The following is a 60,948-nucleotide window of genomic DNA, read 5'->3' as shown; positions in this document are numbered from 1 at the left end:
CCAGGTGCGTGGCTCAATCCAGTAATCTGAACATTCTGGGAGGCAGAGGTGGGCAGATGGCTTGAATCCAGGAGTTCCCGACCATCCTGGGCAACATAGCAAAACCCCATCTCTACAAAAAATACAAAATTTAAGGCCGGGCACGGTGGCTCACGCCTGTAATCCCAGCACTTTGGAAGGCCGAGGCAGGTGGATCACGAGTTCAGGAGATCGAGACCATCCTGGCTAACATGGTAAAACCCCGTCTCTACTAAAAAATACAAAAAATTAGCCGGGCGTGGTGGCGGGCTGCTGTAGTCCTAGCTTCTTGGGAGGCTGAGGCAGGAGAATGGTGTGAACCCGGGAACCAGAGCTTGCAGTGAGCCGAGATTGCGCCACAGCACTCCAGCCTGGGCGACAGAGCAACACTCGGTCTCAAAAAAAAAAAAATACAAAATTGAGCCAATAGTGGTGGTGCTACTCAGGAGGTTGAGGCAGGAGGATTGCTTGAGCCCAGGAGGTCGAGGCTGCAGTGAGCCGTGATTGTACCCACTGCACTCCAGCCTGACTGACAGAGAGAGACCCAGTCTGGAAATAGTAATAGTAATAATGTTCAGCTTAACCTGTGATGAGTGCCTTGACATCATCTCTTCATGAAGGAAGGTCCACCAAAATGAAATGATTATAATTATTAGCCTTACAAAGCGTGAGAAAAAAAAAAAAAATCTGTCCCTGGCTTAGCCATTAGCCACCAAATCTCTGTGTTCAGGTGCTCTGTGACTGAAAACCTTGCCCTCGACCTGGGTCTGAGTTACATTCTGAGGTTTGGGGGCTTCTCACACCACGGAATTACCACGTGAGCAACTTCGACCTGACAAATCCCTCCTAACGCTTGCCCCGCTCTGAGACGCCTTTAAGCGATCTCTGGAGTACTCAGCGTACTTTTTTTTTTTTTTTTTTTTTTTTTTTTTGAGACGCAGTCTCGCTCTGTCGCCAGGCTGGAGTGCAGTGGTGCCATCACGGCTCACGCAACCTCCGCCTCCCGGGTTCAAGCGATTCCCCTGCCTCAGCCACCCGAGTAGCTGGGACTACAGGCGCGCGCCACCACGCCCGGCTAATTTTTTGTCTTTTAGTAGAAACGGGGTTTCACCATGTTGGCCAGGATGGTCTCACTCTCCTCACCGCGTGATACGTCCGCCTCGGCCTCCCAAAGTGGTGGGATTACAGGCGTGAGCCATTGCGCCCGGCCCTCAGTGTACTTCTTTCCTTATTTTATTTTTTGAGACAGCCTCTCGCTCTGTCGCCCAGGCTGGACGCAGTGGAGCAGTCACGGATCACTGCAGCCTCGACCTCCCGGGCTCAAGCGATTCTCCCGCCTTAGCCTCCCAAATTACTGGGACCACAGGCTTGCGCCACCACGGCCTGCCATGGTTCTCATTTCCTTTTCCCATCCTAGTCTTCAAATCAGGAGTCCTTTGAGCGCACATTTCAGTGTCCTGCGGGGCTTACCAGTGGCCTTCCTCCAGGGCCTCAGGGGCAGTCAGAGGGATCTTTCCCGCCGCTCCACTTCCTCCTCCTCCTCCTCCTCCCCCATCCCCTCCCCACCCCTCCCTTCTCCTCCCCCCCATCCCCTCCCCACCCCTCCCTTCTCCTCCCCCCCATCCCCTCCCCACCCCTCCCTTCTCCTCTCCAGAAACGTCCTCGCTAGTCTGCCTCCGCCGCCTCCCCCACACCCCCGCCCCCAGTGTCGGCTCAGCTCCGCGCCCGGCCGGCCAACCGGTAGCTCCGCTCTGGGCGCGTCACAGTAGCGCCGTCGCGGCCCCGCCCCCGGGTGCAAGACGCAGAAGCTCCGCCCTACCGCGGTCCTTGCGTCCTTCCGGCTCCGTCGTGGAAGCAGGACTGCGCCGCGTCTTCCTTAAGGTGGGGTTCGGGGTGGCACTGAATCGCTGTCACGCCGGCAGGTAGCAGCGGGGTGGGGACGCGGGCTCCTTGGGCTTCTGTTTCCGGGTGCTCAGGGCAAAGGGCCGAGCCGGGGAGTAGGGCCGAGTCGGGGCCTGGCACGCCGGGAGCAGGAGGGCTTCCGGCAAAGCCGCGTGCTCTCGTCGGGCAGGCGCTAAGGACTGGGGCCGGCAGCGCGCCTGACCCCGCCCCTCGTAGGCCCCGCCCCGTGCTCGCAGCCGGGGGTTTCCATGGTGATGGTCAACAAGCCTCAACTGCCTCTGCTACAACTGCCAAGTTCCCCGCGTCCCACCCTCCTCTAGGTGCTCCGAGGGACCACCGGGGTGCCTGATGTGAGAGCGGGAGCGTAGAGACTCGGAGGCCGAGGTGAGGGGTGGCCGAAGTCTCCGACGTCGAAGGCCGCACACCCGTGACCGAGCGGGGACCGGGTCCCCCTGGGGGTGTGGACAGTGGGCCTGGGATTTGAGATTGGGGAGACCTTCCGAAGTCCAGGGCCCCGTACCCGGACTACCTGGGGTTTGGGCCTATTGGGGTGGGTGGGGCTGGGGCTGGGATTTGGGATCAGGGAGGAGAGATCTGAGTTTAAGCGCCACGCATCTGGGACCGATCGAGGACTGCACATAATGAGGGGCCGCGGCGCTGAGATTTGGGGGACGGATTCGAGGTCGAGGGGCCGGTACGTGGGACCGACGAGAACTGGACCCCCTGGGATCGGGAGACGCAGTGTCGGAGGTCGAGAGCCGCACGCCCAGATAGTGGTCCCACGCGGTGAGCACCGCGGGCTGAGATTTTGGAGTCAGGGGCTGCCGGGAAGACACGGCCGGCCGGTGCGTTAGTTCAGCCTCCTGGTCGGGCGCTGGCGACCACCGGAGGGCTCTGAAAGTGAGAACAGGCCTGGCTCAGTGGGAGGCCCAGCCGGGAGGATCTCTTGAGCCCAAGAGTTCCCGACAAGCCTGGGCAACATAGTGAAACTGTCTTTGCTAAAAAGTTAAAAAAAAAAAAATAGAAAGCCACGTGTGGTGGCGCGCGCCTGTTGTCCCAGCTACTCGAGAGGCTGAGGCGGGAGAGTTGCTTGCTCTGAGGAGGTCAAGGCTGCAGTGACAGTGACTGTGCCACTGCATTCCAGCCTGGCCGATGGGAGTGAGACCTTGTCTCAGAAGTAATAACAGTAGTAATAATACCTGAATAAAATGAAAGCCGCGCGCTCACGTGGCTGTAGGCGCCTGAGAGTTGCACAAGACTTCCTTGTGGGGAGTTGGCTCCGCCCTCCTCCCACGCCCGGTTCCCGGAGCCTTAGCTCTCTGCCCTGGGCCCATTTTCTTCCTCGGCGGCGCCGCGTGTCCTCGTAGCGCGGTCTCTGTGTTGGTCTCCTGCTCCTAGAGGTACCGTGTTTGTATCTGGGGTGAAAATCTGACTCGTGCGCGCTCTTCGGCTTAGTCGTCTTTTTTTTTTTCCCTTCTGCTTGTGTGTATGAAGCATTTTCGTCGATTCCGCCCTGCTCCTAGGAAACTTGAGGACGGGGCCCGGCTCCTGCTGCGCCGGCTGCCCCGCTCCCCCAACCGCAGAGTCGTGGACCAGGGTTTTGAGGAGCAGGGCACCCGACTCGCCCTCCCCGCCAGACCGCCCAGGTCGCGGGGACCCCTCCCGCTAGGTGCCTGGGATCCCCGCTCGGCTCCGCGTGTGTCCCGGCTGGAGGGTGGAAGGAGAGCCGAGCTCGGCCATTGCCCGCGGGGCGCCCTTCGCTGCGGCTTTTCGGTCTCCGAGCGGCCCGGGGACGAGCTAACGCGCCTCTTTAGTTTTCGAAACTGCTTGCGGGCGCTGGGGGCTCGGGCCGGCCATCTGCGTGGCGGGACAGGAGGCGCGCGCTGGCGGCTGCGCGCGAAGGGCAACGGGCGGCGACGGCGGCTTCCCGGAACCGCGCGGGGCGGGCGCTGCGCCGGGGTCAGGGCCACAGCCTCAGGCGGCAGGGAGTTCTGAAAGTGTTGTCTTCAGTCGTTCCTTTCAAAAAGTCATCTTAATTCTTCCAAAAATATACACATATAATTCTTTCTACTTATATTTTTAAAAGTTAGATACGTGGTTGTCTCTGAATTCCTAGTAAGATAAAAATTCATTGGGTTCTCTAGGTAGGTGAAAGATATCTTAAGTGCTATCCCTGAAAAGTGACTCGTTGCTTTTACAGAATTTATAAAATAAGACATTACTACTTTAATGAATGTAAAGAGAGAGATTGCTTTATTCCTAAGCAAAAAGATCTTTTGCCTTGTAGGTATTACATTCCGGTGTGCATTCTGTAGATTAGAGTCACTGCCGGCCGGGCGAGGTGGCTCACGCCTGTAATCCCAGCATTTAGGGAGGCCGAGGTGTGGGAGAATCGCTTGGGCGTCAGAGACCGACCCCGTCTCTATAAAATGATATATATATTATATATATTATTTTTTGAGACAGGGTCTCACTTTGTTGCCCAGGCTGTGTGATCTCGGCTGGCTGCCGAGATCCTCCTGTGCTCAAGGGGTCCTCCCACCTCAGCCGCCGAGTATCTGGGACCACGGGCATTCTCCAGCACGCCTGGCAAATTTTTGTATTTTTTGTAGAGATGGGGTCTCCTTGTGTTGCCCAGATTGATTTTCAAACTTTTGTGTTCAAGCGATTCTCACGCCTCTGCCTCCCAAAGTGCTGGGATTACAGGCGTGAGCCATCATGCCTGGCCACTTTTTTGTAAACTGTGAAGTTTTCTGTTAAGGGTAGCGTTACAAAGCTTTATTCAGGTAAAAATTGCAATTTATTTAAGGGAAAATAGTGAGTAAATAAAGTTACTTCTCCCACGTGGCCAGAACCTTGGAAAGTCTGGAGGCAAATGAGAGCCTAGTGCGGGTAGATGCCTGCAGGGGCTGCAGAAATGTGACAGGCCCTTTCCGTGGAGGTGACTTCTCTAATTCCCCTCCTCCACTGAGCTCTGGTTCTCTGCTCTTCGAGAGAACCACATTAGTTGATTCTTACTAGGTCCTAGAAGTTTTATTCCATTTTCTAATTACATTCTCAGGACTACTGTAAAAGGGGTTGCTATTAGCCCCAGATGAGAAAATGGAGGTTGGGAGAAGTCACGTGCCCAGGGACACAATTGGGACTGGGTCCCAAGTTGGACCGGGACACCCCTCCCCTGCCGGGGCCCTTGCCCTGTCTTAGTTCCCCTGAGCTACGGTTCTTTGGAGGGCAACAGGGTGGGCAGAGGGAGAACAGTCAGCCAAGACCACCCTGGGTTATTTTACAGCAAATCCCAGACCAATAAGGTGTTTATTAATAAATAAATCCGCAGTATTTCTAAGGACTTTTAAAATCTAACCATAATACTGCTATCATACCTAAAAATACATTCCAAAATACCAAGTTTCCAGGGTTTAAATGTTTCCGTATTAAATATTTTAAACAACTGGTTGGTTTGAGTCAGGATCCAAAGTCACACCTTATATTTTGTAGATAACTTTTTAAATTCAGAGCAGCACTGGCCAATAGAAGTATAATGTATGCTATAAATGTAATCTTATATTCTTTTTTTTTTTTTTTGAGACGGAGTCTCACTCTGTCGCCCGGGCTGGAGTGCCGTGCGGGTTTACGCCATTCTCCTGCCTCAGCCTCCCGAGTAGCTGGGACTACAGGCACCCGCCACTTTGCCGGGCTAGTATTTTGTGTTTTTTGGTAGAGACAGGGTTTCACTGTGTTAGCCAGAATGGTCTCGATCTCCTGACCTCGTGATCCGCCCGTCTCGGCCTCCCAAAGTGCTGGGATTACAGGCTTGAGCCACCGCGCCCGGCCAATCTTATATTCTCTAGTGGTAAAAGGAAACGTGATTCATTGTATTAATAATTTAACCTAACATATATCCACTATTAAAACACTTTCGTTTCTCCATGATCTTGACTAAAATAATTAAAAACAATCCTGTGAACCTGTCAAAATCCAGTGAGTTTTACACATACACATTTCAGGTGTGGTGAATGGATGCTGTATCAGTGATCATCTAGAAGTTCCCCTTTCTTAAAGGCCCCATTCCCGGTTATATTTGTCGGGTTGTCTTGCAGCATTCCTTCCCCACACTTCGCATTTTTCTGATTGTTTTTCCCTGGTGGCCTTTGAGTCTCTGTTCTTTATATTTGCTGTAAAGTGATAGTTACCTCTAGAAGTGGTGTTGGTTTTGGTTTTATTTTTGTTTTTAAAACAGAGTTTTGGTTTTGTTGCCCAGGCTGGAGTGCAATGGCAGTGATCTTGACTCACTGCAACCTCCGCCTCCTGGGTTCAAGCAGTTCTCTTGCCTCAGCCTCCTGAGTAGCTGGGATTACAGGCGTATTTTTAGTAGAGACAGGGAATCACCTTGTTGGTCAGGCTGGTCTCGACCTCCTGACCTCAGGTGATCCACCCGCTTCAGCCCCCCAAAGTGCTGGGATTACAGGTGTGAGCCACTACACCCAGCCTGGAGGTAGTTTTGATTCAGATGGGAGTTTTTGGAAAGAATACTTAGTTGAGGTGCTGTGCCCCTACTGGAGGCACATATTGGTTGGTATTTTCCCTTTTGTCATGTTACAGCAGCTATTAATGATCATTACCTAGATCTATTATTTTCTTAAATGGTTTCCAAATTAGTGATATTTTAATAATCGATTCCTTCTCACTTATTAGCAGGAATACTTTTATAAGATGATAACTCCTTCAATGATCATTTGATCGCTCTAAGATGTACTTTTGTTTTCCTTTTTTTTTTTTTTTTTTTTTAAGACTCTTTTTTTTTAAGAGTCTCACTCTGTCACCCAGGCTGGAGTGCAGTGGCAGGATCCGGGCTCAGTGCAGCCTGAGCCTCCTGGGTTCAAGCAATTCTCAGGCTCATGAGCAGCTGGGATTACAGGCGTGCAGCACCACCACGCCCGTCTAATAGTAGAGATGGTTTCACCATATTGGCCAGGGTGGTCTCAAACTGCTGACCTCAAGTGATCTGCCTGCTTTGGCCTCCCAAAGTGCTGGGATTACAGGCATGAGCCACCCACCACACCCAGCCCCCTACATTTTGTTTTTTTTTTTTTTTTTTTCAAGAAACAATTTCATTTTGATGCGCACACTGGAGTGCCATGGTGCAAACAGAGCTCACTGCAGCCTTGACCTCCTGGGCTCGGGCAATCCTCCTACCTCAGCCCCCCAAGTAGCTGGGATTACAGGTGTGTGCCACATGCCCAGCTAATATTTTTTTGTATTTTTTTGTAGAGAAGGGGTTTTGCCATGTTGCCCAGGGTGGTCTCCTGAGCTCAAGTGATCTGCCCACCTCGGCCTCCCAAAGTGCTGAGATTACAGGTGTGAGCCACAGTACATGGCCTCGTTTCTTCCTTGACATAAATTCAGTTTAGCATTTCTCATAAAACATTAAAAAATTACCTCTGTACTTTGTCTCCATTGATACATCAGTATGATAAATTGCAGTGATTGAGTTTGAAATGATCAACTACACTTGCATTCCTGAAATAAACCCAACTTGGTCATAATATTGCTTTACATATTGCTGGATTTGGTTGACTGATACTTGGTTTGGACTTTCACATCTGAGTTCTTGAGTAAAATTAGCCTGTGATACTTGATGAACTAATTGTAAACTCTTTTGGAAATGAAAAAATCAATTTCAAGTTCATTGTAGATCTAAGTGTAAAAATTTAGGTAAAAACATCAGCGCTTTGTAAGTTCAGATAACCATATGGGCTTGGGCTAGGAAAAAGATCTCTTGAAAATGACACAGACTGGACGGGGTGGCTCACACCTTTAATCCCAGCACTTTGGGAGGCTGGGGCAGGCAGATTGCTTGAGGCCAAGAGTCCAAAACCAGCCTGGCCAATGTGGTGAAACCCCATCTCTACTAAAAATACAAAAATTTGCTGGGGGTGGTGGTGTGCATCTGTAATCCCAGGCTGAGGCAGGAGAATTGCTTGACCTCAGGAGGCGGAGGTTTCACTGAACTGAGATCGTGCGCCTGCACACTAGCCTGGGTGACAGAGCCAGAGTCCGACTCAGAAGAGAAAAAGTGACACAGAGCAGGCAATGTAGGCTCACACCTGTAATCCTAACACTTGGGAGGTCAAGGTGGAAGAATGGATTTGAGCTCAGGAGATCAAGACCAGCCTGGGCAAGATGGCAAGACCCTATCTTTTCAAAAAAGAATTTTTAATTAGCCAGATGTGATAGCGAACACTTGTAATACCAGCTACTTGGCAGGCTAAGTGGGGAGGATCCCTCGAGCCCAGTAGATAGAGGATGCAGTGAGTTGTGATCGCTCTACTGCATACCAGCCTGAGCAAGAAAGCAAGACCGTTTAAAAAACACACACACACAAAAAGCCATCATAATTAAGGAAAGGCATGACAGATTAAGACTCCTATTAGATTTATCCTAACAGTATGCCTCCTGTTAGACAACTCTTCACCTAATATAAATACAGATACTCCTACTTACTATGTTACATCCTGATAAACCCATCATAAGTTATTTGATTAGAATAGGGCCATCTAATAGAATTATGACGTTTATGACAAATACCTATCTTTTCTAATTTAAGTTGGTGTTAGAAGTACATAGAATTCAGAAGTTAGTTTTCTTGTGGTGTTTTTGTCTGGTTTGGTAACATGGTGTATTAGTATGCTAGGGCTGCCATGCAAAGTAATAGAGACTAGTAACAAATTTTCTCACAGTTATGGAGGCTAGAAGTCTTAAGATAAGGGTGTTGATAGGGTTGGTTCCTTTTCAGGCAGGAGAAATAATGTGAATAGTAGGAATTCCAGAAGGAGAAAAAGAAACAGATGGAGGCAGCAAGAGAAACGATAAAGCATAGAAGTGAATTTTCCAGGCTTAAGATCCCTGTAGTTCCCATTAGGATATTGTGAAAAGACACAGCACAGGCGTGTGTTGGTAAAACTCCTAAGTTTAAAGTATAGCGGAAACTGCTTTGGAAAAAGTATGTCGTGCAAATCTCTTATCTTCTCCCCCATTGTTTCTGTTTTGATGTTTATTCTACTGGATTTTCCTTTCTTTGAATTCATTACTAATTTTTAAATTTGAAACTCGATTTTAGTTCCAGAAAGTTTGTTTTTTTTTTTGTTTTTTTTGTAATGGAGTGGTATCTGAAGTTGCTCTTTTTTTTCCTGTTAAAATCATTTTGGTTTTTGTTTAGCACTTCTTGTTCCCTGAAACCTGCCGAAGTCTGAGGTGTGATACGTTATTTCTGAGTGCTGGAGCCCCTCTTCTGTAAATTGTCATGTTCCTTTCCTCTTTCCATCTCTGTTCTCCACAATTCTCCCAAGGCAGAATGCAGTGGTCCCCTGGGCAGCACAGCTCAGGGCCAGCAGTCTCAGCTCAGGGCCAGCTGCTTGGAACCTAAGGTGTCATGTTTCCATGGAGGCTTCAGAAAGAATTCCCATCCCAAGGGATGTACCTTCCTCAGGGGGCTGAGGATACCCCACAGGCCTCCTTTCTGTCCAGCTCCAGGGTTTGACTATGCACCTACTTAGGGGCTGCTTGCTCAAGGGAGAGAGGTAGAGGAGGTGGTCTGGGAAAAACAAAATTGATCTTCCTATCAATTGTATTTTTGTTTAGTGGAATCTGCACATACCCATTTCTTAGGTAGGCATGGGTATTATTTCCAGTTAGTCCAGGTAATCCAAATAATGACATTTTCCCTCAGTTAAGAACAGATTTTATTTTTAGGAACAGCAGTCTAGTAGCAGTTTTGCTTTTTATTAACATTTTAAGGAACATTTACCTTAGATATCATGATTCTTGAGTCATTTGCAAAATGCAGTCAATATCAAATAGCAATGGTTGCTTGTTTTATGATCAGTCAAAAAAATGTCCCTTACATTAATTTCAATACAAACAGTATATTTAAAATGTAACATTACATTATACTACTCTTGATGCTTTTTAGTAACACATCTTTTGAAAAATGAATGCTGAGGGAAGCAGTGTGTTATCCCCCCAGATTTAGCTACAGCAAGTAAGTGAAAGAACCTGATAAGATGGTAATGGAAAACAGCTTTCCTGTTGCAGGCAGATCAGAACAGATGCCCTTTGGTGGATAAAAATGTAGTAATAATGGAGTAAACATTTAAAATGTTAATATATGCTCCATCTGCAGCTTCTCAGTCCTTTTTTTTTTTTTTTTGAGATGGAGTCTTGCTCTATTGCCCAGGCTGGAGTGCAGCGGTGCTCCCTGCAAGCTCCGCCTCCTGGGTTCACACCATTCTCCTGCCTCAGCCTTCCGAGTAGCTGGGACTACAGGTGCCTGCCACCGTGCCTGGCTAATTTTTTGTATTTTTAGTAGAGATGGGGTTTCACTGTGTTAGCCAGGATGGTCTCAACCTCCTGACCTCGTGATCCGCCCGCCTCAGCCTCCCGAAGTGCTGGGATTATAGGCATGAGCCACCGTGCCCGGCCACTTCTCAGTCCTTAATAGCTTTTAGGATAGCTCTGTGTATTGAATTTGGCATGTTGTGTGAATTGGGTTGAATTCTCACACTTCAGATCCATGTGCCCTTGAAAAATTAAGTACAAATGTGTGCGTTGGTGCATTTTTTGTAATGGAATTAGTGTCTTGTATCATAATTCTTGAGTTCATGACAGCAGGAAGTACTTTAGAGTCACAATAGGGATTTTATAAAATTGCTGGGTTGGAAGAGACTTTTGAGGCCATTAAGTCCAATTTTCAATATCATTTCCAACAGAAAAGGAAGACATCCATAACAAATAGGTCTGTGATCTGCTCACATACTATATACCATGATGGGGAATTTTTGCCCCCAAGACCCATCTTGTGCTTCTCATGTGGTGAACAGACGTGAGCAGCAGCAGCAGCTAAATTTCTTCAATCGAAAGAATTCACCACGAAATAAGAATATGAATACAAAGCATCCAGCACCAAAATGTATCCTAGTAAAGGGCTTTGGTAAAAAATATAAATAATTTGAACAAGTATGCAGAGGGGAAATAATGTACAGAAGGAAAAAAGAATAATGGGCTTTTAACTTGTCTTTTTTCCCCCCTCATTTTTATTTTTCCTATATAGAGATGGATGGGGGGGTCTCACTATATTGCCCAGGCGGGTCTCAAACTCTCTTGGGCTCAAGTGATCCTCCCACCTCGGCCCCCAAAGTGCTGGGATTACAGGCTTGAGCCACTGCTCCTGGCCAGCTTCTACTTTAAACCTCAGCTATTTATCAAGGAAAAAAGAATTTCCCTTCTTTCTACATGAAATTCATCACTCAGTGTTCCCACTCACCCATGCTCCTGTTTAATTGTCACTTCCTCAGAACCCCAATCTGAGCTAATCCCTATTTTCTATTTTTTGTTCATTCCAAAATTTGTCGTCAAATATTTGTACATTTCTTGATTTCCTTTTTTTTTTTTTTTTTGAGACGGAGTCTCACTCTGTCGCCCAGGCTGGTGTGCAGTGGCCGGATCTCAGCTCACTGCAAGCTCCGCCTCCCGGGTTCATGCCATTCTCCTGCCTCAGCCTCCCGAGTAGCTGGGACTACAGGCGCCCGCCACCTCGCCCGGCTAGTTTTTTGTATTTTTTAGTAGAGACGGGGTTTCACCGGATTAGCCAGGATGGTCTCGATCTCCTGACCTTGTGATCCGCCCGTCTCGGCCTCCCAAAGTGCTGGGATTACAGGCTTGAGCCACCGCGCCCGGCCTCATTTCTTGATTTCCTACTCCACTGTTACTGGACCCACCAAGGCAGGAACTGTGTCTCTCTACCACTACAGTTCCTGCATCTTTTAGGTGCGCAGTATTTCTTGGTGAGTCAATCAATTTCCAGATTGTCATTTTTCTCTACATTACTCAAATCCTTTCACATTCTTCAATTCCCAGCAGTCTTCCTAGACTTGTTTCATTCCTTCCCATCTTATCTCTATGTATCTATTCCCACCATTCATTTTCCAGATAGCATCTAGACTGTTAAAAAGCAAAACTGCAATCACACCACATTCCATTAAATGCCTTCCCACTGGCCTTTGAACGGCAAACCAGGCCTTTAAGGCTATGTCATCTCCTACCATTGATCTCAGACCTAGCTGCAGTTGCACAGTAAGACCCCTGGCTCAAGTCTTGTGCACACGTTGTTCCCTCACAGGCAGGAACCCTATGGTGACTGATCAATAATTAAAACTTGCCTTGGGCCAGGCACAGTGACTCACCCCTATAATCCCAGCATTTTGGGAGGCCAAGGTGGATCAGTTGAGCCCAGGAGTTACAGACCAGTCTAGGCATCATAGAGAGATCTTGTCTCTACTAAAAAAGAAAAAAATTAGCCCGGCTTGGTGGCATGCAACTGTAGTCCCAGCTGCTGTGGGGAGGCTAAGGTGGGAAGATCACTTGAGCCCAGGATGTTGAGGCTAATGTGCCTGTCACCCAGATTCAACAGTTATTCTCCATCTCCCCACCTACTACTTTGTGGACAACTTCAAACAAATCCAAGCCATCACAGATATTTCAAGATGGATTTCTAAAACTTAATTGCTTTATTTTATAACATAACCATAATTCTGTGGGTTCTTTTATCTGGAACTATTCTGAGGAAGGACTGACTCATTTGTCCTTGTAGTTTCTACATCACTATATGCAGTATGTTACTGTTCCCTGTAATTGCTGTCATCTAGTAAGTGCATTGTAAAGACTTGTTTTCTCTCACTTTTACAGACAGTTATATTAGCCCGGCGTGGTTGCATGCCTGTGGTCCCAGCTACTCAGGATGCTGAGGTTGGAGGCTCGCTTGAGCCTGGAAAATTGAAGCTGCAGTGAGCCAAGATCGTGCCACTGCATTCCAGCCTGAGCAACTGAGTCGGACCCCGTCTCAAAATAATTCTGTTAAAAATGTCAAACAGGCCGGGGTGCGGTGGCTCACGCCTGTGATCCCAGCATTTTGAGAGGCCAAGGTGGGTGGATCACAAGGTCAAGAGTTCGAGACCAGCCTGACCAACATGGTGAAACCCTGTCTCTACGAAAAATACAAAAATTAGCCGGGCGTGGTAGCGTGTCCCTGTAATCCCAGCTACTCAAGAGGCTGAGGCAGGAGAATCGCTTGAACCTGGGAGGGGAGGTTGCAGTAAGCCGAGATCGCACCACTGCACTACAGCCTGGGGGACAGAGTGAGACACTGTCTCAAAAAAAAAAAAAAAACAACAACAACAAAAAAAAAAAAAACCGCAAACAGGCCGGGCGGGGGGCTGGCGCCTGTAATCCCAGCCCTTTGGGAGGCCGAGGCAGGGGGATCACGAGGTCAAGAGATCAAGACCAGCCTAGCCAACATGGTGAAACCTCATCTCTATTAAAAATACAAAAAGTAGCTGGTACAGTGGCATGGGCCTATAGTCCTAGCTACTCGGGAGGCTGAGGCAGGAGAATCGCCTGAACCCAGGAGGCGGAGGTTGCAGTGAGCCGAGATCATGCCACTGCACTCCAGCTTGGGCGACAGAGTGAAGACTGTCTCAAAAAAAAAAAAAACCAAAAAAAGTCAAACATACACAAAAGTAGAAACAAGTGTAATGAAACTGCATCAGGAGCTTTAATAATTACTAGCTCAGGCCGGGCGCGGTGGCTCAAGCCTGTAATCCCAGCACTTTGGGAGGCCGAGACGGGCGGATCGCGAGGTCAGGAGATCGAGACCATCCTGGCTAACACGGTGAAACCCCGTCTCTACTGAAAAATACAAAAAACTAGCCGGGCGAGGTGGCGGGCGCCTGTAGTCCCAGCTACTCGGGAGGCTGAGGCAGGAGAATGGCGTGAACCCGGGAGGAGGAGCTTGCAGTGAGCTGAGATCCAGTCACTGCACTCCAGCCTGGGCGGCAGAGCGAGACTCCGTCTCAAAAAAAAAATAATAATAATAATAATTACTAGCTCATAGCACATCTTGTTTCATGTGTATTTCCACTTTCCAAGTAATCTGAAACATATTCGAGAAATCAGTTATCTGCAAATATTTGTGGCTTTAAAAAGGGTCTTTTAAAGAAATAAAATTACAGCATAATTACAACAAAATTTATAATTCCGTAATATAAAATGTCACTGTTCATAGTATCGAAATTGCTTTATAATTGTTCTCCAGTTCATTTGAATTAAGATTCAGAGATCCACAAAATTGCGTGGTTAAAAGTTTTAGGAATTGCGTTCTAAAAATTGTTTTTCAAAGATTTTTTTTCAAAATCTTTTACGTGTATCCACGGTCAAATGTACAAACCAAGGCACCTCCTCTAGTTCGAATTTAGAGGCAGCCTCCCGGAGAAAGGCTGTGTCTAACTTGCTGGCTTCTCTTCCACTCTGCAGTGCCCGCCCCTCCCTGTGGCTGGCACTCTGGACTTTCCCCAGGTCGCGCTCGCGCCCAGCTCCCTTCGGGAGAACTCGGAGAACTATCTTCCCGCCGCCCTGACTCTCCTTCCCCCACTTCCTGCCTGGGCCCAGCGCGCGGGCCACGGGGCCGCACCTGCAGGCACGCGTTTCCCATTGGTGACATCTTGGCGGGTCCGGCGGTGGCACTTCCTCCTCTACACCCCGTGACCCACGTCCGGCTGCCGGTCTTGAATCACGAGGCCTCCGCTTCCCGGACTCCGGACCCCGCGCCGCCTCGGGGCCGACGGCCCGTCCCTGGCGTGGTGAGCCGCTGCGCGGGCGCACCAGCCCCGCCACTCCAGCCCGGGCCGCCCCCCAGGTCCCTTTCCGCCGCCCTGGTCGCCCAGAGACGGACCCAGACCTAGGAGCGCCTCTTCCTTCCCTCCCCTCAGCCCCGCTCGGACCGTGGGTCCCGGAGGTCCCGCCCAGGCGGGCTAGCTCGGCGGGCCGGGGAAACAGCCCCCACCCCACCTCGCCGTCGCCCTCACCCTCAGGGCCCCGGAAGCCCGCCAGGCGCCCCCTCCCCTCCCCCTCCCCTCCCCCTCCCGCAGGGCGCCTTTCCCTCCGGGAGTCCTCCAGTCCCTGCCCCCCCGCCCCGCTTGCTCCGCCCCCCGCCCGGAAGCTCCCGCCCGAGCCCGCGCAGGCCCTGGGGCCGACCTTCCTGCCGGGCCGGGCGGTCCGAGGCTGCCGGAGCGCTGGGAGGAGGCCGCGAGAACGTCGCCGTCACCTTCTCTCGGGTCCTAGGCGCTGCTTCCCGCCAAAACACGCTTATCGCGCGTCCGGGCCTTCCACCTCGCGGAAGGGGCTCCCCACCACTTGGATTTCTGTTGCAGGTTGAGAACAAAAAGATGCACCTGGACTTTCCCCGGAGCCCTCTGCGTGGTTGAGCTTCGGTGGAATTTCGGGGCTCTTGGCTGCCAGCCGCGCTTGCCTGGTAGCAACAGAAACCAGTCCCGCTCGCCTCCGTGGTAAGTCTTAGAGCATGAAAGTCCGTGGGCCCGACCGGGTGGACTTTGGTTTGAGAGTGTAACTGAGTAATGGGGGCGGCGCGGCCGAACGCGCTCCCAGCCGCCTAGCGAGAATGCTACCCGGTTTCCCGGGGAGCACGGGAGTGTGTCTAGGAGGGGAGGCCAAGGTTCCTCCTCGAGTCCTGTCCTGAACAAAAGAAAACGAGGTGGGTGGTGCTTGAACGGCCCTGTTTACTCTGCAGATAGCCAGACTAGTAGGACTCCGGCGCGCCCTGTTTATCTTGATTGGCTCTGCCTGAAGGCAAGCGTTAATCCCGTCCAACCTGTATCACAGCGAAGAGCTCGTTCGAGAGCGCTTTTTGGAAATGGAGATTCTTAGCCCCCACCCAGATCTGTTTCAGGGTCGCTGTTTTAATTATCTAGGTAGACCGCGTGCAAGCTCGCTCGGAAAACCTCCCTGTCCAGTCACCTGGGGGAGCTGAGCAGCCCTCCCCGCCCCCAGCGGTTTCCTGGCTCTGAGGGCGGGGAGACCAGACTCTTCCTCCGCGTGCGTTGGCGGTACGCTGTGGCCGTGGTCTACAGGCTCACAGCGACTGGTCCATTGGGGTAAATGGGTGTACGTGGGTCTGGCTGCCAGGTTGTGCATGTCCCCAGAGGCCTCAGGGTGTTGGTCTGTGGATCACGCAGGGATAAACTAGGGCAGAAGTGGATCAGATCATTAAGATGACTGGGTTCCACCCTTCAGATCCTTCAACAAGACGATTGTTGAAGCCTTTTGAAAACCTGATTCCAGAGTACTTGAAACTATTTCACCCCTGAATAGGTTTCCTAATAAATGTAATGCTTTTCATTTGTACACCCCCCAAGAGTGTCTTATGTAATAATCACTGGAAGTTTGCAAGACAAGGCGGATGTGATTGTCTTCATTTTAAGACGTCAGGTTCAGCAAAATTAGTTGATTTTACTAATTCCACATTTCCAAAACTCATGCAGCTTGGTTCTCAGAATTCCATAGCCCTCAGTCCGTGTCCTAGTCCTATGGGGCAGCGTTATTACTGGGATGTTGGTGATCTAGTGATTGTGATGTATTTTTTAGTGAAGCATATTTCAAAGAAGTTACCCAATAAAACTGGAAGTGTCTTTTGGATGTGTCTCCACACTGCTTACAGAGGTGTTCCTATAACAATTTCTAGCAAGCACCGTTGCCCCATGCCCGTGCTATCCCAGTGAAAGAGGGGTCTTAAGGTCAAATCCCCTGTGGTTGTCACTTCTCCCCACCCACCTACTTCCCAAGTGCCCTGCCCCTGATGTTTAAATTTCCTCCCAGCACTTAGGGTCCTCAGTGTAGAAACTCAGGAATTGGGCAGAGGCAGGCGGATCACCTGGGGTCAGGCATTCAGGACCAGCCTGGCCAACACAGTGAAATTTCGTTTCTACTAAAAATACAAAAATTAGCTGCGTGTGGTGACTCACGCTTGTAATACTAGCTACTGAGGCAGGAGAATCTCATCAAGAGTAAATCTAATCAAGATCAATAAGGCCTTTCTCTTTTGTTGTGCTCTGTATTGCCCTGTGAAAAGATAATACTTCCAAAATGCTGTTAGGCGGATGGGGTGTGAGATTTAATTTAAACCCAGGCGCTATGTAAAGGGCTTCCCAGCTATATCCTGTCCTTACCTGGAGTTCTGATCCCAGAGCCAGTGCCCAGGATCTTGAGACCATACAGCCAATATCGCTCTGTTTTTTTAGGACAGTTCATTACCATCCAGAAGTGTCTCCCACTGAAGGCATCCGCGGTTGTTTTTAAGGTGAGCTATTTTAAGAAGAGCCCTTTTTCAGTTGCAGTATTTATATTTGTTATACTCAAATTTGCTTAACAGCCTGGAGTGAAAAAAGTTTTGTCACAAACTTTAACCTTGAGCAGGACACCACAGGGCTCTTTTCAGCTTGAGTTTTAGTTAATGAAAAGCCTTAGGACTTCTGAGAAATGGAAAAGAAAACCAATTCTGGAGTAAAAATAAGCAGTAAGTGTTTTAAGTGGTGTGTACACATGTGTTTTGGAAAGGAATGGTCTCTTCACTTTGCCTTCAGAGAGGAAGTCATTCTGCTTCTGAAACATTTCCTGGTGCAAAACACGACATGTAAGAGATTAGGCATTTTAAGTAATTCTTCTATGAAATGTGTTTTTTTGTTTTTGTTTTTTGATGCTACTTGTGTGTCTTTTTCAGCCTAGCCAGGCAGGCTACTGCATTCTTGAGGAAGGTGTTGACCCCCCTGCACATGGGCAGCAGTTAATCCTGGCTAATCTTGGGCCAGCTGGGTCAAGCCTGTACTGAGGATGGGGTCATGGTGACCAACAAAACAGGCACAAGTGTCTCCCCAATAGGCTCCCATTGTGGGTTTGAAGACCCCTTTAACAACACAGCAAGAGTGCTGTGGTAGTGTAGAGCATGAGACAATTTGGATAATGTGAAGACATTTGAGAAAGGTGGTGTATTTGAGCTTAGACCTTAAGGATTAGTGGGATTTAGGTAGACAGAAGGTTGAACAGAATATATTTGGGGAGAGAATTAACCATGAGTGTCAACTATGTGCGTCACTGAAGGAGCAGAGAGCTTGGCACATTTCAGGAGAAAAAAGGAAGTGAAGTGAGCTTAGGTAGAAGAGTGTTGCAGGCAAAAGTTGCAAGGCGTGAGGCACCCAACTGAGCCAGTGGTCCTTGTTCTGAGGGCCATGGGAAACCACTGAGGACTTGGAAGCAGGACAGTGATTAGTTTTAAAAGTACACCTGAGCCGTAGATGGGATTGCAGTAAGGCTTAGCCAGTATGCTTGGAAAACGTTTTTTTGTTGTTGTTGTTTTTTGTTTTGTTTTGTTTTTTGTGGAGATGGAGTTTTGCTCCTGTTGCCCAGGCTGGAGTGCAGTGATGCGATCTTGGTTCACTGCGACCTCTGCCTCCTGGGTTCAAGCGATTCTCCTGCCTTAGCCTTTCTGAGTAGCTGGGATTACAGGCATGCACCACCACGCCTGGCTAATTTTGCATTTTTAGTAGAGATGAGGTGTCTCCTTGTTGATCAGGCTGGTCTTGAACTCCTGACTTCGGGTGACCCGCCCGCCTCCCAAAGTGCTGGGGATTACAGGCCTATGCTTGGAATACTTTAAAAGAGATCAGTAGCCTGGAATTGGTTGTTTGTTCATACAGGAATTAGAATAGGAGAAATACAGCATGAGATAAAATGACAATTTGATAACTCACAAAGAAGAGAATAACTGAGTTCATAGGCTGCCATTACAATGTGTTAGGAACAGCGTAGAGCTATGAGGCACCTTTATTGCTGAGGAAATCAAGGAGTTGAATAGGATTTAGGGATGAGGATACTGTGGAGAATGGGATCACCCAAGGGAGTTGATGAGTTGATTGGATTTGAGGGCTTGAGAGAAGGTCAGGGATTACTCCAGTTTCCTTTTAGGACCTCTGGGTGCAGATAGGGGCATTCATGCCGCTATTGGAGTGTGACAGAAGAGAGAATGTGAGGTTCAGTTGTGGCACAGAGGAGAACCTGTGGAGTAGAGTTGTATCTACCCGTCTGGGCTTCAGGGAGCCAAAGACTGGAGGCTTGCATATCTCCTGACCCTGGAGATGATTATGGAGACCCTGGGAGCAGGTGGGGCCACTGAGAAGAGGACTGGGCCCAAGCCCAATTCCCTATGGTTAAGGAAGGACTCAGAGACTAAGAGTGTCTAAGGAATTAACTGGAAAACCAAGAGTAATTGCCAACAGGGAGTGAAAGGGAGAGGATTTCCGGGAAGAAATGGTTAAGATGAAGATGAAAACATTCGCTCTTTTTCTTGCCGTGAAGATCTGTGTGGTAGGATCATGTAGGTTTTTTTTGTTTGTTTTTTACACAAGTCTCACTCTTGTCACCTAGGCTGCAGTGCAGTGGCACGATCTGGACGATCTCAGCTCACTGCAACCTCTGCCTTCCAGGTTCAAGCGATTCTCCTGCTTCCGTGTCCGGAGTAGCTGGGATTACAGGTGCCCGCCACCATGCCAGGCTAAATTTATTTATTTATTTATTTATTTATTTTTGACAGAGTCTTGCTGTTTCGCCCAGCCTGGAGTTCAGTGACGCAATCTTGGCTCACTGCAAGCTCTGCCTTCCGGGTTCGTGCCATTCTCCTGCCTCAGCCTCCCGAGTAGCTGGGACTACAGGCGCCCGCCACCACACCTGGCTAATTTTTTGTATTTTTAGTAGAGACGGGGTTTCACTATGTTGGCTAGGCTGGTCTGGAACTCCTGACCTCAAGTGATCTGCCTGCCTTAGCCACCCAAAGTGTTGGGATTAAAGTCGTCAGCCACTGCGCTCAGCATAGGTGTCCACCACTATGCTCAGCTAATTTTGTATTTTTGGTAGAGGCAGGATTTCACCATTTTGGTCAGGCTGGTCTTGAACTCCTGACTCTGGTGAGCCACCACTCTTGACCTTGATCGTGCAGTTTTAATGGTGGGGAGTAGAAGTGACAGTAGAGACCTTTTGACAAGATTTTACTAAACAAATCAACAAGTAGCTAGAGACAAAGTTGGCGCAGGGGAGGTATGACATGATTGGGTAGAACTGAGCATGTTTAATTACCAAGTAGACAGTGCTCAGTGGAGAAAGGGGAAAGAAAGAAAAAAGCATGGACCCCGGGGTATGTGAGGTTGGACCCAGAGCAGAGCTGTTCATAATGTCCGCTGTAAGGGACCCACTACTTGATTACAAACTCCTAGACTCTGACTTGACTTCACAAAGTCCACTTCCTAGAGTAATGTCGACCAGCTGGAGAGGAGGTGAGAATCTGTAAGGCTGCCCCAGACATCTGAAGGGCTTTGGACAAGCAGGGTGCTGGGGTAGGACAGTGGGCGATATTGATGGCCTGCTTACTCTTAAGGCTGTTCACTCTGATTTTCTTTTTTTTTTTTTTCTTCTTGTGTGGTGGGGGTTTTGTTTTGTTTTGTTTTGTTTTGTTTTGTTTTGTTTTTGTGGAGTCAAGATTCTCACTCTGTCACCTGGACTCAAGTGCAGTGGTGTGATCTCCACTCTGAAAACTCCGCTTCCTGGTTTTCTCTCACCTCAGCCTCCCGAGTGGCTGGGACTACAGGCGCCCGCCACCACATCCAGGTAATTCTTTTTTGAGACGGAGTCTCACTCTGTCGCCCAGGCTGGAGTGCAGTGATGTGATCTTGGCTCACTGAAACCTCTGCCTCCCAGGTTCAAGCGATGCTCCTGCCTCAGCCTCCCAAGTAGCTGGGACTACAGGCGCCCGCCACCACGCCCGGCTAATTTTTTGTATTTTTAGTCGAGACGGGGTTTCACCGCGTTAGCCAGGATGGTCTTGATCTCTTGACCTCGTGATCCACCTACCTCGGCCTCCCAAAGTGCTCGGATTACAGGCATGAGCCACCACACCCAGTCTAGTGTTTTGTATTTTTAGTTGAGGCACGGTTTTGTCTATTGGCCAGGCTGGTCTGGAACTCGTGACCTCAAATGATCCCACCCACCTTGGCCTCCCAAAGTGCTAGGATTATAGGTTGGAGCCACTGTGCCCGGCCTCACCCTGATTTTCTATGGTATTTGACAACTTGAGGGCAGCATTAGCCACCAGAGAACATTTGGGAATGTCTGGAGACAGTTGGTTGTCAGAACAGGAGGTGGAGGGTGCTGCTGGCATCTAGTGGGCAGAGACCAGGCATGCAGCTAAACATCCTACAGTGCCTGGGCCTGCCCCCAGACCACAAAGAACTGTCTGGTCCAAAATGTCAGTAGTCCTGAGGCTGAGAAATCGTAGCCTAGAGGCACCATTTGGCCTGTCTGTGTGCAGCTGAGCCACTCAGTACATCCATGGAGTAGTCAGATATTTGTTTGGAATCTTACAGAGAGCTCTGGTTTTACTGGGTGCGTACAGTTAAGGAAGAAGTTCATTGAATGAATTCCATGTATTGTGAGGAAGGAACCTAAAATGATACTTGCTCTAAGCCAGATTATGAAGAATGAGGAGAGAATGAGAGGCTGTGTGGATAAGGAAGCCAGGGTCCCTACAAAGGAGGGGGATAGCAGTTGTGGTGGAGGGAGGAGGATGTGATTAGGATGGGGTTTCCTGCAGGGAATGGTGAAATCATTGGAGGTGTAGGGTCCAGGAGAAAATGGTTAGTGGATTATGGCTTCATCTCCCCCACCCAGAATGATGGCTGGACCGAAGGCTGGGAACAGAACCTGAGGGAGGCCTTCAGATACTTTCCATGTTTGAGGAGCAAGACCAGGGTATGGTCAAAAACAAAAGGACAGGTGGTGCCTAGGCTGACCGGGTGTTAGGAATGGAATTGCATAAGGAGCCCCCACCTGTAATTGTGCGATCCCGGACCCATTATCCCAAGAGACACAATGCAAACTTGCCCTGACTTTCCAAGGAGGAGCTTCTGAGCTGTTAGCACAGAATTCCCTCCATGGGCAGGAGAGGAAGAAGCTCCTGTGACCTTGCTCTGCCAGGTCAGCATGTTGCCGTGGCCATGTGCTGCTGCAGGGGATTTAGGTAAGGCCTGGGGAGGCAGGGACCATTACATCTAAGGTGGAGGCTAAACCCCGGTGTTTATTGCAGACCCAAAGCACAGTTTGAGAATTGGAGATAGGATTATTTATGCCCAATCCTTTGCCCTTCAGGATTATTTTATAAAAGTTGATTGAGTTGATGTACATAGTCAATACATTTGAGGTAGGCAATGAGCAATCCAGGTTAAGCTCCCCTTGACTCTCATCCCAGAGGCTTCCATGTTCCACTCATTAGCAAGGGTGACATCTTTTACTTAGGCTGTATACTTTCAAAGCCCTTGCATGCCAAGTCACAGTTCATGAGTAAATGCCGGGTATTTGGTCTTGGTGATGTGTTCAGGATATCACATACTGTTCTGTTTCATTTGTGTCATTATGCTTGTTATTGGGAGAGGAGACATGTCTTGTTGTCTTTATAATCTGGTGTAGACACAGGCAGATTTAAAAGATTTACACAATTATCCTTTTAGACATTGTCAATTTGAAATAACGAAGCACTGTATGATAAATGTCATCTGCATTGGCTACATCAAACTTTAAAATTACTAATATGATCAGTCAAAATGGTAACTACTTGTTACTAATTTAGTTTTCCCTGAAGCTAGTGCAGTTGAGCATTTCATTTATTATGAATTTGCTTTTCCTTTTCTTTTTTTTTTTTTTTTTTTTTTTTGAGACAGAGTCTCACGCTGCTGCCCAGGCTGGAGTGCAGTGGCGCGATCTCGGCTCACTGCAAGCTCCGCCTCCCGGGTTCCCGCCATTCTCCTGCCTCAGCCTCCTGAGTAGCTGGGACTACAGGCGCCCGCCACCGCGCCCGGCTAATTTTTTGTATTTTAGTAGAGACGGGGTTTCACTGTGGTCTCGATCTCCTGACCTTGTGATCTGCCCGCCTCGGCCTCCCAAAGTGCTGGGATTACAGGCTTGAGCCACCGCGCCCGGCCGCTTTTCCTTTTCTTAAATTGCACTTACCTATACTTTTTGTCTGTTTTTTAAACTGTGGGGTTTTTTTAATGGAGCATTTTTCCCCACATGATGAGCCCATATTGCTTGAAAAGACTAGCAGCTTGTACCTATTATGCTTGATGTAAAATGACACTTTGAAACATTAGATTTCCAGCTGTGCATGGTGGCTCATGCCTGTGATCCCAGCACTTTGGGCAGCTAAGGCGGGCGGATCACCTGAGGTCAGGAATTAAAGACCAGCCTGGCCAACATGGTGAAACCCCGTATCTACTAAAAATACAAAAAATTAGCTGGGTGTGGTGGCCTGTAATCCCAGCTACTCAGGAGATTGAGACAGGAGAATTTCTTGAACCTGGGAGGCGGAGGTTGCAGTGAGCTGAGATTGTGCCATTACACTCCAGCCTGGGTGACAGATTGAGACTGTCTCAAAACAAAAACAAAAAAAAATTATCTGGGCATGGTGGCACACACCTGTAATCCCAGCTACTCGCGAGTCTGAGGGGAGAGAACCACTGGAACCTGGGAGGCGGAGGTTGCAGTGAGATGAGATCCGCCACTGCACTGCAGCCTGGGAGACAGAGCAAGACTCCGTCTCCAAAAAAAAAAAAAAAAAAAAGCTCGGGGGAGTGGATCACCTGAGGTTGGGAGTTAGAGACCAGCCTGACCAACACGGAGAAACCCCGTCTCTACTTAAAAAAAAAAAAAAAAAATAGCTTGGTGTGCATGCCTGTAATCCCAGCTACTCGGGAGGCTGAGGCAGGAAAATCGCTTGAACTAGGGAGGCGGAGGTTGCAGTGAGCCAAGATCGTGCCACTGCACTCCATCCTGGGCAACAAGAGTGAAACTCTGTCTCAAAAAAAAAAAAAAGATTTCCATATACTCCTGTGCTCATTTTGAGCATCATCTTTGACATTGTTCATACAAAAATATGTCTTCGGCACCATAATACTGCAGTATTTTTCTTGCTTATGGCTGGCTATGCTGTATACCCTGGCGTCTGGGTCAGCTGCTGCTCTTTCTCAGAAGACTGCCTTCTAGTGTGTAGTTGGCCTTATTCTTTGAGTTTGGACTTCCAAGTGCCATGTACCTCCCTGGTGGGAAGGGCATTTCTCAGCCCTCTTGCGATTGCCCTTTCTTCCCGGTGCCCTCTTCTAGATCTTAAGCAAAAGACAGCAATTCTGCTATATTTTATGTGAACTGGTGAATCTGATATTTAGTTTGAATTGACGATTTGGGAGCAAAATCATACCTCTGTAGACACTGTAAGCCGTTACTGTCTTGTATCCTGGCAACATTACTGCCGATGAGAAAATTAGAAAATCTTACCCTATGTTGTGGTTTAAAAACAGCCTGCTATGTTCCCATCCCTTCTCATGAAAGTAAAAGTATCCTACCATAAACAATAAAATTTACTAAATTTACTGTTTAACCAAATGTAAGGCCTATAGTTTAGGAAGAACTGAGGTGCTCTTATAAGTGAACTGCCACATAATTATCATGACAAACGTGGAATAAATATAACAAGGAAATGCGCTTGCTCTCACCTGACTGAAATTTACATTTCTCTGTGTTCAAGGCACCACGTTCACATGCATCGTCCTGTCTTGTAAACTCCTGATTTTTTTCAAATTGCCTATGACTGCTCATGTAATTTTTTGAGAAACCTGGAGTTAAATCTTAGCTCTCAATTGTATTTGGTATATTTCTTAATGTCTTGCTACCTCTCTCATCTGTAAAATGGGGAAATTTTCTGTTGCATACTTTTGTTGTGCATATTAAATAAATTTGTCTTTTTTTTTTTTTTCCAGCCACAAAAAAGCCACACCCAAGATCACCTGACACCCACCCTGTCAAGTGTCCATGATGCTGGGCCCTGAGGGAGGTGAAGGCTTTGTGGTCAAGCTCCGTGGCCTGCCCTGGTCCTGCTCTGTTGAGGACGTGCAGAACTTCCTCTCTGACTGCACGATTCATGATGGGGCCGCAGGTGTCCATTTCATCTATACTAGAGAGGGCAGGCAGAGTGGTGAGGCTTTTGTTGAACTTGGATCAGAAGATGATGTAAAAATGGCCCTGAAAAAAGACAGGGAAAGCATGGGACACCGGTACATTGAGGTGTTCAAGTCCCACAGAACCGAGATGGATTGGGTGTTGAAGCACAGCGGTCCCAACAGTGCCGACAGCGCCAACGATGGCTTCGTGCGGCTTCGAGGACTCCCATTTGGATGCACAAAGGAAGAAATTGTTCAGTTCTTCTCAGGGTTGGAAATCGTGCCAAACGGGATCACATTGCCTGTGGACCCCGAAGGCAAGATTACAGGGGAAGCGTTCGTGCAGTTTGCCTCGCAGGAGTTAGCTGAGAAGGCTCTAGGGAAGCACAAGGAGAGGATAGGGCACAGGTACATCGAGGTGTTTAAGAGCAGCCAGGAGGAAGTTAGGTCATACTCAGATCCCCCTCTGAAGTTCATGTCCGTGCAGCGGCCAGGGCCCTATGACCGGCCCGGGACTGCCAGGAGGTATATTGGCATCGTGAAGCAGGCAGGCCTGGAGAGGATGAGGCCCGGTGCCTACAGCACAGGCTACGGGGGCTACGAGGAGTACAGTGGCCTCAGTGATGGCTACGGCTTCACCACCGACCTGTTCGGGAGAGATCTCAGCTACTGTCTCTCCGGAATGTATGACCACAGATATGGCGACAGTGAGTTCACAGTGCAGAGCACCACAGGCCACTGTGTCCACATGAGGGGTCTGCCATACAAAGCGACCGAGAACGACATTTACAACTTCTTCTCTCCTCTCAACCCTGTGAGAGTCCATATTGAGATCGGCCCAGATGGAAGAGTGACGGGTGAAGCAGATGTTGAGTTTGCTACTCATGAAGAAGCTGTGGCAGCTATGTCCAAAGACAGGGCCAATATGCAGCACAGATACATAGAACTCTTCTTGAATTCAACAACAGGGGCCAGCAATGGGGCGTATAGCAGCCAGGTGATGCAAGGCATGGGGGTGTCTGCTGCCCAGGCCACTTATAGTGGCCTGGAGAGCCAGTCAGTGAGTGGCTGTTACGGGGCCGGCTATAGTGGGCAGAACAGCATGGGTGGCTATGACTAGTTTTGTTAGGAACATTTGAGTTATTTCAATCAAATTTTCACAGGCAGCCAACAAGCAGTTAAGAGCAGTTATAATAGAGGAAGCTGGGGGACCCATTTTGCACCATGAGTTTGTGAAATCTGGATTAAAAAATTACCTCTTCAGTGTTTTCTCATGCAAAATTTTCTTCTAGCATGTGATAATGAGTAAACTAAAACTATTTTCAGCTTTTCTCAATTAACATTTTGGTAGTATACTTCAGAGTGATGTTATCCGAGTTTAAGTAGTTTAAGTATGTTAAATGTGGATCTTTTACACCACATCACAGTGAACACACTGGGGAGACGTGCTTTTTTGGAAAACTCAAAGGTGCTAGCTCCCTGATTCAAAGAAATATTTCTCATGTTTGTTCATTCTAGTTTATATTTTCATTTAAGATCCTTTAGGTTAAGTTTAAGCTTTTTAAAAGTTAGTTTTGAGAATTGAGACACAATACTAATACTGTAGGAATTGGTGAGGCCTTGACTTAAAACTTTCTTTGTACTGTGATTTCCTTTTGGGTGTATTTTGCTAAGTGAAACTTGTTAAATTTTTTGTTAACTAAATTTTTTTCTTAAAATAAAGACTTTTTCACAATGACTGGCACAGATTACTCAGCAAAAGATAGCAAAATGGGTTGAAGATAATTCATTTTAATCGTAATGTATTTTAGTGTGAATTTAAAAATTTCATACATCAAATCTATGATCTCCCTTATATTCTTATGATGAGGCTAAATAAAAGTCTAATAAAAATGTTAAATATGTGAATGGTGGAAATGGTGACTAGCAGCACACATTCTGGGAAGCATCAAATAGACACACAGCCCCAGCCACTGGCAACTTACGTGCACTGTTCTAAACCATTCGGAATTTCCTGCTGGGCCCTTGATGCTGGAGTCACATGTGTTGATAGCGGGAGAGCTTTAGTTTCAAGTGCTACATTGTGAAAACCATTATTTTGTTTCTAGTTTTTATAAAATGCTGATTTAAATTTTTTTTTTTGGTCACTTTCCTGATTTCTGTAGGGTGCATTTGTTGATTAGGTTATGGCAGGATACCCGTTACCAAGCTCGAGACCTGTTTTCAAATTGCTACCCACCTAGGCAACAAAGCAGTGTTAAAATTCAGGCAGCTCTACATACAGCATACAGTATTACTATCATTTTAAACCTTATGCTAAATACAAACCATTAGGACTTTAAAATGTGGAGTTTATTTAAAACCATTCTATTCAAAAATGTTTATTTTCCCCCTTTACTAGCTATATAGTGTTAAAGATTTTACCAGTATTAAGGGTCTTCATTAATATCTTAAAGAGTAAATGCTTTTGGTTAAACCCCTGAGAGTTGCATTAAAAATTAAGTCTGTGAAGTCTTCAGCCTTTTCTAGCTCCATTGGGCTTCAGAGGCTCAGCTTAGGTACAGTCCTTAGTTCCAGTGTTCTGCATGCTTGGATGGCCTGATGTGAGGGCAGCAGCATCACCAGGAATGGCAGGATACAGGGATGCAGAAGACTGGCATAGGGAAAATCTAGAGAGAACTATCCTTGCTGTAGCCCTGATCTGGGATCTCTGCCTACCCATGGGCCTACCATGCTTCGAGTGTCAGCATTGCATGGGGAAGCAGAGGACTACAGGTGAGGGAAACCAGAGAAACAGTGAAGTTTCCACTGGAAAACTGGAGTTTCAGTTGGAAACGGGGCTGGAATGCGGTGAAGATGAGACCTCAGATTTTGTAGAGTGGTGGGGAAGAGTACCTGCACACCCCTGGAAGTCTGCTAGATTTAGGATGCATGGGTGGAAAGGGCTTCAGGGGATGGGAAAGTGAATGTGTTAGATGACCTGATGTCCCAAGGTAACATGGACAGCAAAACACATCCCCTTGCTCCAGGATTGTTAACTCGGGGAGGAGCAAATCTCTGATTCCCAGGTTGGGTCTAGTGGCATGATGCTGGCTCGCTGCAGTGTCAGCCTCCCGTGCTCAAGTTATCCAGTTGTCCTCCCACCTCAGCCTCCCAAGTAGCTGGGACTGGAGTCCCACACCACTATTCCCAGCTAATTTATGTATTATTTGTAGAGATGGGGTCTCACTATGTTGCCCAGACTGGTCTTGAACTTCTCAGCTCAAGTGATCTGTACTCTTCGGCCTCCCAAAGTTCTAGGATTTCAGGCATGTACCATGGCACCCAGCCAGGCCTATTTCACACAGCCATGCCCATTTGTTAATACGGTCTATAGCTGCCCAGGTGTTACAGCAGGCAGGCAGATGGGTAGTTGTATCAGAGACCACATGGCCCACAAAACCTAAAATATTTACTGACACTGTTACAGGAAATGTTTTTCAACCTGTGGCCTTGGGCATGACAAGGGCATTCCCTGCAAGGTAAAGGTCAAGATACTGCATCTTGTTATGTTGTAGAACCCCAAATTCAGGCTTGTGTAGCTGATGCCAAACATCGAGACACAGGTGCTTGGAGATAAAGGTTTATTTGATTTGGCCAAGGTGAGAAATCTGCCTTAACAAAAATGAAGCAGCGTGGAGGTTTTGTTTTGTTTTTTATTTTTAGAGATGGGATCTCCCTGTATCACCCAAGCTGGAGTGCAGTGTCTCAAAGTGCTGGTATTACAAGCGTGAGCCACCACACATGGCCTCAGCATGGAAGTTTTGACCTCCGTTTTCAACCTGGGACAGTTCATCCCTCCTTAGGCAACCTAGTGGTCCTCCACTCCTGGGAGGTCATATTGAGGCCGAACTTGCTGCAGATACACAATTGACATAGTACACTATAGCCTCAGCCTTCCAAAGTGCTGGGATTACAGGCATACGCCACCATGGCAGGCTTAGGGAGTTTTTACACAGCTAGAGAATAAGGGAGGAGCAGTTTCAGAGAACTAAGGGGGGAAAAATCTGTTTCTTTAGTCTCACATAGTGTCTTGAATAACCAGACTTCTGGGTGTCTGCAGCTGGTCACAGTGTGTTTAAAGATACTCATTCGTTCTGCAAAATTTTGTTATGGCCCTGAAGTTAACCCCTCCTTCACAAGGAACAGTATTCCAGCAGTTTATAATTTCATTATGGAAACAAGGAATATTGGGCAAAAAGCGAGTGGTTAACGTGTAAGCAAGTAAGGACCTGATAAGAATTTTCATTATTTGAGTCACTAAAAATGCCAGGTGTTGAAATCTCAAGGGTCCTGGTTACAGAAACTCATCACTAAGAAAGAGGCATAATTTTGGGTAGTAGTTTTGGATTTTGGAGAAAGCTGCTTTAACACTTGAAAATACCCTGAGGCCTGGCACAGTGGCTCATACCTGTAATGCCAGTGCTTTGGGAGGCTGAGGCAGGTGGATCGCTTGAACTGAGGAGGGTTTTTGTTTTGTTTTGTTTTGTTTTGTTTTGTTTTGTTTTAAGACAGAGTCTCACTCTTACCCAGGCTGGAGTGCAGTGGTGCGATCTCAGCTCACTGCAATCTCCGCCTCCCTAGTCAAGCGATTCTGCCTTAGCTCCCTGAGTAGCTGGGATTACAGGTGCATGTTGCCACGCCCAGCTAATTTTTGTATTTTTAGTAGAGATGGGGTTTTACCATGTTGGCCAGGCTGGTCTTGAACTCTGGACCTTAGGTGATCCACCCACCTCGGCCTCCCAAAGTACTAGGATTACAGGCGTGAGCCAGTGTGCCCGGCCGAGCTGATGAGTTTGAGCAGCTTGGGCAATATAGCGAGACCCCCAACTCTACAAAAAATATAAAAATTACTTGGGCCCATGGTGGCTCACACCTGTAGGCCAGCTACTTGGGAGGCTGAGGTGGCAGGATCACTTGAGCCCAGGAGGCAGAGGTTGCAGTGAGCCAAGATTGCACCACTGCACCTCAGCCTGGGTGACAGTTAGACCCTGTCTCAAAAAAATATAAAAGAAAATACTACTCCTGCTAATTACCAGGTGACCAGAAGGATGCAAAGACTCCACCAGCTGCTCTGCCATCTGCTACCAATGACAGCATAGGCCCCATCAAAGAGGTACCTGTGTTCCTAAATGATTTCATGTGGCGCCTCTGATGAGTCTCAGTAAACACTCAGGCCAAACCCTGAAACTCTGAGTGTTCTGAATCAAGGCCATGTTTTCTGCAGGAGAGGGCTAGTTACCTTTCTTTTCTTTTCTTTTCTTTCGTTTTTTGTTTTTTTGTTGTTTTTTTTTTTTGAGACGGGGTCTCGTTATGTTGCCCAGGCTGGAGTGCAGTGGCGTAATCTTGGCTCACTGTAATCTCCTCCCAGGTTCGAGCGATTCTCCTGTCTCCGCCTCCCGAGTACCTGGGATTCCAGGCACCCGCCACCACACCCGGCTAATTTTCATATTTTTAGTATACACAGGGTTTCACCATGTTGGCCAGGCTGGTCTGGAACTCCTGACCTCAGGCAATCTGCGCACCTCGGCCTCCCAAAGTGCTGAGATTACAGGCGTGAGCCACCGCGCCCGGCCTAGTTACCTTTCAAGAAGCAGCCCCCTGAGTACTTAGCAGTATGGGAGATAAGTCACCTGCACTAAGACCACCCTCATGATTTGGGTGCTGGCAGATGCATCAAGTCTCAAGGCATCTCAGTTTTATTGTTTTTGTTTTTTTAAAAAGACAGAATCAGGCTGGGAGCGGTGGCTCACACCTATAATCCCAGCACTTTGGGAGGACGAGGCAGGCGGATCGCCTGAGGTCAGGAGTTCCAGACCATCCTGGCCAACATGGTGAAATCCCGTCTCTACTAAAATTACAAAAATTAGCTGGTGTGGTGGCACATGCCTGCAGTCCTAGCTACTCAGGAGGCTTAGGCAGGAGAATGACTTGAACCCAGGAGGTGGAGAGTGCAGTGAGCCAAGATCAGGCCATTGCACTCCAGCCTGGTGACAGAGTGAGACTCCGTCTTGAAAAAAAAAAAAGACAGAATCTTACTCTGTTGCCCATGCTAAAGAGCAGTTGTGAGATCACAGCTCCCTTTTTTTTTTTTTTTTTTCTTGAGACCGGGCCTTGCTCTGTCACCCAGGCTCGAATACAATGGCATGATCGCAATCAGAGTTCACTGCAGCCTCAAACTCTCCAGTGGTTCAACTGCTTTATCCTAAGTAGCTGGGACTACAGGCATGTGCCACCACACCCAGCCTAACATTCTTTTTTTCTTTTTTTTGAGACAGAGTCTCACTCTATTGTCCAGGTTGGAATGCAGTGGTGCAGTCTCGGCTCACTGCACCTCTTCCTCCCGGGTTTAAGCGATTCACCTGCTTCAGCCTCCGGAGTAGCTGGGATTATAGGCGCCTGCCACCACGCCTGGCTAATTTTGTATTTTCAGTAGAGACAGGGTTTCAACATGTTGGTCAGGCTGGTCTCAAACTCCTAACCTTAGATGATCCACCCGCCTCAGCTTCCCAAAGTTTTGGGATTACAGGTGTGGGCCACCATGCCAGGTCCTAACATTCTGGAAATAACAAAATTATAGAGATAGAGGACAGTTTAGTGGTTGCCAGAGGTTAGGCCTGGAGGGCCTAAGTAGGGAGGGAAATGGGTTTGGCTATAAAAGAGGAGCATGAGGGATCCTAGTGATGAACTGTTCTAGATCTTGACTGTGGTGGTCACAGGAATCACGGGTGATAAAGTTGCACAGAACTAAACACATGCGCACACAAATGAGTGTTCTAACACTGGTGAAATCTCAGTAAGACCGATGTTTCTAGCAGTTTCAATATTCTGTTGTGATATAGTGTACTATAGTTATACAAGAAATTGCCACTGGGGGAAACTGGCTTATCTCTCTGTATTATTTTTTACAATTGCATGTGAATCTATAATTATCTTAAATGTAAGGTTTTTTTGTTTTGGTTTGGTTTGGTTTAGTTGAGAAAAAAGAGGCAGGCCAGGTGCTGTGGCTCACCCCTGTAGTCCCAGCACTTTGGGAGGCTGAGGTGGGAGGATTGCTTGAACGCAGGAGTTCCAGACCAGCCTAGGCAACACAGTGAGAGCCCATCTCTACATCAAAAAAATTCGCTGGCCCGGGTGCAGTGACTCATGCCTGTAATCCCAGCACTTTGGGAGGCTGAGGTGGGCAGATCACCTGAGGCTGGGAGTTCAAGACCAGCCTGACCAACATGGAAAAACCCCGTCTCTACTAAAGAAAAAACAAAACAAAATTAGCCAGGCATGGTGGCATATGCCTGTAATCCCAGCTTCACAGGAGGCTGAGGCAGAAGAATCGCTTGAACCCAGGGGGCAGAGGTTGTGGTAAGCCAAGATCGCGCCATTGCACTCCAGCCTGGGCAACAAGAGCGAAACTCCATCTCAAAAACAAAAAAAAAATTAGCTGGGCATAGTGACACTGCGCCTGTGGTCCTAGCTAATCCGGAGGCTAAGGTGGGAAGATTGCTTTAGCCCAGGAGGTTGTGGCTGCCACATGCTACTGTACTCCAGTCTGGGTGAGAGAGTGAGACCCAGTTTTAAGAAATAAATTTTTTAAAAAAGAAAGAAAAGAAAAAATATATAGAAATTTTAAAAAGAGAGCTGGGTGCCATGGCTCATGCCTATATTCCTAGCACTTTGGGAGGTTGAGGTGGGCTGATGGCTTGAGCTCAGGAGTTTGAGACTAGCCTGGACAACATGATGAGACCTCATCTCTACAAAAAATATAGCCGTGTGTGGTGGCATGTGCCTGTAGTTCCAGCTACTTGGGAGGCTGAAGTAGAGGTTGTAGTGAGGTTGCACCACTGCACTCCAGCCTAGGTGACAGAGCCAGACCCTGTCTCAGAAAAAAAAGGATTATTTTAAATCAGAATAAGTCCTTTCTCTAGTCCTCAACTTTGGGTTCTGAAACAATAGCCTGAGTTCTTTTTTTTTTTTTTTGAGACCGAGTCTCACTCTGTTGCTAGGCTGGAGTGCAATGGCTCGATCTTGGCTCACTGCAACCTCCACCTCCGGGGTTCAAGTGATTCTCCTTCCTCAGCCTCCTGAGTAGCTTGGATTACAGGCATGTGCCACCACGCCCAGCTAATTTTGTATTTTTAGTAGAGACGGGATTTCACCATGTTGGTCAGGCTGGTCTTGAACTCCCGACCTCAGGTGATCCGCCCACCTCAGCCTCCCAAAGTGCCTGGATTACAGGCTTGAGCCACTGTGCCCAGCAATAGCCTGAGTTCTGATCTCAAACTCACAAGGCCAACTCCCAGGTACAAGAGGGAAAAGATGATCTGAAAGATTAGCAAACTTTTTTTTGTGTGGGGGCAAACTTTTAACCTTGATAATTTGGGGGTGCTAGGTTAGAAGTTGGTTTACCTTGTGAGTAAATGTCTCTATGATGTTTGTTTTCTTTTCTTTTCTTTTTTCTGGAGACAGAGTCTCGGTCTGTCACCCAGGCTGGAGTGCAGTGGTGCGATCTCGGCTCACTGCAACCTCCACATCCTGGGTTCAAGTGATCCTCCCACCTTAGCCTCCTGAGTAGCTAGGATTACAGGCGTGAGCCACTGCGCCTGGCCGATTTTTGTATTTTTAGTAGTTACAGGGTTTCAACATGTTGGCCAGGCTGGTCCCGAACTCCTGACCTCAAGTGATCCTCCCACCTCAGCTTCCCAAAGTGCTGAGATTACAGGCATGAGCCACTGAGCCCAGCCCTGAAAAATAAAAAGATTTTTAAAATAAAAAAGTGAGGAAGGATGTATAGTCACCCAGCAGCACAGTCCCTGGGTTCTGTCTTTGATAATGATAAACATTGGGAAGGCAACAGGCCCCAGATCTTTGGAAACAGGGCTCAGGAGCAGGACACCTGGGTTGGAGGCTGGCTGTGGAATTCGTTAGCCCATGAGAACCTCTGGGTGCCTCCTCTCCTCTAACCTAACCCTAACCCTAACCCTAATGTCATCCGCATCTCATAGGTTGCTAGGAAAATTGGACATGTGTGAAGTATTTACAGTGGTGTCTGTCACATAGTAAATCCCCAACTGAGTGGAAATGACCCTTTGCTTTCTCTGGTCCCCCCCACCTCTCCCCGCAGCCCCTCAACTAGGAGAAGATGACAAGGAGAAATTACCCCCCACCTCCGAAACAGGCCCCAGGAAGGGGTATCTGAGGCACAGCCAGTAATCCCACAAAGGGAAGCCTGGAGAGCCTGTGTCATGCCCTAGTCAGCCCATTCCTCACTCCCAGAAGGGAGAGAGGAGAGCTCATTTCTGCTGGGAACCAGCAGCCCAACTCCAGGGCCCAGCCTCATCCACCTGGGGCTGACACTGACTCCGTCCTCCACTGTCACCCAGGCCTGGCCTCCCATCAGTTTCTGACTCCTCCCATCATGATTTCCCCAGGCTCCATAAGCTAGAGCTGTCACCCTCCACATCGGAGGGATAAGCCTGTCACTGGGCAGTCACACCTAGGGACTCATGTGCGGTGGGGCCTCCTACATAAGTGGTCACTTACAGGACTTGGGGAAACTGTGGCACCTGTCCAGGAGAAGTTTAAATGAAGCAGCATGAGAGCTTGAAAGCAGAGCAGCAGGTCTCCACCACGATGTGGCCCCAGGACACATGTAAAGGTGGAGGTGGGTGGATGTCATGTCCAGAAACCTCTGCTCCCCAGCGGGGCACTGGGGTTGGAAGTCAAGGCTGCATCTCTTGTCAGGGTCATGGGGCCACCATGCAAGGACAAGGTTTGCTAGGATTTCAAACAGCAGAGCTCCTGATAGTCATGACTGCGTCCTGGGTTCCTCAGTCAGAAAGCATGCACTGCTTCCAGTCACCTTTGTGTGGCTTCCCCTGGGTCTGCCACTGCAGACTCAGCTTTCTTACCTCACTTTTCATGTTCTCAAAAGCAGTCCCTCACACCAGCGTCTTCCGGTGCCAATGAGGAGAGAGCTCTGCACTGCACCCCCTGGATGAGGAGGCGTGCTCAGGAACCCCCTTCTATCAGCCCTGCTGGGTGGCTCCCACCCCTGCCTCTGTGGCCTTGCCTACAGGGCTGGGCCTTGCTTCCGCAGTGATCCTATCGCCTGCATTCCAGTCATGCTGCTGATTCCCTCCACCAGGGTGGTTTGCGCACAGGCCCCTCCCTGGGTCCACCTGTGCAGACTCAGTGCCGCCCCCGGACTGGCCATACCACCTGGGGCTGCCAGTACAGGGCAGCTTCCCCAAAGCACTGAGGCTTGCCAGGTGTTCTGTGACCCACCCAAGATTCCCTGATAGTGGTTGGACTCAGCCAGGTATCCTGAGTCCCACTCAGCCCCACCTTGGAGCCTTGCTCTCAGCCCCTGCATGTCCTGTTTCAAAGGCTCTGGCAGACATGTGGACCTCATTTTTATACCTCTGTGGGGCCCTGCACAAGTCTCTGACCCCAGCCCACAAGTCAGGAGACCCTAAGTCTAGGATACATCATACTTCTCAAGGATGTGGCCCACCCTGAGAAGTGGAGGGAGGATGCATCATTGGAGACAGCTGCCCATCCCAGGCCCTGGCCTCAGATTGGGAGATGCCACCTGGCAGGGACTCTGTTGTGCTCTGGCCTTTGCTGGGGGCAGAGGCTAGAAGTGGGCTCAGTTCCTTCTCCTGGGCTGTCAAGGGGCAGGACTGCAGGACGGGCACCAGGCAGGAGCGGCACTTCACACCCCTGCCTGGGGGGCTACAGGGACATTGCCAGGGAGGTCTTCCTGGAGGGGAGTTCGGGCATGCCAAAGAACTCAGATTTGCACACATGGTGTTTGACTCCCGCATGCACTATGCAGGGCTTCTCAAGACATAGTTCTTCATGGAATTTCACAGGATATTTCCTGGGAGGAGTGGGGCCCACAGGGTGAGCTGAGGGTTTTACTGGAATGGGTCGAAGGAATTGCTACATTTTCTACCATAGAGAGCACTCACTGGGTGAGATGAGGTTTCAATGGGGGGCGAGCCCTGGGGGTCACTCTAGGTTAAAGGAAGTCATGAGTACCTGAGGCATCAGGACTTCTAGGACCCCCGTGCAAGTGGTGGAAATGGAAAGGTCTTCTGTTATAACACTGTGGTGTCTCACGGTACATGGGTCTCTGTGGGGCTTGCTGGAGTGGGAGCCATAGGAGACAGTTGGGTGGCAGGGACTCAGGGATCGGGAAGCTCGTTGGGAGTGGGCCTCCAGGGAAAGTCAGCAATCCGAGGGATTACTCGCCCCCAGACCCAAAGACGATGGATCACAAGACTACAGAGGAAGGGGTGGTGGGGCGAGTTTAATTCAGAAAAAAAGCCTCCTGATTGGAAAGGGGCCTAACAGCCTGCCCTTGGAAAGAAGTCCTTCTTTGAGGATAAGGCCTCCCAGGGGAGGAGGCGCTGGGGGCCAGTGTTAGGCTTCAGGCCATCCCTGGAGGCCGGTCCTATGCTCAGCAGGTAGTGGTAGAGCCTGCGGAGAGTGGCAGGCAGGCCATCAGACACAATCCTTACACAGGCACCCCCTCAGCCCACGGAAGCCCGTCTCACCTGGAGTGATGAGTGGGATAGTTTTCTCAAGTACGGGACTAGAGAAAGGACCGCATCAGAGTAGTATCAGGTTAGCCTGGAGGACCTTCTACCCTACATCCCAGACTCTTGCCGCCTGGCCCCAAGAGTGCACCTCCTTGCTCTCCTTCCATGGTCACTTCACACAATACCGAGGTCAGAGCTTTCCCTGACTGGGGCCCTTCAGGGTTGACTATCTGAATAACAAAGCTGGCTGCAAGTCCAGTGAATGGCCAGGACCCTGTCCACTCTCCAGGTCAGGACTGTCCTCCCATAGTTCTGCCCTGAAGGAGGGGCGCACCACAGGGTTGGGCTCACCTGTGCTGCTTCTGGCTGCTCTTGCATTTGCATTTGCTACCTGGGAGGGAGAGAGGGGTCAGTGCCAGGGTCAGTGCTGGAATCAGAGCACTCTCTCTTCCTGCCCCACCCTGTCCGCCAGCCCCACCTGCCCTGCCACTCACTCAGAACTGCCACGATCCCAGCAATGGCCAGGAGCCCTCCGCAGATCAGTCCGCTCAGCTGCAGGTTTTTCCAGTCTGGGGCAGGTACAGAGAGTGTGCTTGCACCAGCCTGGGGCCTCACTCATTCATTCAAAAGACATTCGTGGGCCCCTGCTTGTGCCAGCCGCTGCCATATGCATAAAGACAAGCCAGCAACACAGACATCATTCTGTGTCTGGTGGGGAAACATTAAGAAGAAAAAAGGTGAGGCCAGGCATGGTGGCTCACACCTGTAATCCCAGCACTTTGGGAGGTTAAGGCGGGCAGATCACCTGAGGTCAGAAGTTCGAGACCAGCCTAACCAATATGGTGAAACCCCATCTCTACTAAAAATACAAAAATTAGCTGGGCATGGCAGCGGGCACCTGTAGTCCCACCTACTCGGGAGGCTGAGACAGGAGAATTGCTTGAACCCAGGAGGTGGAGGTTGCAGTGAGCAGAGATCATGCCACTGCACTCCAGCCTAGGCGACAGAGTCAGAATCTGTCTCAAGAAAAAAAAAAAAAAGAAGAAGAAGTGGACGTGCGCAAAGAAGGGGCTTTGAAGGATAATCAAGGAAAGCTATCCTGGGGCTGAGGCCCAGGGGAGAGGAATAGAGGAGAACTGCCTGAGGGCTGGGGACTAGGGAAGGGGAGAGTGAGGGTGAGTGAAGGCAGGAGGGTAGGGGTGTTGTATCGGGGGGCCTAACCGCCCAGACACCAGCCCTTCACCAGGAGCGTTCCTAAGCATCCTGTGGCCACCCTCCCCTTGCTGGAGCAACGCTCTCACAGAGACCAGGTTTAATCCTCCATCCCACTTTGTGTACACTAGGTCCACACCACCCCTCACCAACTTGTCTGGCAAAGAGGTCCAGGATAAGCAAGGGGAGGGTGGGGGTGGGAATATCAGCTCTTACCATAGTAGAAGGGATCATCTTCATTGGCTAGAAAAAGTGGGGGAAAAAGACTTCAGAACCAGAACCAGGAGACAGGATGTGGGTATCAGAGGGGAGATGTGGGTATCAGAGGGGAGATGTGGGCAGAGTGGGCAGGCTGTTTGGGGGCCTCACTCACCAAATGGGTCATTGGCTTCCAAGGCAGTCAGGCCTGTGTGGGAAGAGCAGAGAAAATGGGTGGGAATTCATGACACTGGTGTCCAAGTAAGTCAGGCAGCAGGACCCCAGCACAGAGGTTGTGGGGTGACCCTGGAGCCACCAGTTCCCTTCCTCACGCCCTCCCCAGCCCCACACAGCCTCAGGGTTTGGCCCCGCCCAAGCCCTGCCTTCCCAGGCTTCCTGATGCTCCTGTGTACCTGGTAACAGGGATGGTTTGTTATGTCTCTGCCCCCTGAAGAAACAGGGAGTGCTTGTCTTTTTTTTTGAGTTGGAACCTCTGTCACCCAGGCTGGAGTGCAATGGTGCAATCCTAGCTCACTGCAGCCTCGACCTCCCAGGCTCAAGTGATCCTCCCACCTTGGCCTCCCAAAGCGCTAGGATTACAGGCCTGAGCCACTGTGCCATCCTGCTTTTGTCTTCAAGCCACAGATGGTTAATGTTTTCCATGGTTCAATTCCTCTGGAGCTATTAGGACCTTTTTGCAATATTCTCATCCTACCTGTACTGTCATTTCCTTCATGTTTTTCTCTAAATTGTCAGTTTAAATAACTTTGGGAGATGTTGTCTGACTTTTGCTGCCTTTGTGGGTGGGGTGATTGCAAGAGGGTCCCAAGAGACTGGGAGGACTCACCTGCCAGTAGGAGAAGGGCCAGGGTCACTCTCTCCATGTCACAGTTCGAGTGGCAGGACTGCAGGGGGATAGGCACTGGGGCTGGGGTCTGCAGCCCACGGATCTGCTCCAGGCTCACAGCTCGCTTGGTCAGCTACAGGGGGCGGGGGCAGGCACAGCCCTGTGGTGAGAGTAGGTGTACAAACCCCAAGGATACACTTGCTTGTGGGGTGATCTTGGGAAAGTGACTACTTTCTGCCTTCCCACCTAGAGATAGTGACGGCCTGGGGGAGTAAGCACGAGCTAAGAGCTCAGAACTGTGCCTGCACAGAGTAAGTGCTGCAGAAGGCGTTGTTAAAATCCATGTGACAAACCCACCCCCTACTCCTCCCTATGAGGAAGGCACTATTATTGTCTCAATTTCAGAGGAGGAAAAAAAAGAAATGGAGCTTAGAGAGGTGTAATCAGATGCCCAGGGTCAGGTGGCTGCTATTCTAAGTCAGGGTCTGGACTTCCTAACCCCACACAAAGGGCATTGTTATCAGGCCCCAGGCTATTGCTCCCAAAGGTCTGGGCCTGGGGTGGCCAGAGTCCAGTGCCCTGAGTCTGAATTCCCAGACAGCCTCCACAAAAGCAAGGGTGCAGAGGAGGAAGGAAGCGCTGAATCCTGGGATGAGGTGACTACAGCAGCCAGGACCTCCCCTGCCAGCCCTGGCAGGGGACCCTGCTCCAGCAGCCCCAGATTCTGCTCTCAGAGTATAGACCTCCTGTGGTATGACATTTCTCCCTCAGGTTGGAAGTAGCCAGGACCCCATTTACTTGTCCTTGGGGAGGCTGAGTCTTTGAGCGCAGGGCCCCTCCCAGCCCTCTGCATATTGTTAGCCTAGTGTGGTCAAGTCTTCAATACTGAAGCCATTGTTATCATCTGCTGTACCCAGCTCTGGCCTCCTGATGAGATCACAGATCCAGGGCCAGCTGTCTGGGCTGGGTCGATTCTCAGCAACTTACCAACGGTGTGACTCTGCAGGTTCCTCACTGCTCCTTCACCAGTGTCCTGTAAAAGGAGGATCATCAGAATAGTAGCAACTTCATAAGGTTATAGCAATGGAATTACATGAACTACTATTTGCGAAGCCTAAGAACCATGCCTAGCACACAGTAAGCACTAAAAACCTGTTACAATAAATACATCCATAGGGGCCGGGCGCGGTGGCTCAAGCCTGTAATCCCAGCACTTTGGGAGGCTGAGACGGGCGGATCACGAGGTCAGGAGATCAAGACCATCCTGGCTAACACGGTGAAACCCCGTCTCTACTAAAAAATACAAAAAAACTAGCCGGGCGAGGTGGCAGGCGCCTGTAGTCCCAGCTACTCGGGAGGCTGAGGCAGGAGAATGGTGTAAACTCGGGCGGCGGAGCTTGCAGTGAGCTGAGATCCGGCCACTGCACTCCAGCTTGGGCGACAGAGCGAGACTCCGTCTCAAAAAAAAAAAAAAAAAAAAAAAATACATCCATAGGTTGGGCGCAGTGACTCACACCTATAATCCCAGCACTTTGGGGCTGAGGTGGGTGGATCACCTGAGGTCAGGAGTTCAAGATCAGCCTGGCCAACATGGCAAAACCCCGTCTATACTAAAAATACAAAACTTAGCCAGGTGTGGTGACAGGCGCCTGTATTCCCAGCTTCTTGGGAAGCTGAGGCCGAAGAATCACTTGAACCTGGAAGGTGGAGGTTGCAGTGAGCTGAGACTGTGCAAGTGCACTCCAGCCCGGGCAACAGAGTGAGACTCCATCTAAAAATAAATAAATAAATAGATACATCCCTAAATAAACTGCTCCTTCTGCAGCGGGAGGGAGGCACTGGAGGGAGAGACTCTTAGGCACTGCTTCTGAACATGGGTTATTGGGCTAGGAGCAGTCTCCAAAGCTGACTTCCCCGAGCCTTCACTGGTCTCTCTCTACCTTCACCAACAAGAGTTCCTGGAATATGAGGGTCTCAACTCTAGGCCACATTTTTTATTTTTTTATTTTTATTATTATTATTTTTTTGAGACAGGGTCTTGCTCTGTTACCCAGGAAGGCAGCAGTGGCATGATCTCGGCTCACTGCAACCTTGAACTCTCTTGGCTCAGGTGATCTCCTCACCTGAGTATCTCAAGCAGTTGGGACCACAGGTGCACCCCACCAGTTCATATATTCTTTAACCAAGGGCTGGCTTCTGTTTCCTCCAGCCCCCAACCCACCATCCATATGACAGTAGGTGCAAAGCAAGAGGCCTTCAAGCGTCTACTGCAGCCATATCTGCCCTCAGACACCTCAACAGGCTTGTCATTACTCAGAATTCTTGGGCACCCACCCCCTTCACCCAGCAGCCCCGAAGTGGACGCCTGGTCACCTGCAAGGTCACCTGGGTGAGGACTCACCTGAGCTGGCAGCGCAGAGAATGGATCTGAGGAGGTTGCTGGGCTGTGGAGGCCCAGGCAGGTGGGTCGGCTCTTTAAACCCTGCAGCCACGCCCAGGGCTCCATGACGCAGGCTGGAGGGAAATGGTCAGGCTTCCTGAGACTCAGCCTGACCGGCCTGCCACACCCAGGGCTGTTGGGGAGGGGTGGGCTGGGCCGAAGACCCTCTTTTGGCTTCTCTTTTTTTTTTTTTTTTTTTGAGACGGAGTCTCACTCTGTCTACCGGGCTGGAGTGCAGTGGTGTGATCTCAGCTCACTGCAACCTCTGCCTCCCAGGTTCAAGCAATTCTCCTGCCTCAGGCTCCGAGTAGCTGGGACTACAGGTGCACGCCACCACGTCTGGCTAATTTTTTTTTTGTATTTTAGTAGAGATGGGGTTTCACCGTGTTGCCCAGGCGGGTCTCGAACTCCCGAGCTCAGGCAGTCTGCCCACCTCGGCCTCCCAAAGTGCTAGGATTACAGGCATAAGCCACCACGCCCAGGCTTTCTTTTGGCTTCTTTAGCTCACCCAGATCCTAAAAGAGGGACCCGGAGGGTGCTGGACAGGGTGTTTCTGGGCTCTTGTGCCAGCAGTGGGGGTTCTGGGACCTCTGTGTGGGGGTGTCCTGGGGACTGCGGAGGATACCAGGAGCCAGGCACTGACCTGCAGGCTCCCTGTGCTCAGTGGTGCCACTGCTGTCACTTGGGCTGGATGTCTACTGAAGGGAGGCTGGTGGCTGGTGGGCACCCCTGGGGGTGGCTCACCCTCTGACAGGGCCCTGACACCCACTTAGCCTCCCCCATAGGAGAGGGATGGGTCCAGGAGGAGGATAGCCGCCCCCGAATAAGGAGTGGGCTACCTCCCTCTGCAGACCTCAGGCCTGCCTTGTTGCTGGGGGCCAAACACACCCTACACAGGCATGTGGAGGACCCAGGCCTCCCTAGTCTGCTGTTACCCCTCCCTAATTCTTTTCCAAATGAGGGACACTTGTCCCTGTCCAGAAGGTAAGGGGGGATGGCTGACAAGGGATGGGGGTCTCTGGGCTGGGAGGGCTAGGGAGGGCAGTGACGGTTTAGATGGTTTATTTATTAATTTATGAGCCAGAGTCTCGCTCTGTCGCCCAAGCTGGAGTGCAGTGGCTCAATCTTGGCACACCACAATCTCCACCTCCCAGATTCAAGCAATTCTGTCTCGGTCTCCCGAGTAGCTGGGATTATGGGCACACACCACTGTGCCCAGCTAATTTTTGTATTTTTAGTACAGACAGGATTTTGCTATGTTGAGCAGGCTGGTCTCGAACTCCTGACCTCAGGTGATCCACCCGCCTGGGCCTCCCAAAGTGCTGGGATTATAGGCGTGAGCCACTGTGTCTGGTCCAGACATACTTTTAAGTAGAAAAAAAGTATAGGGCATTCTGAATAGGATGCTGTCACTTGTGTAAAAATATAAAATATTGGCTGGGAATGGGGGCTCAGGCCTGTAATCCCAGCACTTTGGGAGGCTGAGGCGGGCCTGTGTCTCTGTGTGTACACTGCATGGGGCTTAGCACAGAGGAGGCATCCAGGTGTTTCCTCGGCCAGCTGTTTACTTGAGCTCATTGCACTTAGCCCTCACAGAAGTCCTTGGAGGTATATACTCTCATTAGCCTGTCAATCTACAATAGTCAAACAGGTCAGATTTTAGTTTTAAAGGAGTTTATTTAAGTGTAAAGGTTAAGGATGGCCTGCTCAGGAAGTATGAATTGTAGAGAATGGAAGGCATGGCTGGGGGCGGTGGCTCACACCTGTGATCCCAGCACTTTGGGAGGCCGAGCCAGGCAGAACATGAGGTCAGGAGTTCAAGACCAGCCTGGCCAACATGGTGAAACCCCATCTCTACTAAAAATACAAAAATTAGCCAGGCATGGTGGTGCACTCCTGTAGTCCCAGCTACTTGGGAAACTGAGGCAGGAGAATCACTTGAACCTGGGAGGCGGAGGTTGTAGTGAGCTGAGATGGTGCCACTGCACTCCAGCCTCGGTGACAGAGCGAGACTCCATCTCAAAAAAGAAAAAAAAAAGAAAAGAATGGAAGTCAGAGTTTTAAAGTCTTGGCGAGGTGTGGGGGTTCAATCCTGACACTCTGGGAGGCCAAGGCGGGCAGATCGCTTGAGCCCAGGAGTTTGAGACCAGCTTGGGCAACACAGCGAGAACCCATCTCTACAAAAAAAATAGAACAAACAGTCTGGCGTTGTGGCACACACCTATACCCCAGCGGAGGTGAGAGGAGCGCCTGAGCATGGAGGTCAAGGCTGCAGTGAGCCCAGGAAGCACCACCGCACTCCAACCTGGGCGACAGAGGGAAACCCTGTCTCACAATAAATAAGTAAAGTGTAAAAGTTTGGGATCATTTATTTTATTATTATTTTTTTATTTTTATTTTTTGAAGGAAAATTTGTATTTTAATTATTTTTATGTACAGAAAACTCAACAGTGTACATTTAACCCAGCTTAGTGGCAAGTTCTTTAGCCTTTGCCTTTTCGAGCTTGGCGATACGAGCCACAGACTTGGGACCCAGGACATTGCCGCCCCAGTGACGGCGGATCTCATCGTATCTGTCATTGTAATTGGTCCTGATAGCTTCCACCAGCTTAGCCAAAGCGCCTTTGTCTTCCGAGTTCACCTGTGTGAAGGCGACAGTGGTGCAGGTCTTCCTGTGGACTAGACGGCCCAGTCTGGCCTTCCCCTTAATAATGCAGTAAGGGACCCCCATTTTACGACACAGGGCAGGCAAGAAGACAACCAGCTCGATGGGATCCACATCATGTGCAATCACCACCAGCTGAGCCTTCTTGTTCTCCACCAAGGTGGTGACAGTGTTAACTCCTGCTCGAAGGACAGGTGGTCTCTTAGTGGGGACATCCCCTTTGCCAGCAGCTTTCTTCTCAGCCCGGGCCAACAGCCTCTGCTTCTTCTCTTGTTTTGTCTCTGGTCTGTACTTGTGGGCCAGCTTAAGCAGCTGAGTAGCTGTTTGGCGGTCCAGGGCCTGGGTGAACTGGTTAATAGCAAGAGGCACTTTCAGCCGCTTATAGAGGATGGCTCTCTGCCGCTGCAACCTGATATAGCAAGGCCATTTCACAAAGCGGGTGAGGTCTCTTTTGGGCTGGATGTCCTGTCCAATGCCAAAATTCTTAGGTCTTTTCTCAAACAGGGGATTCACCACTTTCTTGGCCTCCTGCTTTTTCATGACAGCAGGGTCTGGAGCCACCTTCTTTCCCTTGGCCTTCTTTCTTTTCGGCATCTTGGGCGGCAGGAGGAGAGAGAAACTATTTTTATTTTTTTGAGACAGAGTCTCATTCTGTTTTTTTTTTTTTTTTTTTGAGACGGAGTCTAGCTCTGTTGCCCAGGCTGGAGTGCAGTGGCGCAGTCTCAGCTCACTGCAGGCTCCGCCTCCCGGGTTCATGCCATTCTCCTGCCTCAGCCTCCCGTGTAGCTGGGACTACAGGCGCCCGCCACCTCGCCCGGCTATTTTTTGTAGTTTTAGTAGAGACGGGGTTTCACTGTTTTAGCCAGGATGGTCTCGATCTCCTGACCTCGTGATCCGCCCGCCTCGGCCTCCCAAAGTGTTGGGATTACAGGCGTGAGCCACCGCGCCCGGCCCAGAGTCTCATTCTGTTACCCAAGCTAGAGTGCAGTGGCATGATCTCTGCTCACTATAACCTCCACCTTTTGGGTTCAAGTGATTCTTGTGCCTCCGCCTCCTGAGTAGCTGAGATTACAGGCCCGAGCCTCCACTCTCAGCTAATTTTTTTGTATTTTTAGTAGAGACAGGGTTTCACTATGTTGGCCAGGCTGGTCTCAAACTCCTAACCTCAAGTGAGCCACCTGCCTCAGACTCCAAAAGTGCTGGGATTACAGGCATGAGCCACTGTGCCCGGCCTAGGATCATTTATATAGACACAGTTTAGGAAAGTTGAATAGGACTTTAACTGTTTTTTGTTTTTTTTTTTTTTTTTTTTTTTTTTTTTTTTGAGACGGAGTCTCGCTCTGTCGCCCAGGCTGGGGTGCAGTGGCTGGATCTCAGCTCACTGCAAGCTCCGCCTCCCAGGTTTACGCCATTCTCCTGCCTCAGCCTCCCGAGTAGCTGGGACTACAGGCGCCTGCCACCTCGCCCAGCTAGTTTTTTGTATTTTTTAGTAGAGACGGGGTTTCACCATGTTAGCCAGGATGGTCTCGATCTCCTGACCTCGTGATCCGCCCGTCTCGGCCTCCCAAAGTGCTGGGATTACAGGCTTGAGCCACCGCGCCCGGCCTTTAACTGTTTTTTTTTTTTTTTTTTTTTTTTTGTCTTTTTTGAGACAGGGTCTCCCTCTGTCACCCAGGCTGAAGCGCAGTGACACAGTCAATGGCTCTCTGTAGCCTTGACCTTCTGGGCACAAGCAATTCTCCTGCCTCACCATCCTGAGCAGCTGGGACTACAGGTGCACACCACCACACAAGGATAATTTTTGTTTTTTTTTTTTTGGGTAGAGACAGAGTTTTGCCATGTTGCCCAGGCTGGTCTCAAACTTCTGGGCTCTAGTGATTCACTCGCCTTGGCTGCCTAAAGTGTTGGCATTACAGGCATGAGCCACCCACTGCACCTGGCTGAATTTTAACTTTTTAAAATGTAAGGTTTAATGTATCGTTATAATGATCTGGGCCGAGTGTGGTGGCTCATGTTTGTAATCCCAGCACTTTAGGGGGCTGAGGCAGGTGGATCACCTGAGATCGGGAGTTCGAGACCAGCCTGACCAACATGGAGAAACCCTGTCTCTACTAAAAATACAAAATTAGCCGGGTGTGGTGGTGCATGCCTGTAATCCCAGCTACTTGGGAGGCTGAAGCAGGAGAATCGCTTGAACCTAGGAGGCAGAGGTTGCAGTGAGCCAAGATTGTGCCATTGCACTCCAGCCTGGGCAACAAGAGCGAAATTTCATCTCAAAAAAAAAAAAAAAGTTCTGATCAGTTGTGGTAGTCTTTCTTTAGGAGGAAGGTCTATTTAATACTTTATTTTAAATTTAAATATTTGTATATAAAATGAAGGCTGGGTCAGGCCAGGGGTGGTGGCTCACACCTGTAATCCCAGCACATTGGGAGGCTGAGGTGGGAGGATCACGAGGTCAGGAGTTTGAGACCAGCCTGGCCAACATAGTGAAACCCCGTCTCTACTAAAATTACAAAAAATTAGCTGGGTGTGGTGGCGGGCGCCTGTAATCTCAGCTACTCGGGAGGCTGAGGCAGGAGAATCGCTTGAAGCCGGTGGGTGGAGGTTGCAGTGAGCCGAGATCACGCCATTGCACTCCAGTCCAGGGAACAGTGCGAGACACTGTCTCAAAAAACAAACAAACAAAAAAAGTGAAGGCTAGATCTCACTGTGTTGCCCGGGCTGATCTTGAACTCTTCGTCTCAAGTGATCCTCTTGCCTTGGCCTCCCAAAGTGCTGGAATTATAGTGGTGAGCCACTCCCCTCAGCCAATTTATTCTTTTTTTTTAAATTAAAAAGTATGGAATCAGCCTGGACAACATGGTGAAACCCTATCTCTACCAAAAATAGAAAAATTAGCTAGGTGTGGTGGTGCACACCTGTGGTCCCAGCTACTTGGGAGGCTGAGGCAGGAGGATCGCTTGAGCCTGGGAGGCAGAGGCTGCAGTCAGCTGAGATTTCGCCACTGCACTCCAGCCTGAGTGACAGAGTGAAACCGTGTATATATATATATATATATATATATATATATACACACACATGGGATGCTTTGAAAATTTGCATGTCATCCTTGTGCAGGGGCCATGCTAATTTCTGAATTATTCCAATTTTAGTATATGTGCTGGAGAAACAAGCACTGTTTAACATTTTACACTGAAAATGTAATTGTCATAAGGTCTCTGTCTGAGTTAGGTACAGGATGATAAAGGAAGCAATTAATTATTATTATTATTATTGAGATGGAGTTTCACTCTTGTTACCCAGGCTGGTGTGGAGAGGCGCGATATCAGCTCACTGCAACCTCTGCCTCCTGGGTTCAAGTGATTCTCCTGCCTCAGGCTCCCAAGTAGCTGGGATTACAGGCATGCACCACCATGCCTGGGTAATTTTGTATTTTTAGTAGATACGGGGTTTCACCATGTTGGTCAGGCTGGTCTCGAACTCCTGACTTCAGGTGATCCACCTGCCTCAGCCTCCCAAGGTGCTGGGATTATAGGCATGAGCCACTGCACCTGGCTAATTATTTTTTTGTAGAGACAGGACCTCACTATGTTGCCCATGCTGCTCTCAAACTTCTGGGCACAAGTGATCCTCCTGCCTCAGACTCCCAAAATGCTGGGATTACAAGTGTGAGCCACTGCACCCAGCCAAAACAGTCAATTTATAACAAAGATTAGTGATTGGAAGGGGGATGTATGGTCTCTTGTCTTTTTTGTCATTTATTAAAGAAGCACACTGAGAAAGAAAGTTAAGTTGTAATTTAAGAAATAGACTGGTGAGGCCAGGTGCAGTGGCTCACGCCTGTAATCCCAGCACTTTGGGAGGCCGAGGAGGGCGGATCACGAGGTCAGGAGATCAAGACCATCCCGGCTAACACAATGAAACCCGTCTCTACTAAAAATACAAAAAATTAGCCGGGAGTGGTGACGGGCACCTGTAGTCCCAGCTACTCGGGAGGCTGAGGTAGGAGAACAGCGTGAACCCAGGAGGCGGAGCTTGCAGTGAGCTCACATCACGCCACTGCACTCCAGCCTGGGCGATAGAGCGAGACTCCGTCTCAAAACAACAAAAAAGAAGTAGACTTGTGAAATGTTATGTGATTCAGATCACAGTCACATCTCTCTTAAAGCTTAAAGTATTTTAGGTGTTGTAAGCTTTATTTTCACAATCCCCACTTTAAGGGTGAGAAAACTGAGGTAGAGACAGGTTGAATGACTTGCCCCATGTCACATGTAGGGTGGATGGGAGGTCAGGACCCCAGCCTGCTGGCTGGGTGGCGACACCCTCACTGCCTAGGGCAGTCACTTTGAGATGGAGTCTCGCTCTGTTGCCCAGGCTAGAGTGCAGTGGCATGATCTCAACTCACTGAAACCTCCGCCTCCCAGGTTCAAGCGATTCTCCTGCCTCAGCCTTCAGAGTAGCTGGGACTACAGGCGCATGCCACTATGCCAGGTTAACTTTTGTAATTTTAGTAGAGACTGGGTTTCACCATATTGGTCAGGCTGGTCTCAAACTCCTGACCTCAGGTGATTCACCCGAAAGTGCTGGGATTACAGGCGTGAGCCACTGCACCCAGCCTCACTGTGCTTTTTATGTTGTAGACTCTCTGGGTGTCATGGTCTCCTGGAGGGCAGATCTTGGCCAGCTTGACCCTGTGTTTCCTGGCCTCTGCCTCCCACTCTCTCTCTGCTGGTCTCTGGGCGTGTGTCCCCCAGCCATTCTCCATGCAGGAAGTAGAATGTAGTGGCTCTGCAGTAACTGAGCAGAGTTTAAACTTGGGGCCCGTCTCCCAAGCCAGGTGACATTGGAGAAGATTTCTACCTTTTTGGGTCTCTGTTTCTTCATTTATTAAAGGAGACTAGTGAGAGCATTGTTTTGAGGACTCAACGTCCTGAGCTAGCTCCCTTACCATAGTGGTTTCTCTGAGTGTGGTGTCACTGCAGCAGGGTATATCTTCTCCCACTTTCTGTCTGGGTCTCCTAGGTCTTTTTTTTTTTTTTTTTTTAGATGGAGTCTCGCTTTGTCACCCAGGCTGGAATGCAACGGCGTGATCTTAGCTCACTGCAACCTCCTCCTCTTGGGTTCAAGCAATTCTCCTGCCTCAGCCTCCCGAGTAGCTGGGACTACAGGCACCCACCACCACACCTGGCTAATTTTTGTATTTTTAGTAGAGACGAGGTTTCACCATATTGGCAAGGCTGGTCTCAAACTCCTGACCCTGTGATTGCCCTCCTTGGCCTCCCAAAGTGCTGGGATTACAGGCGCGAGCCACTGCACCCGGGCTTTTTTTTTTTTTTTTGGAGACATAGTCTTGCTGTCACCTAGGCTGGTGTGTGTAGTGGTGCTGTCATGGCTCACTGTAACCTTGACCTGCCAGGCTCAAGTGATTGTCTCACCTCAGCCTCCCAAGTAGCTGGGACTACACGCATGCGCCAACATACCCAACCAATATTTTAAATTTTTGTAGAATCAGGGCCTCTCTATGTTACCCAGGCTGGTCTTGAACTCCTGGTCTTAAGTGATCCTCCCAGCTCAAGCCTCCCAAAGTGCTAGGATGACAGGCGTGAGCCACTGGGTGCGGCTTTCCTGGGCCTTTTAAAATCTCAGCTTGTGTGTGTGTGTGTGTGTGTGTGCACGCGCGTGCTGCTCTCACACGCGAACACGTAGAGCACTCCTCAAAATAGACCATCTCAGCCTTCTACTGATGCCTGTAATGTTCAGTCCATCTTGGAAAACAGAAATCTCAGGTTATGTTCCCACTGTGTGCCGGGTAAGATACTTGCCACTTCCCTTTTATTTTACATCTGGGTACATTCTAGTCTTTATTACCTTTCCTCAGAGAAATTAATACCGTCATGGACACATCTATGTTCTTCATTGAGCAACAGGGAAAAGCTTATTCTGGGAATGGGGGAGGCCAGGTGGCAGGGAGGGGTCCCAGTTGCGAATGCTGATTTTCAGGTGCCACTCTGGGCCACAGACTTCCCTTCCTCCGCACCAGGTCTTGCTCTGTCGCCCAGGCTGGAGTGCAGTGGCCGGATCTCAGCTCACTGCAAGCTCCGCCTCCCGGGTTCACACCATTCTCCTGACTCAGCCTCCCGAGTAGCTGGGACTACAGGCGCCCGCCACCTCGCCCGGCTAGTTTTTTGTATTTTTTTTTTAAGTAGAGACGGGGTTTCACCGTGTTAGCCAGGATGGTCTCGATCTTGTGACCTCGTGATCCGCCCGTCTCGGCCTCCCAAAGTGCTGGGATTACAGGCTTGAGCCACCGCGCCCGGCCAATATTCAAAACTTTTAAAGCTTTCTACACCATTCGGTGATCATTTATTTTTAAGTACTGGGTTTAATACCTAAGAAGATACGTTCATCAACCTAGGGACTGACTTTGCATCACTTCCAGTGTAAAAGGTGTTGCTGCAGATTGAGTGTGTGGCCAGAAATTGGGGGCCTCTCAGAGGGCACAGACACAGTGCTAAGGCATGGTACACACTATGGATGAGGTGATGTACCGTTGCGCTTGCAGAAAGCACGCTCATAGAGCTGGATTCCCAATCTCTGGATCTGTCCAAGCCTCAACCTGTCCCCTGCCTTGGATGGGATCAATACCACCTGGCTGAGGTGAAGTTTTCTTTCCACCTGTTAAAGGTTATAATACCTCATAGCAATAGGAATAGGAATGGTGGATCCCTGAAGAGGGCAGAAGTTGTTGCGGGGGGTGGGAGGGGGCGGGCAAAAACGCTAGGGCCTTCTGGAGAAGTGCATCTGAGGTTCCTCTTGGAGACCTTCCAAAGCAAAGTTGGCTTTTGGGACTTACAGGACCCCTTTCCTATGAACGCCTTCTTTCTTGAGGCTTAGTCCCCTGCCTCTCGGCGCCATCTCGGCTCACTGCAACCTCCGCCTCCCAGGTTCAAGCGATTCTCCTGCCGCCTCAGCCTCCCGAGTAGCTGGGGCTACAGGGGTGCGCCACTATGCCTCACTAATTTTTGTATTTATAGTAGAGACTAGGTTTCACCATGTTGGCCAGGATGGTTCTCGATCTCTTGACCTCATGATCCACCCGCCTCGTCCTCCCAAAGTGCTGGGATTACAGGCGCAAGCCACCGCGCCCGGCTTAGACTGTCTGTTTTGAGGCAGAGGAGGAAATCCGAGGTCCCTTGCCCCGAGGCCTCTCCCAGCTGTCTCCAGGAGGACTACTGGACTCCCGCCTGGACCCCCGCCCCGTGAGTGCCCCTGCTCTTCCCGTCTCTCGGCAGATTCCTCGGGCCCACGGAGGTGAAGCCCACTCCCTTGGAGGGCCCTGGGGAGGGAGGCGACCAACTCCGCTCACCTCCTGCCGGTGTTAGGCAGGCAGGCAGCGTCAGGCGCGGCTGCTGTCCCAGGGCTCAGCTTTAGGCTGACTCCCGCGTGTAGGGCAGAGATGGAACGGGGCCCTTAGCGCAGGGGGCTCTGAGCCCTACGGGCAAGGTGGCACGGAAATGGGGCGGAGATCTCCTCCGCAGCGACTACCCTCGGGACTCTAGAAATTAGCCCCACTTAGGCCGCCAGAAACTACTCCATGGCCTCTAGGAGGCCCTCCCGAAAGGGGCCACGAGAGAGCCAAACGAAAGAGGACTGCACTGGCCGCCAGCCAGTCAGCACCAAGAAATATCGTTGAGGCGGGCCCGCGGGAGAAACCGCCAGTGAGGAGAGGGCCCAGGAGGTGTGGGCGGGGCTTTCCTCCGCGGAAGTGGTCCCGACCCTCTTCGCGTGGATTGGCTGCGCCGGCTCACTTTCAAGCCCCTGCTCCACCGCGCTTGCGCAGCCGTTTCCAGTGTAGCGCGCGTCTGGTGTTACTTCTTTGCTTGAGTCTCAGTCCGTTTGTTTGCCCATTTCGTGCTGCGCCATGTCGCGATGGTGGCGGTCTTCAGTAACGGGGACCTTGGAGGCTGGGAGGGATAACTGGACGTGAAGGGCCAGCACTGGGGGCGAGCTCGGGGTGGGCAGGGCTGAGGGATGGGTGCGAGAAGTGAGGCCTGCAACCCCGCAGGCCCGTAGGGGGTCCGGGACCCCAGGGAGAGTTTCCTGTTGGGGTGAGACAGTTGTTAGGTTTGCATTTCAGAACGTTCTGGTAGGGGCTGTGTAGCAGGGTGAGAGTGAAGACCTGTGCAAGAGGAGAAGCCGAAAGGGTTCAAGATGGTAGGCGAAATCATTTGTCGTCAATCTTTGCTCGTTCTGCGCCTGGTAGAACGCGAGTGCTTTCCTCCTGCGCAGGTAACCTCTTAGCCCCCTGGAGCAGCTCCTACTCATGCTTCTCCTATACCAGACTTCTCAGGTCTTGGGCACCTCCCTTTCATTTCCTGCAGGCACTTCACAGCCAACAACCGTTAAAATAAACTTTTCCGTTCCCCCACCATCTCTGACCTTTCAGAATTTCCCATCTCAGGTCGGTCTCTTTCCCAGGTGGTCGCACAGGCCACCACTAAGCACAGTCATATGGAGATATCTGCTGAAATGTGTGCCAGCTCCTCAGGATATGACCCCCTCAAGGACATGGACAGTGGTCCAAAGTCACAGCGCTCAGCATACAGTCTGACTCCACCAAAGGGAAGTTAGGCAACTCGTTTCCCTGTCCGCCCCCCAGTCAGAGCCCGTCCTTCTAGTTTCTCCATATTTCGCGTATTCAATCTTTTCTCTCCATCCTAATTCTCATCCTCTCCCAAGGACCACTGTGAGCCATTTCCACTCTGTCCAATTCAACTTCCTCACCTGGGAAGCCACCTTTCCTGTTCACCTGCCTCCCCTCCGGGAGGCCCACCTTTCCCAAACCCTACATCACAGGTATGGGTGTATCTGTCTTGACCACTCACCTCCCTTTTCTCCCAGGGCTGTGATTTCAGGTCACTCCGCTTCCTGTTCCCAGAGACCTTGGCACATGGATGGAATTCACTGTGGGAAATGGATGGATGTGTGAATTAACTATTGAGTAAAATGATTGATAAATCACTGAGTAGGAAGGGCGCCATGGCTCACGCCTGTAATCCCAGCACTGGGAGTCCCAGGCAGGTGGATCCCTTGAACCCAGGACTTCGAGACCAGCCTGGGCAAAATGGCGCGACCCCGTCTCAATAAAAATAAATAAATTGGCCAGGCGCGGTGGCTCACGCCTGTAATCCTAGCACTTGGGGAGGCTGAGGCAGGTGGATCATGAGGTCAAGAGACGGAGACCATCCTGGCCAACATGGTGAAACCCTGTCTCTACTAAAAATACAAAAATTAGCTGGGCGTGGTGGCCTGCGCCTGTAGTCCCAGCTCCTCGGGAAGCTGAGGCAGGAGAACTGCTTGAACCTCGGGGGAGGAGGTTGCAGTTAGCTGAGATCGCGCCACTGCACTCCAGTCTGGCAACAAAGCGAGATTCTGTCTAAAAAATAAGTAAGTAAATAAATAAATAAAATAATTGAGTACTATTTGGGTGGATGGATACACGTTTGGATGGATAATTAGGTCTTAACCCCCTCAGCAGCCTCTGAGATTTGGCTGCTCGCTCCTGGAAACTCGCCTGTCCGACCTCTCTCCTCAGCTGGAGATCACCGGGGCCACTGCCTGCCTCCTGTCTCCACATGCATGTCTCATAGTTTGCTGAAACTTGACATTTCCTGAAATAAATACTTGGTTTCCTCTTTAAACCACTCCGCCTACTCTCTGTGCTCCATCCAAGTGGTAAAGTTGAAGGCCTGAGCATCATCCTAGACTTCATTTGCCTCCAAATCCCCATAACCGATGAAACGATTCTTGTCCATTTTGCCTCCTAAACAGCTCTGTGACTCATCCCTTTCTGCCCTCCTCTGAGGGCATAAAGTGCAGTACAAGCTTTGGCATTCAAGGCCCCGCTTGAATCCCTTCTTGAGCAGTCTCCATCAGCCCTCTCCTGCCGAACCCTAGAATCTTTTTTTTTTTTTTTTTTTTTTTTTTTGAGACGGAGTCTCACGCTGTTGCCCAGGCTGGAGTGCAGTGGTGCGATCTCGGCTCACTGCAAGCTCCGCCTCCTGGGTTCACGCCATTCTCCTGCCTCAGCCTCCTGAGTAGCTAGGACTACAGGCGCCCGCCACCGCGCCCGGCTAATTTTTTGTATTTTTAGTAGAGACGGGGTTTCACTGTGGTCTCGATCTCCTGACCTTGTGATCCGCCCGCCTCGGCCTCCCAAAGTGCTGGGATTACAGGCTTGAGCCACCGCGCCCGGCCGAACCCTAGAATCTTTTAGATTCCTCATGACCCTTCAAAAGTCTAAGCTCCTGCTATTTCGTTTCTGGGCCACTCTCCTATTCCCATATTTATAAAATAAAGTAGTCTTTGAATGTTTGCTCTGGTTTCTGAAAAACTACATATCCATTGCACAGTTTTATGTTGCTAAAGTTTCTCATCATAAAAGTAAATAATTGCAAAAGATATAATTTCTGGTATGTTTTAATATTGATATTTTAAAGTAAGATGGCTACATGATTCTTAATATATCTAGTGGAATCTGAACACCATACATACTATTTTTTTTTGAGATGGAGTTTCACTCTTGTTGCACCATACTATTTTTATTCCAAATCTCCATTTGAAGATTTACTTAACTCTTGTTTAATATTAGTTACTCCATACCGCCCCCTCCTTTTTTTTGGCCTGAGTTGAGTCTATTTCCTTCCTCTGTTATCCACCGAACTTAACCTAAGTAATGTATTTTTATTCTTGGAAGTCTTTTTTTTTTTTTGAGACGGAGTCTTGCTCTGTCGCCCAGGCTGGAGTACAGTGGCGCAATCTCGGCTGACTGCAACCTCCACCTCCCTGGCTCAAGCAATTCCCCTGCCCTGCCTCAGTCTCCCAAATAGCCGGAATTATAGGCGAACATCACCACATCCGGCTAATTTTTTTGTACTTTTAGTAGAGATGGGGTTTCACCATGTTGGCCAGACTGGTCTCAAACTCCTGACTTCAGCCAATCTGCCCATCTCAGACTCCCAAAGTGCTGGAATTACAGGCATGAGCCACCACGTCGGGCATTCTTGGAAGTCTTTTACTGGCCACCTGTTGAAACACTTGTCTTCCTTTCTGTGTCTCCTTGGCACATCACCTGATGCCTGCAGTCATTAAGAACCTGTTCCCGCCGGGCGCGGTAGCTCAAGCCTGTAATCCCAGAACTTTGGGAGGCCGAGACGGGCGGATCACAAGGTCAGGAGATCGAGACCATCCTGGCTAACATGGTGAAACCCCGTCTCTACTAAAAAATACAAAAAAAAACTAGCTGGGCGAGGTGGCGGGCGCCTGTAGTCCCTGCTACTCGGGAGGCTGAGGCAGGAGAATGGCATAAACCCGGGAGGCGGAGCTTGCAGTGAGCTGAGATCTGGCCACAGCACTCCAGCCTGGGCAACAGAGCGAGACTCCGTCTAAAAAAAAAAAAAAAAAAGAACCTGTTCCTTGGCACGTTTTCCACATAGAGGTTGAGCATCCCTAATCCAAAAATCCAAAATTTGTCCGGGTGTGGTGGCTCACACCTGTAATCCCAGCACTTTGGGAGGTCAAGATGGGTGGATTTCTTCAGCTCAGGAGTTTGAGACCAGCCTGGGCAACCTGGTGAAACCCCATCTCTACAAAAAATATAAAAATTAGCCAGGTGTGGTGGTGCACACCTGTGGTCCCAGCTAGTCGAAAGACTGAGGTGAGAGGATCCCTTGAGCCCAGCAGATTGGGCTTCAGTGAGCTGTAATTGTGCTACTGCATTCCAGCCTGGGTAACAGAGTGAGACCCTGTCTCAAAAAAAAAAAAAAAAAAAAAAAAAAAAAGGCCTCTGAAATCCAAAAATGCTCCAGAATCCAACTTTTTGAGCACTAACGTGATGCCACAGGTAGAAAATTCCACACCTGGCCTCCTGTGACAGCCCATATTAAACAGTCAAAACTTTGTTTCATACAGAAAATTATTTGAAATATGTAAGATCTGCCGGGTGTGGTGGCTCACTCTTATAATCCCAGAACTTTGGGAGGCCGAGGCAGGCAGATCACGAGGTCAGGAGATGGATATCATCCTGGCTAACACGGTGAAACCCCATCTCCACTAAAAATACAAAAACAAAATTAGCTGGGCACGGTGGTGGGCGCCTGTAGTCCCCGCTACTCGGGAGGTTGAGGGGGGAGATTGGCGGGAACCCAGGAGGTGGAGCTTGCAGTAAGCCAAGATTGCGCCACTGCACTCCAGCCTGGGCGACAGAGCGAGTCTCCGTCTCAAAAAAGAAAAAAAAAAAAGAAATATATGAAATCATCTTCAGGCTATGTGTATAAGGTGTATATGAAACATAAATTATTTAGACGTGGGTCCCATTCCCAAGATATCTCATTATGCATATGCAAATGTTCCGAAATTCAAAAAATTCCACAATCAGAAATATCTCTGGTCCCAAGCATTTTTTTTTTTTTTTTGAGACAGAGTCTTGCTCTGTTGCCCAGGCTGGAGTACAGTGGCGTGATGTCAGTTCACTGCACCCTCTGCCTCCTAGGTTCAAGTGATTCTTCTGCCTCAGCCTCCCTTAGCTTGGGATTACAGGAGTCCACCACCACACCTAGCTAATTTTTGTATTTTTAGTAGAGATGGGGTTTCACTGTGTTGGCCAGGCTGCTGGTCTTGAACTCCTGACCTCAAGTGATCGGCCTGCCTTAGCCTCCCAAAGTGCTGGGATTACAGACATGAGCCACTGCGGTGGGCCCCTTTTCTTTTTCTTTTTTCTTTCTTCTTCTTTTTTTTTTTTTTTATTTGAGATAGAGTTTCGCTCAGTTGCCCACGCTGGAGTGCAATGGTGCTATCTCGGCTCACTGCAACCTCCGCCTCCCAGGTTCAAGCAATTCTCCTGCCTCAGCCTCCTGAGTAGCTGGGATTACAGGCATGTGCCACCACGCCTGGCTAATTGTGTATTTTAAGTAGAGGTGGGGTTTCTCCATGTTGATCAGGCTGGTCTCGAACTCCTGACCTCAGGTGGATCGCCTGCCTCAGCCTCCCAAAGTGCTGGAATTATAGGAATGAGCCACCGCGCCCGGCCCCATTTTCTTTTTTTAATACAGAATCTTGCTCTGTCACCCAGGCTGGAGTACAGTGGTGCAATCTCAGCTCACTGCAACTTCTGCTTTCGGAGCTCATCCTCCCACCTTAGTCTCCTGAATAGCTGGGACTACAGACAGGTATGCACCACCATGCCCAGCTAATTTTTTTTTTTTTTTTTTTGAGAAGGAGTCTCGCTCTGTCGCCCAGGCTGGAGTGCAGTGGCGCAATCTCGGCTCACTGCAACCTCCGCTTCCCAGGTTCACACCATTCTCCTGCCTCAGCCTCCCGAGTAGCTGGGAACACAGGCGTCTGCCACCATGCCAGGCTAATTTTGTTTTTGTATTTTTAGTAGAGATGGGGTTTCACCGTGTTAGCCAGGATGGTCTCCATCTCCTGATCTTGTGATCCGCCTGCCTTGGCCTCCCAAAGTGCTGGGATTACAGGCATGACCCACCATGTCCAGCCAGCTAATTTTTTTTTTGAGATGAAGTTTTGCTCAGTCGCCCAGGCTGGAGTGCAATGGTGTGATCTCGGCTCACTGCAACCTCTGCCTCCTGGGTTCAGTCAGTTCTCCCACCTCAGCCTCCCGAGTAGCTGGGATTACAGGTGCCTGCCATCATGCCAGGCTAATTTTTTGTATTTTTAGTAAAGAGGGGGGGTTTCACCATGGTGGCCAGGCTGGTCTTGAACTCCTGACCTCAGGTGATCCACTTTGGTCCTCGGCCTCCCAAATTGCTGGGATTATAGGCGTGAGCCACTGCACCCAGCCTAATTTTCGCATTTTTAGTAGAGATGGGGTTTCACCATGTTGAAACTGCCTTTGCAAAATTATGACTGAGACAGTGAAAGAGATCTAACTTAACCGACTCCTTCCTGCTTCTGACCGCCAAGCTGCCTTTGTTCATTCCTGCGTATGGGCTGAACTTACTTTGGGAAAAACTTAGTTTGTAGTTTGTTTGTTTGTTTATTTATTTATTGAGATGAAGTCTTGTTCTCCTCTTTTGCCCAGGCTGGAGTTCAGTGGCAGGACCTAGGTGCAATCTCGGCTCACCACAACCTCTGCCTCCTGGGCTCAAGGGATTCTCCTGCCTTAGCCTCTGGAGTAGATGGGATTACAGGCACCCGCCACCACACCCAGCTAATTTTTTTTTTTTTTTTTTTTGAGACGGAGTCTCGCTGTCACCCAGGCTGCAGTGCAGTGGTGCGATCTCCACTCACTGCAAGCTCCGCCTCCCAGGTTCACGCCATTCTCCTGCCTCAGCCTCCCAAGTAGCTGGGACTACAGGCGCCCGCCACCGTGCCCGGCTAATTTTTGTATTTTCAGTAGAGCGGGGTTTCACCGTGTTAGCCAGGGTGGTCTCGATCTCCTGACCTCGTGATCCGCCCGTCTCGGCCTCCCAAAGTGCTGGGATTACAGGCGTGAGCCACTGCGCCCGGCCATTTTTTTGTATTTTTAGTAGAGACGGGGTTTCACCGTGTTGGTCAGACTGGTCTCAAACTCATGACCTTGGGAAATCCACCTGCCTCCTAAAGTGCTGGGAGGTAAGCCACCTCGCCAGGCCTGTTTATAGTTTATAGTTTAAACAAAGATGGTAACAGCCCTTTCTCAAAGCAGACCTCCTTCTTGCCTGGGGACTAGGCTAACATTAGCCACAGAATTAGAAATTATGGGCCGGGCGCGGTGGCTCAAGCCTGTACTCCCAGCACTTTGGGAGGCCGAGACTGGCGGATCACGAGGTCAGGAGATCGAGACCATCCTGGCTAACACAATGAAACCCCGTCTCTACTAAAAATACAAAAAAAATTAACCGGGCGTGGTGGCGGCGCCTGTAGTCCCAGCTACTCGGGAGGCTGAGGCAGGAGAATGGCGGGAACCCGGGAGGCGGAGCTTGCAGTGAGCCGAGATCGCGCCGCTGCACTCCAGCCTGGGCGACAGAGCGAGACTCCTACTCAAAAAAAAAAAAAAAAAAAAAAAAAGAAATTATGGTTATTATGGTTTAGGAGTCATGCAGCTGGAGGCTACAAGATTCTGACCCTCCCTAAACTGCTCCTAAGATCAGTGCTTGGGATATTTTACAGACCTGCACTTGTGGATCAGCTGGCACCACCCAGATCAATAAACTGGCTTGTTTGACATTGTGTTCCACACCCAGGAACTGACTCAGTGCTAGAAGACAGCTTCTACTCCCTATGATTTCATCTCTGACCAATCAGCACTCCTGGCTCACTGGCTCCCCCTCTACCCACCCAAGTTATCCTTAAAAACTCTGATCCCCGAATGCTCAGGGAGACTGATTTGAGTAATGATAAAACTGCAGCCTCCCACACAGCTGGCTTTGCGTGAATTACTCTTTCTCTATTGCAGTTCCCTGTCTTGATGAATTGGCTCTGTCTGGGCAGCAGGCAAGGTGAACCCCTTGGGCAGTGACAGTGTTGGCCCGGATTACTTGAAGCCAACACGGTGTGCATGACCATGCCTGGTTAATTTTGGTATTTTTAGTGGAGACTGGGCCACCTGCCTCAGCCTCCCAAAGTGCTGGGATTACAGGTATCATCCGCTGTGCCTGGCTCCTTTTTTTTTTTTTTTTTTTTTTTTGAGACGGAGTTTTGCTCTCGTTGCTTAGACTGGAGTGCAGTGTTGTGATTTCGGCTCATTGCAACCTCTGCCTCCTGGGTTCAAGCTATTCTCCTGCCTCAGCCTCCCGATGAGCTGGGATGACAGGCATGTGCCACCACACCTGGCTAATTTTGTATTTTTAGTAGAGACGGGATTTCTCCATATTGGTCAGGCTGGTCTTGAACTCCTGACCTCAGGTGATCCACCTGCCTTAGCCTCCCAAAATGCTGGGATTACAGGAGTGAGTCACTGTGCCCGGCCCATTTAAAAAATCTTAACTGGCTTTGTGATTCTCGAATAAGGCAATACTTCCTTTCATAAAATGGAATAAATGTTCCAGGGAACTGAGCAGAGGAGGTTGGTTTTATAGACCAAAAGGGCTAAATAAAGCAGAAACAAAAAAGAAAAAGTGAATTGGTCATTTTAAGGCTGCTTTCCTCCTAAGGCGAGAATAAGGAGACAGAACAATAGAAAAAAGAATGATTGGCTAACCTCGGGTCCCCTTTTATTGTAAGGATTAAAGGCAGAGAGAACTTCATTATCATGCCACTGAAGCTGGCCTGTTTGGGAAGTTGGACTGTTATATCTCTCCTGTTGGAAGGCCAGAGATGACTCTGTTTTGGAGTAATTGTATTAGAATGAAAATGCTTTGAAAGTTATGTTAGATAAAAATTATAGGAGACCCTGGTTTTTGTTGTTTTTGTTTTTGTTTTGAGATGGAGTTTCAAGTTTTGCTTTTGTTGCCCAGGCTGGAGTGCAACCTCTGCCTCCCGGGTTCAAGCGATTCTCCTGCCTCAGCCTCCTGAGTAGCTGGGATTACAGGCATGTGCCACCACGCCCAGCTAATTCTTTTTGTATTTTTAATAGAGACAGGGTTTCTCTATGTTGATCAGGCTGATCTCAAACTCCTGACCTCAGGTGATCCACCCAGGAGACCCTTGTTTTTTGTTTTTTTTTTTTGTTTTTTTTTTTTGTTTTTTTTTTTTTTGAGATGGAGTCTCACTCTGTCGCCCAGGCTGGAGTGCTGTGGCCAGATCTCAGCTCACTGCAAGCTCCGCCTCCCGGGTTCCCGCCATTCTCCTGCCTCAGCCTCCCCAGTAGCCGGGACTATAGGCGCCCGCCACCTCGCCCGGCTAGTTTTTTATATTTTTTAGTAGAGACGGGGTTTCACCGTGTTAGCCAGAATGAGACCCTTGTTTAGGACTAAGCTGATCCTAGGCAGGAACTTAGTCCAAAACAAGGGTCTCCTATAATTTTTATTTATAGAATTACTTGGTATTTGTGGATTGACTCAATACACACATCTCACTGCAGTTCAAGGGGCTGCAAAGGGACAGCGCAGAGCTCCTGCCTCCAATGGATGACATCACAGTGGGCTTCAAGTGGGAGGAAGAAATAGATGTGTTATCTTCCGAGTGTTGACTGACAGTGTAGTGAAGATTCATAA

At 49.5% G+C, this 60,948-nt stretch overlaps 2 protein-coding genes, 1 non-coding gene and 1 pseudogene across 20 annotated transcripts; 1 reads left to right on the top strand and 3 right to left on the bottom strand.

Annotated features, from left to right (window-relative positions):
• The first annotated feature begins 1,844 nt into the window (after window positions 1-1,844).
• HNRNPF (heterogeneous nuclear ribonucleoprotein F) lies at window positions 1,845-26,721 on the top strand. 14 transcript variants are annotated; one of them, XM_077945452.1, is made up of 5 exons: window positions 1,845-2,304; window positions 14,284-14,609; window positions 15,180-15,314; window positions 17,064-17,122; window positions 24,672-26,586. In XM_077945452.1, exon 5 carries the CDS (start codon window positions 24,724-24,726, stop codon window positions 25,969-25,971), a length of 1,248 nt encoding a protein of 415 aa, XP_077801578.1. In that variant the 5' UTR covers window positions 1,845-2,304; window positions 14,284-14,609; window positions 15,180-15,314; window positions 17,064-17,122; window positions 24,672-24,723; the 3' UTR covers window positions 25,972-26,586.
• A 9,460-nt stretch (window positions 26,722-36,181) lies between these two features.
• FXYD4 (FXYD domain containing ion transport regulator 4) lies at window positions 36,182-41,149 on the bottom strand. 5 transcript variants are annotated; one of them, XM_015146887.3, is made up of 9 exons: window positions 41,092-41,149; window positions 39,678-39,723; window positions 38,691-38,850; window positions 38,019-38,051; window positions 37,862-37,888; window positions 36,928-37,002; window positions 36,785-36,824; window positions 36,449-36,486; window positions 36,182-36,371 (listed from the first exon to the last, which is right to left on the bottom strand). In XM_015146887.3, the coding sequence occupies exons 3-9, from the start codon at window positions 38,725-38,727 to the stop codon at window positions 36,352-36,354; spliced, it is 270 nt and encodes an 89-aa protein (XP_015002373.1). In that variant the 5' UTR covers window positions 38,728-38,850; window positions 39,678-39,723; window positions 41,092-41,149; the 3' UTR covers window positions 36,182-36,351. The 5 variants fall into 5 exon arrangements, with proteins under 5 accessions (XP_015002373.1, XP_015002374.1, XP_015002371.2 ...); XM_015146888.3 differs by having other exon boundaries at window positions 38,691-38,823; window positions 41,092-41,139; XM_015146885.3 differs by lacking the exon at window positions 36,449-36,486.
• A 2,379-nt stretch (window positions 41,150-43,528) lies between these two features.
• LOC704256 (large ribosomal subunit protein eL8 pseudogene) lies at window positions 43,529-44,414 on the bottom strand (annotated as a pseudogene).
• Window positions 44,415-46,867: 2,453 nt separating this feature from the next.
• On the bottom strand, window positions 46,868-46,971 carry LOC114670170 (U6 spliceosomal RNA). The gene has a single exon (XR_003719656.2). It is a non-coding gene; the product is annotated as a U6 spliceosomal RNA (small nuclear RNA).
• Between the last annotated feature and the right edge of the window lie 13,977 nt (window positions 46,972-60,948).

Source organism: Macaca mulatta, chromosome 9 (assembly GCF_049350105.2).
Source record: "Macaca mulatta isolate MMU2019108-1 chromosome 9, T2T-MMU8v2.0, whole genome shotgun sequence".
Lineage (NCBI taxonomy): Eukaryota > Metazoa > Chordata > Mammalia > Primates > Cercopithecidae > Macaca > Macaca mulatta.
Note: the sequence above shows the minus strand (reverse complement) of the source record. Positions and strands in the feature narration are given on the sequence as shown.

Excerpts from the sequence above, each read along its gene's own strand:
- HNRNPF (XM_015146880.3), top strand. The coding sequence starts at position 24,724 with ATGATGCTGGGCCCTGAGGGAGGTGAAGGCTTTGTGGTCAAGCTCCGT.
- FXYD4 (XM_015146885.3), bottom strand. The coding sequence starts at position 38,727 with ATGGAGAGAGTGACCCTGGCCCTTCTCCTACTGGCAG. Across the intron at positions 37,889-38,018 it reads GGAAGCCAATGACCCATTTG|CCAATGAAGATGATCCCTTC; the intron begins GTGAGTGAGGCC and ends CACTTTTTCTAG. Across the intron at positions 36,825-36,927 it reads TGGGATCGTGGCAGTTCTGA|GTAGCAAATGCAAATGCAAG; the intron begins GTGAGTGGCAGG and ends TCTCCCTCCCAG.